Raw genomic sequence first — 72,089 nt, 5'->3', positions numbered from 1 at the left:
TAGCAACTGCCGGGGAATCCTGTGGCGTTGACGGCGCCGACGAACTATAACTGCTGCTGGATAAGCTACGTGGTTGGTTAACATGCTGAAGCTGTAAGCTATTTGGAGCCGTAACGAAGCGTGCTTGTCCCTCAAACTGATTCAACTGATTAGGCACTTGAACGTGAATCTGGTTAGATAACTGACCGTTAATCCCTGTAGAGGTATTAGGATAAGTCATTTGGTTATAACTTGGAGTGTTCATGTTGGATTGTGGATTTTTTGGCATTTGTCCATTTAAAGATATGTTCATTGAAGCGTTCAGTGGAATCGGTCCGCTGCCGGGTGACATGGCGGGAGCTGAGCCCGCTACTGGAAATGTCGGTATGAAATTAGGATTGATCACTGGAGAACTCTGGGCATTTGGAGCATACAATGGTCCTGTGTTGATACCAACTGGCGAGGTAGGCGATACTGCAGAAAAGCTGGTCATGTATGGATTCGAACCGGCCACTGTGGTTCCAGCTAGCTGGACTTGTGCCAGCTGTGCCTGCAGTTGTTGTATCTGTTGCTGGTTGATCTGTTGAAGCTGCATCAACTGTTCTGGGGTTAAACCCTGCAGGTTGCCAAAGTTTGTCCCTGACATATTAAGTGGACCAGGATTTGAGAAATTCATTGAACCGTCCAGATTTTGATTTTGGTAAAGGTTTGGATCCATTTTGTAATCCGAAATCAGAACTGTTTCATTGTAATAATCCAAATTATAATGTGCACAAAAATCCAGCTAACGCAATAATCCTTTCAATTTGAGGGTGTTTTCACTATAAAGTAGCGATTGCTGAAATCATTACAGCGTGAAACCTCAATGATTTTAATTAAAGATACTTTTATAAAATAAATTACAGTCTTCACTTTTTTGGTATTTTAATTCGCCCAAGTTCAGCAAGGTGTGGGCTTAAATCTAACATTCACACTCTATGGCCTCTGTTTACATTATAATACACTATATATCAAGTGTTAATTTTCTCCACCCGTATGTCATAACTAGAGCATTCCGCTGACATTTGCATACTAATGGTTGTTCTTCACCCTGACAGATATATCCTCATTATTTAACACAGTTTCTTCTTCTCTCTTTGAAATATTGTCATTTGAGCCTGTTTTAATATAAGATTCTTTAACACTTTTAACGCAGGTGCCAATAAAAAATGAAAATGAAATACGTTCCGATGCAAGCTCACACTTATAGATTGGTATTCCGACAGTTCAATAGTACATGATCGATTATAAATAGGAAACAGTGCCCGATTATGCTTATTAAAGAACGAAAATGCTATAATCCAAGACAGGTGTCACAGACTTGATGACAATTTTCCAAGTGTCAGATGAATTAAACCGGCCGAAATCTAGGTGTAGCGATACACATTTTAAACATAAGTAAGCGAATAGCGGCGTACGCTTGAATGGACGTCCATTATGATAGCTGGCAAATACAATCCCTTTTGAACAGGGCGAGATTTATTATAATAATAAATGGACTATTTAGCAAAGAATGCCATTATTATAGGTCCTTTATGTATACATTACGTATTGGAATATAAAGTATACAGAATTCGGAAAAGATTTCAATGAAGTGTAAATTTCACTTTGTTTTTTCTTAACGCCTTTTGGTAAATCTTTTACGTCTTTGAATGCAAAAATAATGATCTAAACCAGGTAATTCCACAAGAGATTTTTAATATTTAAATCAAGCACTTGTTATATGACACGGTGACTTAATACTCGCTGTCTATTTAAATAATCCATGAACGCTTGTGTATATTTAGCAATTTCAAACGCAAAATATATTGATCTCCGATAGACCGGGATGAGTTGCTATTAAAATAAATACTAAAATATGTAGCTAATTCTGTTTAATTGTTTGTATTGGGATTTACATATAGACAAACACGTTCCACGGTGCGTTAAACAGGACATAATGACATTTTCTGCTCCGGGAAGTTTGAACTTAAGGCAATAGCTTCCATAAATAGTCAGCATTACATAAATGTCTCATCGCATAAACATGTATACATATGCATATATATTAAATTGCTAAAATCAGAAAGGAGACTTTTGGTCCCTCTAAAATAATAAAAATGCACCTCAACAATCGACTATTCAAGACCCAGCACAACACAATCTAGAGTGTCTTTAGCTGTGAAAGCATGAAGTCTGAATCAATGAGCATCCCGCAATGTGGCGATTACTCACACAACTACATTTACATGCCTTCAAGTTTCAATCAATACACATCTGATCAAGGGCCGATAACTCGCGTAACTACATGTTGGAATCATTAAGCGTCTGATAAAGGGGCGATTACTTACGTAACTACATTTACATACCTTCAGGTTTCAATCAATACACATCTAATCAAGGGGTGATTACTCACGTAACTACATGTTGGAATCATTAAGCGTCTGATAAAGGGGCGATTACTTACGTAACTACATTTACATACCTTCAGGTTTCAATCAATACACATATAATCAAGGGGTGATTACTCACACAACTTCATTTACATGCTTTCAGGTTTCAATCAATACACATCTAATCAAGGGGTGATTACTCACATAACTTCATTTACATACTTTAAGGTCGGAAACAATAAGCATCTATTAAACGGGCGATACATTTACATATCATTGGGGATATTGCTCGCATAACTACAGTCAAGTGCCAGATTAAAACACACAAAACTTCTTGTGTTTCCAACTGTTTTAAAGCTGTTATCTCCCGAAATGCACAGCGTGTGCGACCTGTCCCGTATTATCGGCAAATGACTGGCCTAAAGCATATGTATATTTTAAAGCATGTGACCAGACAAAAAAAAATGGTGGTAAATTAAGTGTCTCATATTAAACCGTTTTTCCGCAAATTTGAGATGAAGCTAGATGGATGGATGACCGTTTCCATTTCGTCTGACTTCCGTTACCTCAAGTCACATCATCAATAACCAGTTGAATATAGATGCCCTTAAAATACATCTAACTATTTTATTCAAAGAAAACGTACCTGGGCCAGTACGAAACTGGCCCCTGCCATCAAAGCTTATAAAATTGTTTTAAACTTTTATCTCATTTTTCCTTCATCAGTGGAACGTCAGAAATTTGAAGAAAAAAAATTTCTTTACGGATACACTAGTGTATGTTATTTTGAAAAAAAAAATAACTATAAAGATATAAAATGCTTTTAAATACAATATCTTTTTGGACGCCTGTAGATAGAAAAATGTAGTATAGTGTTAATATGGCACGTAACTGTATATACTGCTCTGTGGCCCGGCCGCTTCAGTAGGTATGGTACCAATCATCGTTCTTGTGCCAAGTAAGATATTCAAACAGCCTGACTTGCCTAGTAAGTACTAACTATATAACACAAACGTTGATCAAATGAAAATGCCTATTATGTGAAAGGTGATCATTTGACAATTGTTTTCTCAGGTTTTGAAGATAAGTATGCAAGAAAAATTGTAAAAGTTCTTCAAGTTGAATAAATGTACATAAAACCCACGTCTTATAGCATCTTACAACTGATGTATTGTAAGAATACTAATATGCATGTTGTGAATATCAAAATACCTGTAAAATATGTGTTCTGCTCTGCTGTGTTCCGCAGTTCTATAAAGTACAATTTTACTTGCAACAGGCATAAATAACTACAACATGGGACTTTAAAATTAATCAATGGAATACTAGTAAATCAAGAGCAACTGATCTGTCAATGCACATGATCCGGGTTTCATGTTGATCGATAAGTCATGAACAGGAACGTAAAACATTTTCTTGCAACGAAATCATCATTAAAACAGGCTGAGGTGGGGATAAAAAAGGCTGTTTTAAGAAAAAAAAAAGCTAGGCTGTTTCAGGGGATATTTGGTCAATGCAAAAATGTTACAAGGGGCCTCCGTGGCCGAGTGATTAAGATCGCTGACTTGAAACCGCTTGCCCTTCACCGGTATAGGTTTAACCTCGCTTGGGGCTTAGAATTCTTCATGTGAGGAAGTCACCCAGCTGGCTTACGGGAGGTTGATGCTTCTACCCAGGTGCCTACCTGTAATGAAATAATGTCTGGAGGAGCACCAAAAGCCGAAAGTCGCCGTATGACCTATGCTTGTTGCGATGTGACGTTAAACACAACAAAAATCCAACAAAACAAAGGTTACTTCCTGCGGAAAAGCAAATTTTAAGGCGTAAAAATTTTTTTGTTTCCCGTATCCCGACCTACCCTAAATTTTTGGCCCAACCCTAAATGTTTTTATGGCCTTGGAGATTTGTTTTTTCAATTTTTTAACAGAAAGTTGCAAAACTGCACTTTTTATGCTTTAAACATGGTCAGTGATGTTAGAAATCAACTTACTGATGCTTTAAAGGCATAACCCCTTTATCTCTATTCATTTTTTGACACAAAAATAATTTCCGAAAAGTCTCACTTAATAAAAAAAAGATCTTTTTTTTCCGACCTACCTACCCTAATTTTTTAGCACGTTAGGGAAACAAAGATTTTTTAGGCCTAACCAGAAAATGTTTGATAAAAACAAAGGTTTGGTAAAATAGATCGATAAACTTCACGAGATTCACGAGACTAAAATTCGGTACTGTGCCATTTGATATATTTCCAGTAGAATCTGAAGTCCCTGATACATCCTTATACTTCAAGAAACAGGGAAATCCAATAATTTTCAATAATGAATAGAGGATATTTGTTTGTTTTGGGTGAATATGGAATATATCTCAGTGAGAAGTGAGAAAATTTCAGATATTTTCGAGCGAAAATGTGAAAAATTTCTCACTTCGAGGTGAGATATATTCAACATTCACGCAAAAACAAACACATTTTCTTTTTATTTTATGCTCAATTACGTTGCGATGTAACTCATTGCAGACTTGGAGCGGTCTTCTGCGCATGCCCGAAAGTGATTATCAATTGTAGCGCACGGCAAAAATATGCATATTAGTCATTAGCTGCAACAATAAAAATTTTATGGCACCTACTTTTTCTAACTGAATGGTAAATACAGAACGTCTTTGTATTAGCTGACTTAACTGAGAAAGGAAACAGATATATATATATATATATATATATATATATATATATATATATATATATATATATATATATATACAACAAAAATCATTTTCCGGAACAACATGCAATAAAAATAACACACTTATGCAACATGAATAATGATTTTTTTTTTTCGAAACAACTTAATACTGACTTGAACCGTGTGTTTTTCTGGAAAGCATCTATACCTCGAGTTATCTGAAAAATCTTCAGGGGTGAGCTGACCGCGGGAAGATACAAATCAGACGGACGGACAGTCGACATGACCAAAACAATATGTTTCATAAATATAGCCATAAAGTAACCGTCTTTGCTGATCTGGTTACAATATATGTGACTACTCACATCTCCTGATATTCAATAACTTAAACTTCATATCCGGCTGACCTTAAGAAGCCGAAGAGAAGGGCCCAAAATGAAACGAAAGTGATAATTACATACGTCAATGACCATACATACAAACAGAGGGCCTGCCATGTCTCAAATGCACATTAGAAACATACTGTACGCAGTTTTATATTTAAACCTTACTCAATTTGTACGGGTAAATTATGAATAACAAAAAGGTAGCTACATAAACAACGTGATATAAAATTATGACATAAAAATGTGATTAAATAATTGCGTTTAGAAACCTCTGATGTGTCTAACTGCGTATTATTTGAAACGGGACAAACTAACCAAACGCACGCATGCCTTCAAACTACAGAAGCGTCACATTTTTTCATGTAGGTAAAACTATAAATTACATCAGTAACATAAAGTGACGGATGCAAAAAAAGATATATCGCAATGTCACAGTCATTTATGTAAAAATTGCCCCCGGCCCGACAAATTACTTAAGTATACCAAAAAAAAAACGACTTCTACATTATAGGGTCACGGCTAACATTAACGCTACATATTTTTTCGTTACTTTAAAGCAATCGCGTTAACGTTGAATAACAATATTAGTATGCAATATTTGTAAATTTTGCCGGCTAAACCTTGGAGAATCAATGCATTTGTCATAGCAGGAAGTAAAAATATTGTATCTTCCAAAAACTGACAACTCATCGTCTCGAAATTTCCATTTTTCATTTTTGAAAAATTACAATTTACAATTTGCTATTTACATTTTGTTCACACGAAAGTTTACTTACGAGGTGATATTAAAGCTGAATTGAAACTCGTATTATCCTGTATATTTACAGACGCTTTGTTACCATGAAAAACCTGAACATTAACTGCACTGTCCTAAAACCGACAAAAGAGCGATTTTTTTTTTGAACATTTTTCATCTTCGTCAAAATAGCATTTTATATGTAATGCATTCGAAATGTGGCATGCAAAAGAACTAAACCATCATCTACTAAAACGTAGCCAGAGTCTAATTTAATAGCTGTGTTTTTTATCTTTGGTCATGAAACCAGCAAAGTTGTCTATTATAGGAAAGGCGGAGGAGTGTTAAATCTGACACAAAATATTTCATTAAGGGAGGAAACTCTCACTGTTAACTGTGTTAATTAAACAAAATACTTTTTTGTTTATGCACATTTTAGAAGTTCTTGAGGCTAGAAATACACAAGTCTTTTCATAATATTAAATGGCGCTTTGTTTCACAAGAAAACTATAAGAATATCCCTTAACAACTCCACAGTCCAAGGTGCAGTTCGTTTGTACAGCAAACCATATGTAGTTTTTAGGTGCCAAAATCGCATGAAGAGAACTTCTACTACTGAATCTTCCAAAATATTTTAGAAAAAGAATACCTTTTCAGACCTACATGCAATTTCAATTCAATTATATGAAGCAAATAAAAATAACTAAACTGGGTAAAAATGGTACATTTTACAACTTCTTGCAACTGTCTTGCCATTCAATATGTTGTTATGGTATTTTATTGTTGTTTCTGCATTGTATTGTTGCTACTTTACTAATTAACCCGTATGAAAGTAACAACATGTTATTTGTGATTTCAGTTTTGTTACATTTTCTGGTCCTTTGTGATCATGGAATCCATTCAGTTGATGTGTAATAGAGTTCCGCCTAAGCCGTCGCTAGGGGGCGTGAGAGGTGTTGCATTTTTCATTACCTCTCATGAACAGACTCGATCAAACCTAGTCTGCTATCATTCTGTTTAGTTGCATGATTTAAACGACTTATTCAAAATGGCTAGGGCCTGTATTCATGAACGTATTCGTGACACTTTGTCTCCAGTTAAGGTCTCGCTTTAAATTATCACTGTCAAAGAAGAACAAATCGAAACAAAACGGCATGAATGTACATTTTTACAGTTACAGACAGTTCAGCAAACGTACAAGATTATAAATTTGCAAAATAAAAAAAAGTTATGAGCAACTGAACATTTCCCGTTCTGAATTTCAGACAATACGGACCGAGCATATATATTCCGTTATATTCAGATGTGTGCACTTTGACTAGCTTCTTTGTTCTCAAACAATATTCCGTGCTAAATTTGCACTGTGCTCTCTCCGTTCAGTTTCATTTTGTCTTTTACATAAAGTACATTTCAAAGATGATGTTCAGGCGTAAAGGGTGTTGACCCTCCCATTGCCTCTCATGAAGTCTCAACCAAACCGACTAGCTATTATTTCAAGTTTTCAAATGATCTTCTTACAAGTCTTTTTTTTATAATCCTGAAAACGTTTTCGTCCTAGTTTATCTTACAGCTCCATGTTTCTTCATTTTCACACTGGTTATTCGCTCAGGAAAATGTCTCCAGTCATAGTATGTTGTCTTTCATTTCTATGTCACCTTCACCAACTTTAAAGCCTTCATTACATTTAAAGTGTGCATTAAAATGGTTTATTTCTTGTCAGTCAATACATAATATCTCCTCTGCCGGCTCATCGGACTCTGCTACTGCTGTCTGGCCTCTTTATCTGCACATTTATTACCCCTTAAGAACAAATGTCGGGAGAACAGTGTACATGTATGTAATTCATACCAGCTTTCCTTGATCTTTGCAGCCATCTATCTAATCCGTTTTGCGGGATGAAACTGATGTTAAAACTACTTGGCACTTTATGATTAATGTAATGTCTTAATTTCTTTCCAAAGTACTCATCAACTGCAATGTTTTTATCTATCAGTTGACAATAAAAGTTGTCGCAGGATTTGTTCGATGATCTCTTCAGTGTGACAGATTCCTTCATTTGGCCCACAATATAAACTACTACCCCTGCTCTAGTCTGTACATATTGTTCATCAACAACAAAAAACTCGTTTAGCCCTCATATAATCGTGGTAAGAAATTGTAAACCAAACAGAATTATAGTCAAAATACATTGTTATATAAAGGACAACTCTCATTGAGAATTTAAAAAAAACAGGGGCTATAACTCGTATTTTAGGTGCATGAAATATTGTATGTGATTTGTTTACCATGTTTAAAATGAAACAAAAACAGGAATAAATCCATACATTCTTCATATGGTCTATTTAAACAATATAAACCTATACATTAGGTGATATACTGTTACGGGGGAAAAGGTTAAATAAGGTCGTCACAGTGCAGATTCTGACAGTTGTCACGATGTAAGACATCATTTTGACCTTCCTGGCAAAAACAATACTCCTTCCCGTGCAAAAACTTCAACTTAATAACTAAAGTTAATTACTTTAGATAAACATGTTTTTGACTGAAACGTTATATCAAATATGAATTTATATATAAACTATCAAAATTACAATCTGACTCTCATTTTTACAACATTTCTTTCAACTTTTATTCATATCAAACCATATAAAATGATAATTTATTTATGTCATTTGTAAGTCGTAAGTCTAATGGACTGACATAAAAAAAGGGTAAAAAAAATCGTCTCGATGCATTATCAAACATCTAAGAAATACTTGTGCTAATGAATAAATGAGAATTTTCTGTTTATCAGCTTTTTGCAATAGAAAAAAACAACATGTTTACATGCTAAAATTAATGTAAACATTTGTGATGATTTTAAACGTATTAAATAAACCAGTGAAATTTAAATCTTTTTTTTTTTCAATGCTTTTCCTAACTTTATGAAACAAGTTACGAAAGAACTGCAACATATAAAACAAGTTTGGACACAAAAATATGATTTTTTTATTCCATGTTTAAAGAATGTTGAGGTGAAACATTTTATATTCACAAAATTTTGTTAAAATGTGCTTGTTATTATTTTCTCTTTAGGTTTTGTTTGCATACGTATCAGGTAAAACTGAAAATAACAGAACAAATCTTTTATTTTTTCAGACTTAAGCTTACGCTCCCTTATCCTTAAACAAAAATATCATATATCAAGGTCACACGTGCACATATATATAAATAAACATCTATACAATACAAACAATTAATTATACGAGAGTGACATTATGGTTATCAAAGAACATTATCAATTATAGGCATAGTCTGTCTTTTGCGTATATATTTACCAAGTGATGTGTTAACAATTCATTGGTTTGCGTATTTACACTGTTTGGCCATCTGTTATCAAATATTAGGTCTGTATATGCGCGTACGATGTTCAGGTCGAAGTTACGAGACTACGATTAGTCATTTGTTTTATTATGCCCCCCACCCCCTTCGAAGAAGGAGGGGTATATTGTTTTGCAGATGGTCGGTCGGTCTGTATGTAGACCAATCCGTTTCCGGATGATAACTCAAGAATGCTTGGGCCTAGGATCATGAAAGTTGATAGGGAGGTTGGACATGACCTGCAGATGACCCCTATTGATTTTGAGATCAGTATGTCAAAGGTCAAGGTCACATTGATCCGAAACAGTTAAACTGTTTCTTGACGATAACTTGAGAACGCTTGGGCCTAAGGATCACAAAACTTAATAGGGAAGTTGATCATGATCAGCAGATTGATTCTGAGGTCAGTAGGTCAAAGGTCAAAGGCACACTGACCCGAAACAGTTAAACGGTTTTCGGATGATAACTCAAGAAGGTTTGTTGATTTTGCTAATTTATTTCGAAATAAAAATTGGAGTATGGGATAAGCTAGAATCACAGAGATACAAGCAAAAAGTATAATCCTATTAGTGGCCGAGAGATTAAAATCATGCAACGGTAAGACAGTGGTTCCAGTTTTGTTAAACACAAGTTGTCCCTGAACCACATGATACTATATTTTCTAGAATTATTATTATTTTGGATAATTGCTTCTTTTCTAAATACTTTTCTATGCAGTTGTTTCTTCTCAAACTAAGTACAATGAGAAACAGATCCCTGATGATGTCTGTTCACCCATAAAACGACCACAGCCAACTGGACAATTCTCCCTGTTGATATCTGTTCACTCAAACAACGACCACATCCAACTGGACAATCATCCCTGTTGATATCTGTTCACTCAAACAACGACCACATCCAACTGGACAATCATCCCTGTTGATATCTGTTCACTCATAAAACGACCACAGCCAAATTGACAATTCTCCCTGTTGATATCTGTTCACTCAAACAACGACCACATCCAACTAGACAATCATCCCTGTTGATATCTGTTCACTCATAAAACGACCACATCCACCAGGACATTTCTCCCTGTTCATATCTGTTCACTCAAAAAATGACCACAGCCAACTGGACAAATCCTCCCTGTTGATGTCTGTTCACTGAAAAAACGACTATAGCCAACAGGACAATCCTCCCTGTTGATGTCTGTTCACTCATAAAACGACCACAACCAACTGGACAATCTTCTCTGGTGATGTCTGTTCACTCATGAAACGACCACAACCAACTGGACAATCTTCTCTGGTGATGTCTGTTCACTCATAAAACGACCATAGCCAATGGATAATCACACCTGCTGGTGTCTGTTCACTCATAAAATGTCAACCAAACAACAAAACAAAAATAGTGCAACCTTGAGAGAAAAACTGTACAAAATGTACAGCAAAACCTTAATAAAATTAATCATATTTGCTGTATAGCCCTCAATCCTATATTTATACTTTAAAACCAATTCATGCCTTTATTTCATTTGAAGTTTAATTATTTTGATCAGCCAATATGTAAAGATTTTTTTATGTTTATTATTCATACATAAAACCAAAGCCCTCAAGGCTTACCACTTTGGTATATGCACGAAATTCAATATCCTGGTTTCTATTTTGATCAAACTTGATCAGAACACTGATAAAAATGTTTTTGATGATATTGTGGCATTGCCAGACTTTCAGGCAACCATCTGATGTTTTGCAAAGCTGTGACAAGTTTGAAGCTTCCTCTAACAGCACTTTTTCTCTAGTGGCAATGAATGCCCAAATACATAAGGCACAAGTCTAACTGATTCAAATGAAATCAATGAGTGTATTTTCAAAGTTGTTTTCCTTCCATTATTTAAAGTTTTGCTGTTAAAACAGGTGTGTTAATACAGACATAGTAGAAATAAATATACAACTGATTTGAAAACTACGTGCAAAACTAGTGCCAAAATGTGGTAATATTTCTATTTTTTCAATGTATTTCAAAGGGGAAAAATAAAGTAAAGCATGGAAACACACACAGACAACTAAATCTTAGTAACACAAATAAGTTCTGTAATATGTAACCTTTAAGCATTTGTTACCACATAAAAAACTTAAGTAGACATATAATCATCTAAATCGTATAAAACACACAATAAAAACTTTATTGATTATATCTTATAGCAATCACTACACTTTCAATTCATACATTTGATCATAAAAATATGTAAATACTATTAAAACCTGTTTAAAGGTACTATCAAGTTACATTAAAAAATATGCTACCTTCCTGCATTATGCAAACAAGTAAATATGCCTATATATAAAACATGAGCTCTTATTTGGGAATAGAATGGGACATCGCAATAGAATGGGCACTAGCCATCACTTTGGAGCTGTTTAAGAAAGGAGGTAGAGGGAGGGGCCTCTAAACATATTAAGAAACACAACATAATTAAGGTAAACTAGATGCCCACAGGCAACATGTCGAACTTTTTGACCCCTAACTGTGACCTTGACCTTTGAGACAGGAACCAGAGGTTTGCACATGACACTCCATCTCATTAAGTTAAACCTTCATGCCAAATATAAAGAAGATCCATCAATGCATGTCAAAGTCATGGGCCTGACAATATCTGACATGACCTTTGACCTTCAACTGAGACTTTGTCTTTTGAGACAGGAACCGGGGGTTTGCACATGATACTCCATCTCATTGAGGTTAACATTCATGCCAAATATAAACAAGACTCCTCAATGCATGTCAAAGTTACGGGCTGGACAAGATCTGACATGACCTTTGACCTCCAACTGTGACATTGACCTTTGAGATAGGAACCTGGGGTGTGCGCACGACACTCTGTCTCACTGAGGTTAACATTCACGCCAAATATAAACAAGTTTGCTCCATGCATGTCAAAGTTATGGTCCAGACAAACAAATTTGGACGGACACACGGACACACTGCCACATGCACGCACATACACCGAACAGACATTTGGACAACTATGTCTTCGCTTCCGCAAGCGGGCTCAACAAAAAAAATATCGGATAGGTCGGGGATAGCATGGGGAAGAGTATATATAGAAACAGTTAACTGAATTAAAATTTAAGAAAAACATGGGGGAAGAGGCTGGGGAAGAGGCTGGGAAGAGGCTGGGGAAGAGGCTGGGGAAGAAGATATATTATGGAAGAAGGAGACTAAGATATATTATCAAGAACATATACAGGGTCAGAAAATGGAGTATGTAGGAACAAGAGCTGTCTCCATAGGATGACACATGCCCCCGATGGCACTTTAAATGAATAGTTATGGCCGATGTTCGAGATATGGACCTTTGACCTACGAAGCTGGGTCTTGCGCGTGACACGTCGTCTTACTGTGTCACACATTTATGCGTAGTTATTTTAAAATCCATGCATGAATGACAAAGATATGGACTGGACACGCCCATCAATGCACTATCATAAAAAAAGACCTTTAACATCTAAGTGTGACCTTGATCTTTGAGCTACGGACCTGGGTCTTGCGCAAGACACGTCGTCTTACTGTGGTACACATTCATGCCAAGTTATTTGAAAATCCATCCATCGATGACAAAGATATGGACCGGACACGCCCATCAATGCACTATCCCTTAATGTCTAAGTGTGACCTTGACCTTTGAGCTACGGACTTGGGTCTTGCGCGCGACATGTCGTCTTACTGTGGTACACATTCATGCCAAGTTATTTGAAAATCCATCCATCGATGACAAAGATATGGACCGGACACGCCCATTAATGCACTATCCCTTAAAGTCTAAGTGTGACCTTGACCTTTGAGGTACGGACCTGGGCCTTGCGCGCGACACGTCGTCTTACTGTGGTACACATTCATGCCAAGTTATTTGAAAATCCATCCATCGATGACAAAGATATGGACCGGACACGCCCATCAATGCAATAACCTTTAATGTCTAAGTGTGACCTTGACCTTTGAGCTACGGACCTGGGTCTTGCGCGCGACACGTCGTCTTACTGTGGTACACATTCATGCCAAGTTATTTGAAAATCCATCTATCGATGACAAAGATATGGACCGGACACGAAAAATGCGGACAGACCGACAGACCGACAGACAGACGGTTCAAAAACTATATACCTCCCTTCGGGGGCATAAAAATGTGGTGAGACCCAGGATGTTGGATGTGGGATACTAAAATTTTGACCTTTGGGCCATTGACTGATAGTTATACTTTGTGAATCTCAGTCTAGAAACCATTTTTATTCACCCCGTTACTATGACCTTGTCCTTTGACCTAAAAACAATAGGAACTCTCCTCAAGTGGTGTTAATTCATCATGTAAAGTCTGAAAGCCACAGATTTATACTTTCTGACAGAGCCCGAAAATGAAGAAAATATCAAAAATGAAGTCCTATCCTTGTGACCTTGACTTATAACCCGAAAATCAATAGGGATCTTCCTCTAGTGGTACTTAAGTCATTTTCATAAGTTTTAAAGCCAAAGCTATTATACTTTATTACTTAGATTCCAGAAACAATTTTCACTTTCCAAATAACAGAGACCTTGACCTTTGACCTCAAAATAATTGGGATCCTCCTCAAGTGGTGCTTACTAGTAATCACCTTGTAAATAGCTATTATATTTTCTACACTATAGAATAGATAGACTAAAGATGCCATTCCACATTACATGCTGTTTTTCTTTCTTCTAAAAATGGGACATACAAAAATAAAGTAAGACTTATAGAAAGATTTTGCAAGAAATACATGTGTATGAATGTTATCAAAATTCCTAATAGCTAAATAATATAGAGTAAGTACAGTTTACAGACACAAGCCTTTGATAATTGTGCACAAGTGACTTCATTTACAGAAGTTATCTGCACTATTATATCAAGTGAAAAATAGCAAACTGAATATCGAGGGCTTGGTGCAAAACTATTGTAAGTGTATATAAATAAAGAACAAGATACAATAGTTTTGTGCCAAGCCCTCAATATGTGTTTGTTCAAATTTCAACTTGGCATAACATATTTTGATGCCAGAGAATTTTGTAATATGTTTGAATAAAAGAAATGGAAAAGCTCTGATCAACTTGTACAAAAATCTGTATAACAAAAATTACAGAAAGACAACAAAATAAACAAGACTGGATACAACTAGCCTCACATAAACAAGACTGGATACAATTAGCCTCACATAAACAAGACTGGATACAACTAGCCTCACATAAACAAGACTGGATACAACTAGCCTCACATAAACAAGACTGGATACAATTAGCCTCACATAAATATGACTGGATACAATTAGCCTCACATAAACAAGACTGGATACAATTAGCCTCACATAAACAAGACTGGATACAATTAGCCTCACATAAACAAGAAAAAAAATGAAATCTTTAAGAATGCATTAATTTAGATGCAAGACTAAACATAAAGTACAACTGACATGGACAAAGGAGAGTGCATCATGAGAGGATAAAACTTATGTAGTTGGTGACAACATAATTAACATCCCGTTTTCTTAAAACACCTGTATCAAAAAACATGACTCACTCAGGTAATATATGGATCTTCATATATTCTTAATTGGAATGTCCTTTTTTTGGTAAGCTCAAAATGACACGTCATATATTTCCTTTTAAGCTGTAAGATAATGCAAAATATAGTCACATTACTGGTAATATTAATACCAAGTTATATCAGAATCTACTGATGAATGGCAGAGTTGTTGACTTAACGTGAAACCAATCCTGTTAATATTGACCTCAAAGTGTGCTGGACCTTAAGGCCACAAGCTTGGGTCTTGAGCAAGGCTTGACTTCTTGTTATGGGGTATATTTGTGCAAAGTAATATCAAAATCCCATGATTGGTGAGTAATTGACCCAACACAAGGTATGACATAAGTAAGGTCACAAGGTGTGACATAAGTAAGGACATAAGGTGTGACATAAGTAAGAACAAAAGGTGTGACATAAGTAAGAACACAAGGTGTGACATAAGTAAGGATACAAGGTGTGACATAAGTAAGAACACAAGGTGTGACATAAGTAAGGATACAAAGTGTGACATAAGTAAGAACATAAGGTGTGACATAAGTAAGAACACAAAGTGTGACATAAGTATGGAGACAAGGTGTGACATAAGTAAGGACACAAGGTGTGACATAAGTAAGGACACAAGGTGTGACATAAGTAAGAACACAAGGTGTGACATAAGTTAGGACACAAGGTGTGACAGAAGTAAGAACACAAGGTGTGACATAAGTAAGAACACAAGCGGTGACATAAGTGAGGACACAAGGTGTGACATAAGTAAGGACACAAGGTGTGACGTAAGTAAGAACACAAGGTGTGACATAAGTAAGAACACAAGGTGTGACATAAGTAAGGATACAAGGTGTGACATAAGTAAGGACACAAGATTGACATAAGTAATAACACAAGGTGTGACATAAGTAAGAACACAAGGTGTGACATAGACAGACAGAATGATAGAAACCTGAAATTCTAAGTAAAATGGGGGTTAATTAATAAAATATTGGTGCCGTATGATGTAGGTGATAGAGAAGAATAATATTTTTTTATCTAAAGCAATCTATCGAGTATTTACAGAGATAAAAGGAGAGTACATCAAAACTATAACCAAGGTGTGGACTTGGAATGGACACTGACAGGGACACCAATGCCTGCTCGAATAGAATAGCTCTCCATGTGCTTTGTATAGTCAAGCTAAAAACTATTCAGAACATCTTGGTGTAAAACATAATTTATTATAGAGTTAACCATATATGATGTGGATGATAATGAAGAACACCTTCCTTAAATTTGAAGACTGAAAATATGCCAAAATTTCAACCTTTCAAGTAAGAGGACATCATGAAGTACTTGTGTCACAGTAATGAATCTTATCATACATGATAAGATGAAGAATATTTTCCATAGCGTAATTTCAACGATAATAGGAATTTATGTCCATCGAGACTTTAACTCGACATTCTAAGTGAAAAGGGGGACATAATTCCTGAAATGTTTTACGTGTGTGATGATAAGGAACAATTATTTCAAGATTAAAACAAAGATAGTGTGGAAAAAGCATCTTCATCCAACAACCTGAATTTTTAAGCCTGGGCGAGTACCTATGCAAGCCAGTGTAGGTTAGCTCTCCATATATTTTGTATAGTGTAAGTCATTAATATTCGTGGGTGACTAATTCTGCGTGGATTTCGTGGTTGAGTCAATCCAGGAAATTTAATCCCAACGAACAAGTAAAATTCCCATTCATTTTATGTTCATAAGTTAAAATCCACAAATTCATATTCCCACAAAATTGCCATTTTGACCAAAACCACGAAATTTCATGCCCATGGAATTAAATGATTTTATAGTACACATCTAAATAGGAAAGAAAATTGCAAAAAACTGAACTTGGTCTTCAAAATTTTATTGCAAGAAGATTTTATATAACACATATTTTCTTCATGACTAAGTATATGTTACATAATCACATATTTTATCTATCAAAAATGCATATCACTTTGATTATTTATATTTGTGCACATCTTTTTTGCAGTAATGCATGGTAAATAAAATGCATGAAAATATCTCTAATGTGCAGCTGTCATTTATGACACTACTAAAATAGAACTATAAACACAAAACAAGTTTCATGTAAAATTAAGTTTTTATACAGATATTTCTGACACTTTAATATAAACATACGATGTTCAGTAACAAGCTACTGTGGAATGTACTGTGATGTATTTTATAAAACAACAGCTGTTGGATGATAGCAATGCTTGACTATTCAAAAGCACTTTCACTTAGAAAAGTTAAAATAATGAAAATGTAAGACATAAACAAGTAAGCTAGATACCCCATTTCAAATGTCAGCAAAATTTCATACAGAAAAATATTCTGAACTTTTATGAATATCAGAAAAGGTACAAAATGTGGCCTCTAGAGCTACCAGTACAAGGATTTTCTATGATTTGACCTAGTGGCCTAGTTTTTGACTTCAGATAACATAGCTTTGAATTGACCGAATTGCAACAAACTTTCTGACAAAATTTTGTAAAGACCAAGTAGAAAATGAGGTTTCTACATCATTAATAAGATTTTTCTATGACTTGACCTAGTGACCTAGTTTTTGACCCTAAACATTGAGACAAATAATCTGACAAACATTCATGAAGATCAAACAGAAGAAGTTGCCTCTATAGAGTTTAAAAGGTATTCCTTCAACTTGAAATATGGAATTCGAACCAAGTTTAAATCCTGACCTAACTCAGAAAAACAATGAAACATTTTTTTTTATAAAGATCAAGTTTAAAATATGGCTTCAAAAAGTTTATAAGGTTTTTCTATTATTTAACCTTGTGACCTAACTTGACCTCAGGTAACTCAATTTGTACATGTACTTCACAATTGAGCCACGCCATGAGAAAACCAACATAGTGGCTTTGCGACCAGCATGGATCAAGACCAGACTGCGCAGATCAGGATCCATGCTGTTCGCTATCAATGCCTATTGCAAATAGAGAAACTGTTAGCGAACAGCATCGATCCTGACCAGACTGCGTGGATGCGCAGGCTGGTCTGGATCCATGCTAGTCGCAAAGCCACTATGTTGGTTTTCCCATGGCACGGCTCATATAGACTTCAGACAACTATTCTGACAAGCACTTGTGATGATCTAGTAGAAATTGTGACCTCTAGGTAGTTAAGGTTTTTCTAAGATCTGACCTAGTGACCTACTTTCTGACCCTTGATGACCCAGTTTCGAATACTTCTGAGATTTTTTAATGGGAAAGGTTTTGACCAAGTTTCTTTAAGACTAGGACAAAAACAGTAAAATTACTGAAGATGGACACAGAGTGATCACAAAAGATCAACTTGAGCACTTATTGAAATTTTCAAAGAATGTAAAGTATTTTTCCCTTCTGAAGTTACTGAGGGAAACCATCTATTTCTGTTTTAAGTAACAATGACCATGACATGAGTGACCACTAATACAGCTGACAATAGGTGTACCCAAACTAAAGATACCGAGCACAAACCATTTTTCTGTTTTTAGTATTAGTAACCCTAAATACAATCAAAAACAAGTTCTTTAAAAGCTTGCTATACACCCAGTTTGGTGACAGTAAGTCAATCCCAACTAAAATCATTAACCGGAAACCACCTTTTTCGATAAGCAGTGAAAAATCTATTTTAAGTAACTGCTGACCTTGAACCTTTGGCGTCTAGCTTTATTTAATTACAAAACAAACAAGCGCTGTCTGATGATAGGGCGCTTGACTTTTCAAATGGATTTTATAATAGTATACTCAACATCACTAATCTCGCATCATCACTTATTTCGCGGTATTTGTGTTGCGCCACCTACAGGGTGTTTACATGTCAAAGTTTGTGACCTATTTTATGCATGCTAGCGAAAAACATTCTTACCTGCAGTTACCTTGCAAATATCTGTCCATATTTATTTAAATCGCATTTTTCACATATCTATTGCAAAAAACCAAAACTATCCATTAATTAAGCAAATATTTGCAATATTTACAAGTTCAACTACTAGCAGTTTGGCATTTGTCCTCATTAATTATGCAAATTAAGTCCCGTCCATAGGTCAGAGAACACAAAATTTTAGTAACATCCCCAGCTAGACAAAAATGAATGAAATATCAGTATTAGGCGAAATATCAAAACAACTAAACTCGATGTATTTAAAGGGGAGGAGGGGATGGGTGCCCCTGACCATCTCCTCAAAATACACCCATGATACTTAACAGTGAATTGGAACATGTTAAATAAGTATCAGGTAGAAAATATTCAGTAATAGTACAATACTTAGGCTCCGATACATTATGACCATGCCCGCGACCTTGTTGTTTACTTGCAAAATATCTGGTGTGTCCACTGCCCAGAGGAGTATATTTTCAACAGTGCCAATGTAAACAGTTATATAAAACGTTTAAATTGGCGTTTAATGAATTTTGAGTGTTCCTGTTAGTTTGACTTCGATAGCTTTTCAATGTTTGAATAATATTTAGTGTTCTTTAACCTATGACAGTTTCATTGCCACAATTGTTGACCTATACCGCGAAATTAGTGATGAAACGTCACTTGATGACAATGGCTGACTACTGTTGTTAGAAGTACACATGGATGTTTCTTGACTGATATCTGATTCATTTTCACACAGCTATTGATGCATATGACATGAAATATTGTGGTAAAGACAAGAAATACTCTTTTTGTGTTGTTTCTTGTTTAAGCTGAATGGCAAGTGCCTTGACAATACACTCAGATGGACGGTATACTGTTACAACTGTATCACATTAAGGGTACAAAAGGGGCATAGTTCTGTTAAAATATAAGTCCAAGATATGCGACCTTATACACTGACCCTTAACATAGCTTTGTAGTCTCAATCCAATAGTCCTAATACTTAGAAAAATTTTAAGTTGCAGGCAAAACCTCAATATGAACTAAGTAGACAAAGGGCTATAATTCAGAGTTATTGGCCTTGGCCCAGTGACCATATGCAATGACCCCAAGACATGTGTGAAGTTTCAATACAACAGCCCCCAAGTACCGGCAAAGGCAGAAAATTGTACTCTGTATTAACACATGAATTTTCTGAGTAAAAAAAGGCACATAATTTTGTTAAAATACAAGTTAGACTTCTAGGACCTGGACCTGTGACTATATTTACTGACCTTAAAGACATGTGTGAAGTTTGAATCCAATGTATCAATGCGTTGCAGAGATAGTTATCATTTTGAATAATTTTAATCCAATTTCTAAGTTAAAAAGAGGCACAACTCTGAAAATATTACCGATAGAGTAATGTCCCTTGTCATACATGTGCACACTGTCACTATATGCAAGTATTCCAAGTCTCAGTTGAATATCTTTAATAGTGTTCAAGATATCTGACTTTATAAAAAACTTTAACCAACGCTGATGCCGACACCGGAGTGAGTAGTATAGCTTTCCATATTCTTTGAATTTCAAATAGTCGATCTAAAAAGGGTAAGGCCCTGACTGAGATGAGTCACTATCGATCTATTCAACACCACAAAAGGTACAATAGACCAATTCTTTAGCTGACCACATCATGGTGGAATTTTCTAAGTATAGAAATTAATTAAGTTATGCTCCCCTTGCATTTGACCTCACTTATATAATCCAAACCTTGTTTCTTTTCTATAAGCTTGAGAGGCTTTTTCATCTTTAGTAACATTGACCTTGAATCCACTAACATAAATACAATCCCAACATTGATCTGACTATAAGCTACCTATAGGCCAAGTTTCATTTCAATATCTCAACCCAAAGTAGAAACGATCAGTTTCATACTGCAAGCCCACAAGAACAATGATGTATCCCATTCTAATAACCAATTTTCTTTGAAAACCTGGTTAATATTTCTCCAGCGGAGTTTTTCAAAAAGTAAACAGCTGATGTTTAGTGTGTACAGTAGGCCTCATGATGGAATAAACATAAATATGTATTTTCAATCAACAGCCCTGCTCAAGTCCCTAAGTCATGTAGACTCATTTTAGTAATAAGTCAGTCAACATCTGGTTTATACATGTATATATATATTACCTATATATTACTTTTAAGAAAACTTCCATTAGATATGATAAACCACCTTATGATAATCATGCTACAACAAAGTAAAGCAAAGTAACAAATATCTATTAACATGAGTATACCATGTATACATTTTTCTACAAAATCATTAATACAATCTCATAAAAATACATATCTTAACAACAGTAAAACTAGTAAAATAAATCTAAAACAGTTATATTTAACAGTTTAATATTTGAGCCATGCCATGAGAAAATCAACATAGTGGGTATGCCACCAGTATCCGCGCAGTCTGGTCAGGATCCATGCTGTTCGCTAACAGTTTCTCTAATTGCAATAGGCTTTGAAAGCGAACAGCATGGATACTGACCACCTGCACGGATGTGCAGGCTAGTCTGGATCCATGCTGGTCGCAAACCCACTATGTTGGTTTTCTCCTGGCATGGCTCATTTGTGATTTGTTTGTCTACTTGCACAATTATAAAACAACACATAATTTATCATCATGAAAGAAAGTATCACAGACGAAATCTTCCCTGGAATTCTATGAGCTTGCCCATATAAACACTTACCCTCTCAGCAGTAAATTTACATGTAACATCCATAGTTACACAAGAAACACACACACCCTTTCAAACTATGGCAGATTATTTCAAATAATTTTCATTATAATGTTTCAACATGATGTAGGCACAAACATTCCTCATGTTAAGAATATTTATAAAATGGAAGAACATACATTTTGTATACACAAAATCTTACAAATTTTGATCAAAATAAAAAACAAGATACAACCTAAGAAAACAGGCATTTACTTATTCACAACAAAAAGGAATAAATTCAAAGACTGTTCAACCTTACTGATTCTATTTCCAATTCATAAATCTACAATTACACTTTCATTTCCTTAATCAACTTACAAAAAATGACACCCCTGAAAAAATAAGCTTTGGAAAAAATTATACAAGAGACAAATCCCTTAAGAATTTTACATACCATAAGAATAGTGTACATTTTCAAAATTTTCTGTATTTTTACAAAGGGCTACAATAATCAAAGTAAGTATTATATGAATAAAGCACTTATACAGGAATGTAACTGGTGAAATATATCAAGAATTAACTATTAAAATTTCTTAGTAAGCCTATAGAAATTATATGATTAAGAATGAAATATGTTTCACACATAAAACAACAAGATCACCACAATGCAGAGCAATCTACGCCCAAAGGTATGATCTTTGACCCTTAAGTGTGTCCTTGACCCTGAATCGAGCAATCCCAAACATGCGCTCTGCATGTCGTCTCGATGTGGTGAACATTTGTGCCAAGTTTCTTTAAAATCCTTCAAGCAGTTCAAGAGTTAAAAGCAGACATGAAACAAAAGTCATTCGACCTTGACCCTTATGTGTGACCTTGAAGCGAGTCATCCAGAACATGCGCTCTGCATGTCGTCTCGATGTGGTGACCATTTGTGTCAAGTTTCTTCAAAATCCTTCAAGGGGTTCAAGAGTTAACAAAGCAGACACTAAAATGCTAACGTACGGACGGACAGACAGACACCAGCGTCATAACATAATACGTCCTTTCCGGCGTATAAATACTCCATCATTAGAAGCAATTTTATCAAGGCAGTGATCATCATTTATTTCAACTAGATTGTGTACATCCCTAATCCATTTGAAACAGGAAAAAGGTCACTGATATAACTACTTCAATACCTACTGTTTTTTTTTTTTATTAAAGCCATTCCAATCAATCCAAGTTCTGGATTTTCTCATGATTTTTAGCACCTTTCTAAATAGCTATCTTATTCAGTATTTCTGCAGATGATGGAAGGAAGTACCACCTTAAAATGCACAAATTGAAGTTTTAGCATCAAAAGTAAATATACAATTTTTCTGAAGAACAAGGGCAATGTATGGTCAAGATATAGTACCAAATTTTTTTCGAAGTTAGAAAACATCACAATACGATAAAAATACATTTCTAAGCCCTTCAACACACCAAGAATCAATTTACAAACTTATATCTTTTGGATGAGTGTTGCCAAAGGGCAGTTCAAAATCTGATTTCACTATTGTACAATAATACTGACCAATGTACCCAAGAGGAATAATAATTTTGCATATATCATCACATTCACATTTATATTAACTTCATGAAATCTGACAAAATACAAGTACAAAATATCACTGTGCCAGACCTTCCATCCCTTCTATCACCGGTTTAACCTTCCCTCCCTTGATATCACGTCTGACTTTCAAAAACGTGAAATAAAATAACACATCAATTAGAATCAGAGTCCTCGTAATAAGCACCGAATGTGAAGTTCTGTATTTTTGAAGATGAACTTTCTAAAGAGGATGTTGACCGTCTGCTGATGCTGTCACATGACTTTCGACCTGACTGTCTCTCTTGTTTCACCTTTTCAATAGACTGCTTTATAGTCTTGACAACATCTTCACGACCAATGATTCCACCAAATACAAGGACCTGAAATTAAAATACTGCCTGAAAAACTTTGAACATTTCTATGACACTGACTGGATGCTGGACACAATATATGTTATAAGAAGCAGCCCAAATAAACATGGTGTTATGTAATCAATTTCATGATTTTCAATGGTTTACTTACATATAATGTTACTGACCACTGTGCATCAATTCTCACCTTCGGGTTTGTATAATCTGGGTAAACTGATAGAAAAGATGACAGGTAGACACGTTGGTATTGTTTAAACGGCTGTGTTAAAATTGACGTGTTTCTAGTCTAACAAAAACCCAGGTGCACAACTACATATGCTGAATAATATTCCTGTAATGTTCCATACTGGGTTAAATACTTTTGAGATACATGCAACACAAGCTTAGGCACTTTCTATGCATATTTTCTACTATTTTCTACTAAGTCAAGGGCCATAACTCTGGTCTGTGTGAGATCCAAATTAAAACACCTGGTGCACAACATCCCATGCTGATTAACAATCCTGTGAGGTTTGATGATACTGTCAAATACTTTTTGAAAAATGAACAACACAAATTAGGGCAGACGGACAAGGGCAACTCTTAAGTGCTCCCCACACCCCACAAAAAAATTTTGGGGGGCAGGAACAAAAATGCAATAAATGTATGTCCATAAGAAACTGGTGCCCCCAGTTCCTATCACAGTATGTTCATATGTTGCTTGCTAATATGCAAGACTAAGTAAACTGTTTGGGAAAGGGAGCTGAGGGGAGGGTTTGGATACTACAAAACAGCATCAAGAAACCAAAGATAAGAAACTGAAAGAGCGCTAATACAAAACAAAAACCAACCTTTCCTTTTCTTTCTGAAAGTGGATGAGAAGAGATTCCAAACAAGAGGGCTATGATGGCCCTAGATGGCTCATCTGTGTTACTCTGCTTGCCTGAACAGTTTTGGAAGGCATTTATGCAAGGAAAAATGTTGGTGGAATTATTCTGAAGTAGTGCACGTGTTTTCATAATTTATCAAACAAAAAGATTTTTAAAGTTTTCTCAATGTACATATAGGGAAAGGTGACCACAGCCCCTCTCTTCATGAAGAGTCACCAAAGAAACATTGGCATAAGATTATTTTAAAATTGGGCCTTCTGTTTTTCCCAAGAAGGTTTTTAAAAGTTCCACAATAAACATATAGGTTAAAGTGACCATGCCCCTCTAGCAGCCATGTTTTTAGATGAATTGAAACTAGAAAATGCTTTTGTAAAAAAGCGCATGTCTCCCCCAATGCAAAGTCCTATAGGCAAGAAGTCAATAGGGTCAGGAGCGAAAGTCAAAGAGACACTGATGGTTGGCTGCAATAGGGATCATCTACTTGGCATGTCCAGTCATCCCGCTAAATTTCGACACTCTTGGCCTAGTGGTTCTCAAGTCACTGTTCAGGCTCCTGTGACCTTGACCTTTGATCAAGTGACCTCAAAATAAATAGGGGTCATCTACTCTGCATGTCCAATCATCCTATTAAGTTTCAACATTGTAGGTCAAGTGGTTCTCAAGTTATTTCCAAAAAATGATTTTACATGAACAGGCCACTGTGACCTTGACTTTTAATAGAATGACCCCAAAATCAACAGGGGTCATCTACTCTGCATGTTCAATCATCCTATGAAGTTTCAACATTCTGGGTCAAGTGGTTCTCAAGTTATTGATCCGAACTGGTATCAATGTTCAGGCCCCTGTGACCTTGACCTTAAACGGAGTGACCCCAAGAACAATAGGGGTCATTTACTCTGTATGAACAATCATCCTATGAAGTTTCAACATTCTGGGTCGAGAGGTTCTCAAGTTATTGATTGGAAATGGTTTTCCATGTTCAGGCCCCTGTGGCCTTGACCTTTAACAGAGTGACCCTAAAATCGTTAGGTGTCATCTACCCTGCATGACCAATCATCCTATGAAGTTTCATCATTCTGGGTCAAGTGCTTCTCAAGTTACTGACCGGAAATGGTTTTCACTGTTCAGGCCCCTGTGACCTTGACCTTTCACAGAGTGACCCCAAAATCGTTTGGGGTCATCTACTCTGCATGATCAATCATCCTATTAAGTTTCAACATTCTGGGTCAAGTGGTTCTCAAGTTACTGACCGTAAATGGTTTTCAATGTTCAGGCCCCTGTGACCTTGACCTTTAATGGAGTGACCCGAAAAATCGATAGGGGTCATCTACTTTGCATGTACAATCATCCTATGAAGTTTCAATATTCTGGGTCAAGTGGTTCTCTAGTTATTGATCGGAAATGGTTTTCCATGTTCAGGCCCCTGTGACCTTGACCTTTGATGGAGTGACCCCAAAATCAATAGGGGTCATCTACTCTTTATGACCAATCATCCTATGAAGTTTCAAAATTCTGGGTCAAGTGGTTCTCTAGTTATTGATCGGAAATGGTTTTCAATGTTCAGGCCCCTGTGACCTTGACCTTTGACGGAGTGACCCCAAAATCAATATGGGTCATCTACTCTTCATGACCAATCATCCTATGAAGTTTCAACATTCTGGGTCAAGTGGTTCTCTAGTTATTGATCGGAAATGGTTTTCAATGTTTAGGCCCCTGTGACCTTGACCTTTGACGGAGCAACCCCAAAATCAATAGGGGTCATCTACTCTTCATGACCAATCATCGTAAGAAGTTTCAACATTCTGGGTCAAGTGGTTCTCTAGTTACTGATCGGAAATGGTTTTCAATGTTCAGGCCCCTCTGACCTTGACCTTTGACAGAGTGACCCCAAAAACAATAGGGGTCGTCTACTCCAGCAGCGCTACAACCCTATGAAGTTTGAAGGTTCTAGGTCAAATGGTTCTCCAGTTATTGCTCGGAAATGAAGTGTGACGTACGGATGGACGGACGGAAGGACGGACGGATGGACGGACGGACAGGGCAAAAACAATATGTCTCCTGGGGGAGACATAATAATTTGAACAATCTTAATAGAGAGTTACACAAGGACCACTTGTGTGAAATCATTTTAAAATATTGCCAGCATATATAGAAGAATTTTTTTCCATTATATACCACAGTACATAATTATCATATTATGGAAAAGTGACCCACCTCCTGGCTGCCACATTTTTTGTCAAATCAAATAATCTAAACAATATTGGTAGACAGTTACACAAGGACCATTAGTGTGAAATTACTTTAAAATCAGGCTAGCTGTTTCATACAAGAAAATTTTCTAAAGTTTCCTCTATATACATAATTAAACGAAAAAAATAAACTTGCTGCAAACTTTAATACAAAATGAAAACACTAAAAATATACAAAATTCTTTGTACCAAGTCTGGTTTTAAAAGCAACTGCTGCCCCCCACACCCCTCCCCACAGTATATCAAGGTAACATGTACCTGCAAAGTGTAAGAAATTATTTTGAATTTTTACAGCCTACACAAAAATGTATGAGATAGATTTCTGCACACACAAAAAAGGAGTACTGAAGACATTTTGCCATTTTAAACATAAAACTTGTTCACGCGTGGCTTAAATTTCATTACCAAATAAATCAAGTTATCGGATCATCTAACAACTACTTTATATTTGTGCATGAGCAATTTTATATACATTTATCCCTGTAATAACCAGACATCCATTGCTCCAGCAAAAATCAATTTGGCAAAGTTTAAAGTAAACCAAGCCTAAAATTATGAAAGATGATCATCAAATTAAATTTTCTCACATTAGGCCATAAAGTATATAAAAAATCTTTTAATGCAGTCACATTTTAAGACATATAATTATCTCTGGCAAATGATATCTTTATTTTATATTCCATAACCTCTCCATTACAGAGTGTTTTCATCTCCTATATTAACAAAAAATACCAAAAAAACTAAATTAGTACACTAACGAATTGGTTTTAGATTTATCTTTTTATTTGATGTTGCATATAAGTTTTGACATTAAAAATCTACTATAGAAGTTTGAACTACTGTAAAATTACCCATACATTAAAATGAGCCGTGCCATGAGAAAACCAACATAGTGGGTTTGCGACCAGCATGGATCCAGACCAGCCTGCGCATCCGCGCAGTCTGGTCAGGATCCATGCTGGTCGCTAACAGTTTCACCAATTCCAATAGGCTTTAAAAGCGAACAGCATGGAGCCTGACCAGACTGCATGGATGCGCAGGCTGGTCTGGATCCATGCTCATCGCAAACCCACTATGTTGGTTTTCTCATGGCACGGCTAAAATGTTTAACAATTTAACAATGGTTTGTGACTTGTTCCTATTAAAGGTCACACCTGCTACCCACAACAGTATGTCAGTTTTTTGGGTGGATGTTTTGTTGGTTTTAGAGCCACACCAACACAATGTAGGTCCTATAGCAGCTTTTCCAGTTATTTGATCATGGAGGTAGACCCTAGCCTCAAGTTTTCACAATAAGAGTCTACAGGTAAATGACAATGTCGATGAAATATTTGCAAAGAGAAATTTTTCTACAATATAGATTTTAATGAAGTGTCTAAGGTCAAATAAAATGTATATATTTTTATTTTTGAGATAGTTGCCAATGACTTAAAGACGCGCCACAAAATATCTGTATTCTTTTGTATTTCCATGATGGTAATTATACACATTTTGCATGAAAAAGTTGAGAAATAACAAAACTGACAGTGACAAATATAAGGCCAAGGCAATGTGTTTAATGTCTAAATATATTATTCAATTAATTCAGTAGTATGCATAGTACTTGATATATTAAAGTGAGTTTTAACCACACTTTGTTTCTACAGTGTAAGATAATTATTATTTTATTTTTTTTCAAACTATACTGAAAAGAGACTGACTGAATAACTTTGCAGATTAAGTTGTGAAAACACATTAATTCCGGGAGGGCCAAAATTGTCAACCTGTCATAGAATAGCTGTATCATACCAGTATTATCAGAATGAGCTGCACGAAGTTCATGTGAGAGGGAAAAGTATGTCACTAGGTTGTGGTGGGTCTTTAAGTGACCCACATTATCATAATTATAACTGCATCTGAAGACATCATTTGGAGTCATTTAGCTCGTCAGCATTTCTGTGGTTATATATTATAACAAGAGATCACAGAGTGATCTTGGCGCACACCAATGAGCCATTTTTGAATGTTCAAAATTTCAAGACTAGCTCAAGGTCAAAATCAAGGTCAAATTTCATTTCGGTACACAAAACTGTGCATGTTGTCCATGCATGTGGTCCAAATTTGAAAGCTGTAGCTTGAGAAATGTGAAAGTAGGTCACTAGATCAATTTCAAGGTCAAAGTTCATTTCGGTACACAAAACTATGCATGTGCTTCAAATTTGAAGGCTGTAGCTTGAGAAATGTGAAAGTAGGTACTAGGTAAAAATTGATGTCAAATTTCAATTCAGAACACAAAACTAAGCATGGGGTCAAAATTTGAAACCTGTGGCTTGAGAAATGTGAAAGTAGGTCACTAGGTCAATCTCAAGGTCAAAATTCATTTCGGTACACAAAACTATGCATGTGGTCCAAATTTGAAGGCTGTAGCTTGAGAAATGTGAAAGTAGGTCACTAGGTCAAAATCAAGGTCAAACTAGAAAATGCTTTTGTAAAAAAGCGCATGTCTCCCCCAATGCAAAGTCCTATAGGCAAGAAGTCAATAGGGGTCAGGAGCGAAAGTCAAAGAGACACTGATGGTTTGCTGCAATAGGGACCATCTACTTGGCATGTCCAGTCATCCCGCTAAATTTCAACACTCTTGGCCTAGTGGTTCTCACGTCACTGTTCAGGCTCCTGTGACCTTGACCTTTGATCAAGTGACCTCAAAATAAATAGGGGTCATCTACTCTGCATGTCCAATCATCCTATTAAGTTTCAACATTCTAGGTCAAGTGGTTCTCAAGTTATTTCCAAAAAATGATTTTACATGAACAGGCCACTGTGACCTTGCCCTTTAATAGACTGACCCCTAAATCAATAGGGGTCATCTACTCTGCATGTTCAATCATCCTATGAAGTTTCAACATTCTGGGTCAAGTGGTTCTCAAGTTATTGATCGGAACTGGTTATCAATGTTCAGACCCCTATGACCTTGACCTTTAATGGAGTGACCCCAAAAACAATAGGGGTCATGAACAATCATCCTATGAAGTTTCAACATTCTGGGTCGAGAGGTTCTCAAGTTATTGATTGGAAATAGTTTTCCATGTTCAAGCCCCTGTGACCTTGACCTTTAACAGAGTGACCCCAAAATCAATAGGGGTCATCTACTCTGCATGACCAATCATCCTATTAAGTTTCAACATTCTGAGTCAAGTGGTTCTCAAATTACTGACCGGAAATAGTTTTCAATGTTCAGGCCCCTGTGACCTTGACCTTTACGGAGTGACCCAAAAATCAATAGGGGTCATCTACTCTTCATGACCAATCATCCTATGAAGTTTCAACATTCTTGGTCAAGTGGTTCTCTAGTTATTGATCGGAAATGGTTCTCAATGTTCAGGCCCCTGTGACCTTGACCTTTGATGGAGTGACCCCAAAATCAATAGGGGTCATCTACTCTTCATGACCAATCATCCTATGAAGTTTCAACATTCTGGGTCAAGTGGTTGTCTAGTTATTGATCGAAAATGGTTTCAATGTTCAGGCCCCTGTGACCTTGACCTTTGACGGAGTGACCTCAAAAACGATAGGGGTCGTCTACTCCAGCAGCCCTACAACTCTACGAAGTTTGAAGGTTCTAGGTCAAATGGTTCTCCAGTTATTGCTCGGAAATGAAGTGTGACGGACGGGCGGACAGACGGACAGGGCAAAAACAATATGTCTCCCCCAGAGGGGGGGAGACATAATTTCATTTCGGAACACAAAACTATGCATGTGGTCCAAATTTGAAGCCTGTACCTTCAAAAATGTGAAAGTAGGTCACTAGGTCAATGTCAAGGTCAAAGTTTGTTTCGGTACACAAACCTATGCATGTGGTCCAAATTTGAAGGCTGAAGCTACAGAAATGTGAAAGTAGGTCACTAGGTCAAGATCATGGTCAACTCATATCAAGGTTCACCTTGCCACTCAAAATTATACATGTGGTCCAAATTTGAATGTTGTAGGTTATGGACAAGAAAATTTAAAGTTTTTCACTATATTAGTCTATATGAACCATGTGACCCCTGCTGCGGGGCCATATTTGACCCTAGGGGGATAATTTGAACAAACTTGGTAGAGAACCACTAGATGATGCTACATTATAAATATCAAAGCCCTAGGCTTTGTGGTTTGGACAAGAAGGTTTTTCAAAGTTTTTCCTTATATAAGTCTTTGTAAACCATGTGACCCCAGGGCAGGGCTATATTTGACCCTAGGGGAATAATTTGAACAATCTTAGTAGAGGACCTCTAGATGATGTCACATACAAAATATCAAAGCCCTAGGCCCTGTGGTTTTGGACAAAAGGTTTTTCGAAGTTTTTCCCTATATAAGTCCATATAAACCATGTGACCCCCGGGGTGGGGCCGTATTTGACCCCATGGTAATAATTTGAACAATCTTGGTAGAGGACTACTAGATGATGCTACAAACCAAATATCAAAGCCATAGGCCCTGTGGTTTTGGACAAGAAGATTTTCAAAGTTTTTCCCTATATAAATCTATGTAAATTATAAAAATAAACAAAGAGCCATAACTCATTCAAAAATTGTTGAACCAGTCTGATTTTGAAGGGGACACAACTAGGGTACCAATACAATATTCTCACAAGGTTTGGTCAAAATCTGCCCCAGTAGTTTCTGAGGAGATGTGATAACGAGAAACTGTTAACAGAAGGACAGAAGGACGACAGACCACGGATGCAGAGTGATTTGAATAGCCCACCATCTGATGATGGTGGGCTAATAAGAAAGAGAGTAACACTGTGTTTTTTGTAAATTTATACATGGAATGATATTTTTACTTAGCATAATTTTTCGTTTCCATAGTCTGAGCCCAGGCCTTATTCTAGTAACCTTAATCCATGATTTCAGGTTAATCAAAGGTGCAGAACTACTTTAACCTTTAGCCTGCTGGCAGCAAGTGATTCTGTCTTTGCCACCAGTGCAGACCAAGATCAGCCAAACCCTTCAACATTTTATCAAAGCATGACTACCATGAGGCTAGAACTAATCACCTTCAGACTAACCCTTCGATATTTTATCAAAGCATGACTACCATGAGGCTAGAACTAATCACCTTCAGACTAACCCTTCCATATTTTATCAAAGCATGACTACCATGAGGCTAGAACTAATCACCTTCAGACTAACCCTTCCATATTTTATCAAAGCATGACTACCATGAGGCTAGAACTAATCACCTTCAGACTAACCCTTCCATATTTTATCAAAGCATGACTACCATGAGGCTAGAACTAATCACCTTCAGACTAACCCTTCCATATTTTATCAAAGCATGACTACCATGAGGCTAGAACTAATCACCTTCAGACTAACCCTTCCATATTTTATCAAAGCATGACTACCATGAGGCTAGAACTAATCACCTTCAGACTAACCCTTCGATATTTTATCAAAGCATGACTACCATGAGGCTAGAACTAATCACCTTCAGACTAACCCTTCGATATTTTATCAAAGCATGACTACCACAAGGCTAGAACTAATCACCTTCAGACTAACCCTTCGATATTTTATCAAAGCATGACTACCACAAGGCTAGAACTAATCACCTTCAGACTAACCCTTCGATATTTAATCAAAGCATGACTACTACAAGGCAAGACTAACATTTCAACATTTTATCTATAGTATGACTACTACAAGGCAAGGACTAATCCCCTTTAGACTAACATTTCAACATTTTATATATAGTATGACTACCACAAGGCTAGAACTAATCAACTTCAGACTAACACTTCAACATTTTACCTACAGCATGATTACCATGAGGCTAGAACCAATCACCGTCAGACTAACCCTTCAGCATTTTATCAAAGCATGACTACCACAAGACTAGAACTTACTTCCTTCAGACTAACTCTAGTACCTCAAAGATTACATAACCACCCTTACACAGGTACTACATTTGTATGCCCACACCTAGCTTAGAACTAGTTACCTTCAGACTAGTCATCCAGAAACATCAATTTTACTTTCACTCTTAGCTTACAACTAATTACCTTTAGAAGAGACATCCAGAACCTTATCAATTACTGTATATTGGGTTATATTCGCTGAGGTTTAATTTTAGCTATATTTGCTGTCAACACTGACAGCGCGAAATCTAAACACCGCGATTTTTTGTTACCGCGAATATACATTTCACCAAGCTGACCACTCAACGACAAACGTTACTCATCAGCATTATTGATTTCGTTGTTTGTTTTTTTTTTGTTAATTTACATTGTGTGCGTCAAATTGCAATGTACTGTGTCAGTGTGTGCTTGGGGTACATTCACCACCTTCAATAATAGCTCTAGTTTTATATAAATTTAATAGTATTAAGAAAAATCATAAATTTTATGAAACTAATAAAAGATCAACTATAATATTTAATCGACATAAAACTGTGAACAACAAACTGACACGAGGTGTCACAATAATTGCTGATAGTTACTGGCCCTTTCATCTATAAAGTTTAGCAAAGGACCATCACACCATTTGTTATCGGTTTGAATTGAGAAGTTGACGTCATTTTGAAAAATGCAATTCCGAGATATTGAAAATTGCTTTCTATTCGTTCATAAAAATGTCTATATTTTGAAAAGGAAACATCAAATAAAACAATATTTTATGGGTTTTATTGTCAAGAAAACAAAAACTGATAGGTCAGTGAGACCGATTCCACTCTCTGTAAAAGAGGTGTCGATGTAAATCCTACTTTCGTTTTCAATCTACCTCAAAATTTGCGTATTTATTGTTATTTTCATGTCTGGGATGAGAGACCGCCCTTTCTGTTGTTTACAACCAAGGTTTATAATTCGCGGTCGAAGTAGTTTCAGCGAAATTAAGACACCGTGAATTCAAAGCTCTTCAAAAATGCAAACATTTGGCACCGTGAATATAAACCACTATACAGTATACAGCCACTCCTAGCTTAGAACTAATGATCTTCCAACTGGTCATTCTAAAACTTACTAATAATACAGCTACTTCACCATCCAGAACCTTATCAGTTATACAGCCACCCCTAGCTTACAGCTAATGACCTTTCAATAAATTTAACCCTCCAACATCTTCAAACTGACCTTTCAGCACCCTTTCAATTGTACTACCAGCCCTAGGTAAGACCTAATGACATTTAGACAGACCATTCAGTACCCTATCAATTGTACTACAACTACTAGAGCAGAATGAAATTTTTGCGGACATATCTGCACAGCAAAATAGATTCATTCAACCTGCACCAATGCCACCACTGTCCAAATGGAGATACATTTATTTCACTTTTCAATATGTCAGCAATATATTTTCTGTGAAGCAGAGTGGCTCGAACTGGCCATGTCAGTTACTACAAATAATGTATATGTGCATTAAAATTTAACTTACTTTTTCCTTCCCTTCACTGCTTATCAATATTTGAATTGCCGCTCCTCTACCTGGCATTCGCTGGTATATTTTAACCTGAAGTACATGTTGGAACAATTACACTCAAGCATCACTAAGCTGCCATCAGTCTTTTACCCAGAAAACATTAAATTGTGATTAAAGTAGTACACCCATATATCACTAAGTTGTAATGAAAGTTTTATCAAAGATAAACGGTAAGGGTAGATTTCCCCGAAGCACAGAGCACCCAAAACACAGCCATGGAGCCATGCATCGCAAAGTCAAGCCTTAAGGGAAAATAGGACAGCTGTGTGGGCTTTTTATATAGGCAAAGAAGGAAAAATTTTAACTAGCGGAGAGAATTTTCTTAAAACTTTGTATGATCATAGAGCATCATATTAGAAACAAATGTATGCAAAAAAAATTGGGGGTCACGGTGCTACTTTTTGAGTTATCTGCCCCTGAATGTGAGTTTTTTGCTCTTTTAGGTCATTTTCAAGGGCAGATAACTCAAAATCTAGCGAACGGATACCTTATTTCATTTCACATTATTTTTTGTTATTACATTTCCAGTCATTATGCAAAGTTTTAAACCATTCTATTAAACAGAATTTTTGCTGTGTTTCAATGAGTAAACATACTGCATTTTTCTTGAAAAAAGGGGCATAATTGAAAAAATTTCTATTTGTTTGCGTAAGCAACTATAGAATAAAATCCGTCTCATAGAATTCCTGCAAATTCTATACAGTTTCAGGAAATAAAGTAACAAACACTAATCTGAAATCAAATAAAGTGTAACTAACCATTACCATGAGTTATCTGCCCTTGAAAATGACCTAAGAGAGCAAAAAAACTCGCATTCAGGGTCAGATAACACAAAAAGTAGCACCGGGACCCCCAATTTGTTTTGCATAAATTTGTTTCTAATATGATGCTCTATGATCATGCAAAGTTTAAGAAAATTCTCTCCGCTAGTTAAATTTTTTCCTTCTTTGCCTATATAAAAAACCCACACAACTGTCACATATCCCCTTAAACATAACCTTCTGAACATGTACCAATTACATATTTTACTTTTAAACAAATCTAAAAAAAAAAAAAAAACACTTTTTAGTTTCTGTAGGAGAAAAAAAACCATCCTTGTTTGAAGATGCAATAAAATATATTGTCTTATTATATTCTGGTATGTTCAATCTCACCTTCTCCACTTTCAATATATCTTGCAGTGGTATCACAATATTCCTAGGAGACGGTGTTTTTTCCCTCTCAAAACACAGAAAGCTGCAAACGAATCAATCAGATCATTCATTTGTAAACTAGTAAATATTTTTGAGGCCATATTTAACAACAGTTACCATTTGTATTTGGATAAAGGTTCTAAAACACATGCTAAAAAGAATGAAGTGAAAGAGACTAGAAAGTCAGTGTATCGTAAAACATTAACTAAAGTAGTATACTTTATTTACTTTATATACTAGGGGAGACAACCTATCATTCAATGTTGTCTTCTTCAAAAGCAGAGAGTCATCACATTTCTATAAATGTCTACAAACAGATAATACTTTACAATACCTATTTGTAATAAAAAGTTTTCCTCTTTTCTTTGACAACAGGTTTATTATTGATTTGTCCTTTCCTATCAAAACACACCTCCTTCCTTTTAACCATCCTGAAAAGTGAAATACAGATCTTTCAAAGGCTAGGGGAAATTGGTCTAAACACTACATACATTATATCGCTGTGCTAACACGTAACAGGTATAGATATGCCTGTTTAACCTTTAGCCTGCCTTGGCAAGTGTAGACCAATATCAGCCTGCACATATCCGTTCTCATCACATTTCACATGCATAGCAGGCGGTTCTGCTGTACTATTTGTTTCACAGATGTACTGTGACAGGATTAAATATGTTTTGTTTGCAAATGCATGTTATTGAGAAACATTTGATATTTTCATGAGTCAAACAATCTATGCATTCTGTACATGATCCAATCGATGTTTAAGTTTTCAAGATTGACTGTGCCATTATCTTATTCCAGTGGTATAACTTTAAAGAAGTGCACATCAGCAGGTACTTCTTCTTTCATAGATTTGATAGTACCCTGAGAGTACTCTCCCTTAGTTCAAAAATAAAGAATCAGAAATAAAATGTACACATAAACCCCAGTTTTCCCAAAATATGGATGAGAATATAAAAAATTAATTTTCTCTGGCCCAATGTATATTCTGTTAACGATATGGAAAACATCTCACTAAATTCAACAGTACCTTCACTCGGGACATTCTCTAGCATTTAGGAAAATTGTAACATTTGCACTAAACTTCTGTGTGAGATAACAAGAGTGCCAAACAATCACAATACATGCCCATAACTGAAAAACTACTTGACTTTTAAAATACTCTATATATTGAGCTAGATGTCAATTTTAACTAATTCAATGGTCACATCTTTCAAACAGCAAAGACTATCTGGCTGGTTATCAATCTCAACCGTGATAATATGCCCATAAACATTCCGGCTAAGTTTGACAAACACTGGATAAAAACTGCTTATGTTATTAAGCAGACGGTGTAAATCTTCACAATATCAAGTCGTTCAAGGGCAATAATTTAAGTGACAGGGATTATCCAGCTGTTTGTCTCAGATACCATATCCATAAACACTATGACCATGTTTGGTGAACAAAGGGTAAGTACTACTCAAGATAGAGAACAGACATTGTCAATTTTCATAATTTTAGTAATGCAATGGCCATAACTCCAGAGTTACTGGGAAAACCTGGACAATTATCAACTTGGCTGACATATTATGCCCATAAATACCTTGTCCAAGTTTGGTGAACAATGGATAAGAACTGATCAAGTTAGCAAGAAGACACTGTCAATTTTCATAATTTAGAGTAATTCAAGGGCTATAACTCAAGGGCAGATTGGAGAATCCAGCTGCCAATCAATCTTGTTTCAGATACATGTATTAAGATCAAAAACATTATGACCAAGTTCGGTGAACTCTGGTTATGTTTGCTCAAGTTAAGAGAGTGATGAACTCAATCCATTTTCACAGTTTTAAGTAATTTCAGGATCCAGATGGGCATCAGACTTAGAAGAGATATTATGCCCTACACCAATTAGCATTTTGACCAGGTTTGGTGAATATTGGATAAGAACTCTTCAAGTCAGAGACAAAAAGTGATAATAAAATAATGTACATGTTCTCCACATCGTCTTCTATCTATTGACCAAATTTCATGAAAGTATGGCTTCCACTTTTTTAGTTATGAAAGAATTTACTTTTTCATCACAATTTCTAATGCCATAGCAACTGTACTTAAGCCTTAGCAACTAAATAAAAAGATATACATATTCTTCATATTGCCATTTATCAATGTACCAAGTTTCATAAGAAAAGCTATCTTGTACTATTTACATTATCACAGGATCCCACTTTATGTGCTAGACAGACGGACAGACAAGAGGCAAACCATAAGTCCCCTCAGGTGAACCACCAGCCGGGTACTAAGAACACCTGTGTACAAAGTGCAATATACCTCTCTGTGGACATTCTGTAACAGGTAGGGAAAACACCTGCCTGAACTCAGCACTGTCCTCATCTTCACTCGAGTCGGAATCTGAGGACTGATCCTGCAAAGTTCTTTCCAGTTCACTGTCTGTTCTCGGTACTACTATATACTGTAACAGATAGATACAATTTGGTTATTATAACAGTATCTTGATCTGCAATGTTGTATTTGGCTCCAGTAGATTTTGCCTGGCCTGGATCACACAAGGTGTTTGCGCTAAATGTGATTCAACCTGGCAAAATAAATGAGATGAATGCATAATTGCAGAACAAAGTACGGCTTTAAAAACTCCTTTGAATCTGTGAACATTTTGTCGCATGGAACACTGGGATGCTGTCTTTCCAACATCATATTTGATGTCACAGCTAAAGCAAGAAGTCCAAACACTGAACATATTTGGTATCAAATGGGAGCTGATACTGGGTTTTGTATTTGTAACTGAAAAGCATGTTGCATTTCAAATAAAAAAATTATATATTATTAAGAACATTATGAAATTATATCCACACCTTAGGAAATCGCAGTTTGCTGAGCAAGCTAAGTGATATGCCAACAAGTTTGCTTTTTTTGTGTTTTTGCACATGAGCACAATTTTAGATGATATGGAGACATTCCAGATTTGATTGTTGAATAAGACCCAACGTACTCCTCAAGACATCTGGCACAGACTGACATCTTGGTAGAACCAACAACCTTCCATAAACCAGCCGGGAAAACTAGCAATACCTCCTGGTGGTACATTTTTTTAAAAATCAACATGGCTTAATTGAAGGAATTTGGCAGTATACCCAAGGTATACTCCTGTAAAAAAAATTTTATTTTGAAATCTGGCTAGTGGTGTCAAAGAAGAAGGCCTTCAAAGTTTTCCATAGAGCCATTTAGGGAAAATCAGTCCTGCCCCCTGGTAGCCATATTTTTTAAAGAAACAGAAAGATCTGAAGGATTTCAGTAGAGGGTCATCCAAACAACATTTCTCCACGATCATTTCTACACCAGGCCATCGGATTCTGAGAAGTTTTTCCTTTTGATTGCCATGGCAACCACAATTCTACACTAATGACCTACGTTTGAAGTAATCCTGTGAAGTTTGGTTGAAATCTGCAGTGGTCTAGAAGGTAATGTTCTTTAATGAAATTATGGACAATGGACAGACAACCAATGATCCTAGAAATCCACATCATAAGACAATGCATGACAACAGACCCAGGGTGATCACAAGAGTAAATAGCTAATAGCATATCAGCTTTGACAATAACAGTAGTTTTACATATATACCTAAGAAGTCAGTCATCAAATTTCAGGACAGTTTTATCATTCATTATTAATTGTTCAAATTTTATATAATTTTCAACTGCAAATACTTTTAGGACTTATTCAGTACCTTATCCATTTCAGCTTTCACAAAGTTTCTATCACATTCAGCATCAGTAGGCAATGTAAGCCAGAGTCTATAATTGGAGTCATATCTCTTCCTGATCCTCGGATATCTGTTGTAGATATAGTTAACTATAAATATCTTGATCCCAAGCCCTAAACCTGAAATATATAAATATAAAGAGTAACAAATGGTGGAGCAACTGGTCAGCAGATCTACCAGAAATCATTTGTCAACATTCTCATCTTTGTTGAAAAAATGTGTAAATAACCATGCAAGATTGTATATGAAACCATTCAAAGCAGAAACAAGTATAGCTCTTCAAAGTCATAGATGCTTATTAAAAGAAACAAAACCTGAACTGAAAACAAGGGCACTGCCTACGGGTGCTTTCAGAGTTTCTAGGTATAAAAAGGGCCATAATTCTGACAAAATGCATATCAGAGTGGTTCTTGACCCACACAGTCACCTAATGATGATAAACAAGTATGCACAGATTCAAAGCTGTAGCTCATATAGTTTTTGAGAAAAGGTGGACCTAAACAGAAATTTTAACTGAAACTCAAATTTTCTAAGTAAAAAAAGGGTCATAATTTTGGCAAAATGCATATCAGAGTTATGGTTCTTGGCTTACATAGTCATTTAACAATGATAAACAAGTGTAAAAAGTTTCAAAGCTGTAGCTCATATATTTTTTTAGAAAAGGTGACCTAAACAAAACTTTTAACCAGAACTCAAATTTTTTAGGTACAAAAAGGGTCATAACTTTGGCAAAATGCATATCACAGTTAGGATTCTTGGTCTACATTATCATCTAATGATGATAAACAAGTGTATAAAGTTCTAAAGCTGTAGCTCTTACAGTTTTTGAGAAAAGGTGGACCTAAACAAACATTTTAACCAAGAAATTTGATTTTTTTTTTAAAAAGGTGGACCTAAACAAAAAATTTAACCAAGAAACTTAAGTTTTTAAGTACAAAATGCATATCAGAGTTATGGTTTTTGGCCTACACAGTCATCTAATGATGATGAAGAAGTGTGCAATGTTTAAAAGCTGTAGCTCTTAAAGTTTTTAAGGAAAGGTGGACCTAAACAAAATTTTTAACCAACACCCACACTGGCGGTCAAGTGACAACAATACCTTGTAGGTTGTTTTTTTTTCAAAAATCAGACGACCTAAAACTGATTGTGATGCATGACTTCTTTCATTGTTTCTACTATATGACTAGTCTATATTCAACATATGTTAGTGGACTAATAAGTCAAAATAATTAATTTCTGCTGTCATGTAACAATACACTTATTGAATGACTGACCAGTCAATAGTCAGAACTATTGGCTCTTGGTCCTCAGGCAATGGTTCTGACTATTGACTAACAAGCTGTTCACTAAGTGTATACTATTTATGGTTTATCTCAATTATCTATACAGGTTGCTAGGGGATACAGAAACAATTATTTGAGCATGACCTGTCAAAATAGACACAACTCCAAGACTAAGGCAATAGTTAATTACAAGTGAGTAAAACAGTTCCACCCACTCACAAAAATCTTGTTAATACACACTCAAAAATGAAACAGCAATGACTTCACATTTATTATAAACTAAACTATTGGTATGTTATTTTCATAACTGATGCAACCTTAATAAACGAACCGAAACATATATCTTAAATCAACCCCATTTGTTATTCCTATGAAAACAAGAAGTCTGGAAGAGTGTGATATTATCATAAAACATGTGAATGTCAAAGTAAATCAGCTGGTGAAAATCTTGTTAAAATTGAATTAATATATTCCAAACAGTATACTTTTGTTGAATAAAACTGCTTGTAGTTCAGTTCGCTTTATAACTTGGGGCCCTTGTGATACAATTCCTACATATCTGAACTCCAAACAACATTTTTGTTTCGTTTTTTTGTTTGATTTAGTGTCATATCAGAACAGTTATAAATCAAATTACTACTTTCCACTTTTAAAGGTGGTGAAAAACCCAAGGTGACCCTGTTTTTATTTCATTATGTGTAGAACCACCTTAAGTAAGCCAGTGGTTCAAGTTAGTGACCTTTACCACTCAGCCATGGAGGCTCCTGCACTGGTTTTATTCAATGACAAAATCACTATGATTTATCCCAGTGATATATCAAACCAAAGCAAACTGTGTACTGGAAATAATGCCAGTAAGACCTTTACCTGTCACATCTTAAATGACTTAGAAGTAAACTCAGAAGTGTTTTTTTTTGTTTGGAGCGGCTGATTATATCTCACCGAGAATTGAGATCAATTTTACATTTTCTCAAGCATGTAGCATGAAAGAGAATGTGATAAAAATCTCACTATGAATGGAGATATATTCCATATTCTCTAAACCAAACAAATTCACTATATTTCTTACCCTTAATTATATTTAAATGAGCCGCACCATGAGAAAGCCAACATAGTACGTTTACGACAAGCATGGATCCAGACCAGCACAGGATCCATGCTGTTCGCTTTTAAAGCCTATTGCAATTAGAGAAACCGTGAGCGAACAGTATGGATCCTGATCAGACTGCGTAGATGCACAGGCTGGTCTCGATCCATGCTGGTTGCAAACGCACTATGTTGGTTTTCTCATGGCGTGGCTCGAATATGCATTCTGCAACAAATTTAGATCTAAACATGGGAAACAAATACATGCTAAAACTGATGTCAGATACATTGTGATGTTACAAAGACATAAAGTTCTATTTCATGTTATTTGCAGCATGACATTACCAAAATTCTTGTCAAGTAGCAATGCTAGAATCAAGAAATACACTATAGCTACAATTTTCATCCCATCTTATGTGAAAAATTAGAAATACATACACAATGTATTCAAATAGATAAGCAACGCTGTATGATTCACATTGCACGGCACACAGCAAGCACAAACAAGAGGCCCTATATCGCTCACCTGATATCATTGCACTTAAGGACAAGAAGCTATTTATAGTAACATAAAAGGGAAGTAATTAAAAAAAAATTATTGTAAGTGAACAAAAGAAGGATCTGCCAAATAAAAACAAGAGCATTGCAATGCAACGCAAATGCAGAGCAATATACACACAAAACAAAGTCATATGACCTTTGGCCCCTAAGTGTGACCTTGACCTTGAAGTAAGCCATCTGAAACATGCGCTCTGCATGTCGTTTCGATGAGGTGAACATTTGTGTCAGGTTTCTTTGAAATCCTTCAAGGGGTTCAAGAGTTACATAGTGGAAGGGAAATTGCTCACCAACAGACAGACAGACAGACGGACACCGAGGCGTTAACATAATACGTCCTTCCAGGTGTATAAAAAGGAACCAAGATCTTATGGTGATACAAGTTGGGTGCAAGTTTGGTTAAAATCAAATCATAAATGAAGCTGCTATTGTGCAGACAATGTCGAAATAGCTAAGTTTGGCCCTTTCAGGGGCCATAACTCATTTATGGGATCTGGCCAGTTCAATAAAGGAACCAAGACCTTATGGTGATACAAGTTGTGTGCAAGTTTGATTAAATTCAAGTCATAAATGAAGCTGCTATTGTGCAGACAAGGTTAAAATAGCTAATTCTGGCCCTATCAGGGGCCATAACTTTGGACCCAATAACGGAATCTGGCCAGTTCAAGAAAGGAACCAAGATCTTATGGTGATACAAGTTGTCTGCAAGTTTGGTTAAAATAAAATCATAAATGAAGCTGCTATTGCGCAGACAAAGTCAAAATAGCTAATTCTGGCCCTTTCAGAGACCGTAACTCTGGAACCCATTAAGGGATCTGGCCGGTTCAAGAAAGGAACCAAGATCTTATGGTGACACAAGTTTTGTGCAAGTTTGATCAAATTCAAATCATAAATGAAGCTGCTATTGTGCAGACAAGGTCAAAATAGCTAATTCTGGCCCATTCAGGGGCCATAACTCTGGAACCTATAATGGCATCTGGCCAGTTCAAGAAAGGAACCAAGATCTTATGGTGATACAAGTTGTGTGTAAGATTGGTAAAAATCAAACCATAAATAAAGCTGCTATTGTGCAGACAAGAAATTGTTGACACACGCACGCACGCAAATTCTGGCCCTTTAAGGGACAATAACTCTAGAACCTATGATGGGATCTGGCCAGTTTTTAAAAGGAACCGAGACATCATGCCAATACAAATTTTGTACAAGTTTGATCAAAATTGCTTGCAAAATGTGATCTCTATCGTGTTCACAAGAAATTGTGGACGGACGGACGACGGGCAATCACAAAAGCTCACCCTGTCACTATGTTCCAGGTGAGCTAAATACAAAAGTTTGGTATACCTATGAACTTCCAAAGGATTGAGGTAGGTAAAACAGCAGATGCCACAAAACCAACACACATCATTTTCAGCACTAACTTTGAACCTTGCTGGTGTCTCCATGTTAATAAACTATTAAGTAATAAAACAAGACAAAAATAAACAAACACATCTTTTAGATGTTGCATTAGTAACATGTACAGTTTCAAACACATGCACAGAAGTTGAAATACTTGATACAATGGCACAAGTTCATCATTTAAATAAAAATGTATACAGTATGTTTTGCTTGTGTCTTATTCAATCTCTCATATTTTTCACATTGTTTTTCCTGAATTTGATCAGCTCCATACTGATGTCAGTTACACTGCTAAAAATGCAACATAACCTTCACTTAATCTAAATATCTAAATCTATCATAACATAAGCTACTCAAATCTAGATACAGTCAAGACTGCCTTAACAACCCCCTGACATATGCGACCCTATTTTATGCTCCGGACGCAATTTACTATTAAAATAGTCTGAATTAAGCAACCCCTTGCCTTATGCGACAAGCGACTGTGAAATTAGGCTCCAGAATCGATTATTAGACTGTTTTCAGCGGCCCTGAGATGCTCCTTCACAAGATTTTACACGACAAAGTTACTGTTCATTATCTCGAGTGAAATTTTTTGAGGTGAGAACTTATTTGTTTACGAAAATGGCCAATGAAAAACGTAAAAAAAATACTGTTTTGACATTAGAACAGCGTGTTAAGGCACTAGAATTGCTTGATTGTGGAAAACCAGAGTATAAAGCCGCTGAAGAACTCGGAGTTGGGGCATACATTAACAATGTTCCCGGTGGAACAAAAAGAAGGTGATATTTAATAGGAAACGACGAAGTAAACATGGTTTAAAGATGCAGTCAATAAACGAATAAATATCACAGGACCGTTAATACACAAAGAAACAATAAACATTAACCTCAGTGTGTAAATAGTTCATCTAGTGGAACATTTATATTTTAAAATCCCAAATACTGCTAGCCTTTATTCTCTTGTTAGATCATAGGCTTGAATTTGTTTTATCAACATCATATGAATGATGCAAACTATTTTAAATGTTATATTTTATTAAACTGTAATTAAAGAAATAGTTTTAAACATTTTTACTCCTACCTTAAAAAGAGGCCTATATATATAAGTATCCATTATACATGAAAAATCAAGCAGATATCTGTACATATGAAACCAATGCAGCCAGTTGAGTGAGACTGTTTTAAGAGACTCCCTCTCATAAGTGACCATTTTTGCTGCTTCCCAAAGTCCGACTCTTAAAACAGTCTCGACTGTACTAAAATCTATCATAACATAAGATACTGCTACTTAAATGTAAATATCTAAATCTATCATAACATAAGCTACACAAATCTGAATACTAAAATCTGTCATAACACTAGATACTAAAATCTATCATAACATTCTTAAATCTAAAAACATGTACTTGACTCTGTCATAACATAAGCTACTTAAATCTAAATACAAAAATCTATCATCACAAAATCTACTTAACCTTTAGCCTGCTGGCTACAAGTAATTCTGCCTTTGCGACCAGTACAGACCAAGCTCATCTTGGTCTGCACTGTTCGCTATTCAGTCTATAAATTTTCAGTGAACATTCCTTTAAATCTAAATATTAAAATCTATCATAAAATAAGCTACTTAAATCTATAACATAAGCTTCTAATATGAGACAAGTTGGATATATTGACAACTGCAAAACAAGACTGTCATACAACCAACACCGACAGAGAGCAGCAGAATCACTTCATCAGATCTGACTGAGCTTAGCAGTGTTTCTGTGAGTAGAAGACCATTTGAGCCGTGCCATGAGAAAGCCAACATAATGGGTTTGCGACCAGCAAGGATCCAGACCAGCCTGCGCATCCGCGCAGTCTGGTCAGGATCCATGCTGTTCGCTAGTAGTTTCTCCAATTCCAATAGGCTTTAAAAGCGAACAGCATGGAGCCTGACCAGACTGCGCGGATGCGCAGGCTGGTCTGGATCCATGCTGGTCGCAAACCCACTATGTTGGTTTTCTCATGGCATGGCTCATTTGGTAACTGCTGTATAAATAAAGTGTGAAAACGTGAAAAAAGGTCCCAACATTCTCTTGAACACAGATATATGAATAAATCATTTATGTAAAAGGCACAACCTACTTTTTAACTTTTTCCAGACTGTCAGCAGCTGAACCTAGGCCATTCTGAAAAAAAAAATGCTTTGTAAAAGAATCATTTTTTATGAATATAATACAACACTTTTAAACAAAGCTTGTGTCTTAGTTTGCTAAATCATAAAATTGATGACCTGTATTTTTAATATTCTAAAATAAACGTTATTAACATATAAACTGCATAGTTTTATTATTACAAGGTTCTTAAATAACTAATAAAATACTGAATGCTATTGGAATTGTATGTTTTCATAAATAAAACAGTCTATTTGTAAATCCATTATACAAAATCCAAAAAGTTTTGTGAATCATCAAGTATCAAAATTCCTATTTGAAGTTATATGCTTCCAAATGCAGATCATTACAGAACATTTAACCGAGGTTTAGCAACATTTCACATCAGATATATCTTACAAAAACATAATATGAAAATATGATAAACCTGACAATAAATCGTGAAGAAATTACAGGCCTATACCCTGAATAATTACCTGGACTTTGGTAGCCACTAGCAGTACCAGATTGAATTTATCTGACAAACCAAGACTGTCATCTGTCTCCTGTAAAAATTAACTTGCTATTAAAGGTGCTGATCTCCAGATTTTGGCTGAAAAATGACATTTCTTGGTCATATTATTCGAACATTAAAACATGAGTTTTTGTTTCTAAACTATCTTAAAAATGCCAAATCAAGAAAAAAACATAATGGAGTTAATAAACATTCTCCTGCAGTTTTGACCAATACACCACAGAGGAATATGTACTTTACAGTCACTAAATATAAAGCTTTATAATTAAGGCAGTTTACCTCTGGTACCATATTACAAATGCTTTTCAATCTTGAATGGAAAATTAGTAAAAACAACTACTCCTTATGTGTTTACATAATATATAATTAGTCAGTAACTAAGTTTCAAGGCCTTCTAAAGAATTATAGCAACAACTCATTGATATCTAAAAAAAATTCTTTTTCTTACTGTCGTACAGTCTGGAGGTCAGTGTCTCTAAAACAATGGTATATCTGAAAGTAGTCTGACATAGTATATCCTGTATTTTACTGGGGGGAATTTAGTTTTAAATGAAACTTTAACATAACTCATCATTTTTTTTTCAAAAAATCAGATGAGCTAACAAGGTAACAAAGCCAGTTTTCAGCCTTAATGCTGGGCACCTGGATAAAACCACCAATCTTCTGCAAGCTGAGTCAATGGCTTTCTGAAATAAAAGAACTTTATTTCCCAGACAAAGTTTTAAGATCAGTGACTCACAACAGATGCAATCAGACCCAGTACAAGAACATTTCTACACCAGGATGTATTAAGCCAAAGTATAATAAAAATTACAAATTAAGGGACATAACTACGTCGAAAATCACCAAACTGGAACATGTCAATGATATGCATAACTTAGCATGGCAACACTCACTTTAAGAAGTTTAGTATATGTCTGCCAAGTGGTGTTGGAGGAGTTGCATGAACAGACTTTGTGACATACAGACAGACATATAGACAGCACTAAAACAACTACAGGTGGGAGACATAATAAAGGTATGAAAACATCTACTTCTGTTTATAAAATATCAACACTTGAGCTTCAATACAAGTCCTGTCTTAAATTTTGTGTAACTTACATGCCTTAGTCTGTTTATCATACAATACTTTAGGAAATGCAGTACACTGGGTGCCATACAATACTGAAGGTAATGCTGCAGATTTAGTGTCAGACAATACTGAAGGAAATGCAGTAAACTGGGTGTCATACAATACCAAAAGGTAATGCTGCAGATTTAGTGTCGGACAATACTGAAGGAAATGCAGTAGACTGGGTGTCATACAATACTGCAGACTTAGTGTCAGACAATACTGCAGGAAATGCTGCAGACTTGGTGTCGGACAATACTGCAGGAAATATTACAGACTTAGTGGTTGACAATACTGCAGGAAATGCTGCAGACTTGGTGTCGGAAAATACTGCAGGAAATGCTGCAGACTTGGTGTCGGACAATACTGCAGGAAATACTGCAGACTTGGTGTCGGACAATACTGCAGGAAATGCAGTAGACTGGGTGTCATACAATACTGAAGGAAATGCTGCAGACTTGGTGTAGGACAATACTGCAGGAAATGCTGCAGACTTGGTGTCGGACAATACTGCAGGAAATGCTGCAGACTTGGTGTCGGACAATACTGCAGGAAATACTGCAGACTTAGTGGTTGACAATACTGCAGGAAATGCTGCAGACTTAGTGTTGGTCAATACTGCAGGAAATGCTGCAGACTTGGTGTCGGACAATACTGCAGGAAATGCTGCAGACTTGGTGTCGGACAATACTGCAGGAAATGCTGCAGACTTGGTATTGGACAATACTGAAGGAAATGCTGCAGACTTAGTGTCGGACAATACTGTAGGAAATGCAGTAGACTAGGTGTCATGCAATACCGAAGGAAATGCTGCAGACTTAGTGTCGGACAATACTACAGGAAATGCTGCAGACTTGGTGTCAAACAATACTGCAGTAGACTACGTGTCATACAATACTGAAGGAAATGCTGCAGACTTCGTGTCAGACAATACTGCAGGAAATGCTGCAGACTTGGTGTCAAACAAGACTGCAGTAGACTGGGTGTCATACAATACTGAAGGAAATGCTGCAGACTTAGTATCATACAATACTGCAGGAAATGCTGCAAACTTCGTGTCGTACAATACTGCAGGAAATGCTGCAGACTTGGTGTCAGACAATACTGCAGGAAATGCTGCAGACTTGGTGTTGTACAATACTGCAGGAAACGCTGCAGACTTAGTGTCAAACAATACCGAAAGAAATTCAGTAGACTGGGTGTTATACAATACTGCAAGAAATGCTGCAGACTTGATGTCGGACAATACTAAAGGAAATGCTGCAGACTTGATGTCGGACAATACTGCAGGAAATGCTGCAGACCTAGTGTCGGACAATACTGCAGGAAATGCTGCAGACTTGGTGTCGAACAATACTGCAGGAAATGCTGCAGACTTAAGTGTCGGACAATACTGAAGCCAAGGAAATGCAGCAGACTTGGTGTCGGACAATACTGAAGGCAATGCAGTAGACTGGGTGTTAGACAATACTGCAGTCTTTTAGTTTGTTCCTTATAGTTGCTCATATTGTAAAATATACTGCAAGTAAATATTTTATACTGTACTAAATTTGTGAGTAATACAATGCACAAATATCAGTAGAATAAAGCCATCCTGACTGTAAACAATCTATAACATAAATCTTTTTACTTCTGTAACAGTTTGTTACCTTTTCAGGTTCCCCAGGATCTAAATAAGCAAAGTGGAACTTGTATCCTCTAAAATATAAAAAACAAAACATTTTTCAACAATACCATACTTTATACATAAAATAGCAGACTTATGTACTGTGCATAAACAAAGATATTTTTATTAATTGTTATACATTAACATACTGGTATTACAAAATGTATCTGTGTGATGTGAACATGACCAATTAAATGTGAACTATTTTGATCTGGTTGGCTGAGATATATGAGCCGCACCATGAGAAAACCAACATAGTGCATTTGCTACCAGCATGGATCCAGACCAGCCTGTGCATCCACGCAGTCTGGTCAGGATCCATGCTGTTCGCTTTCAAAGCCTACTGCAATTAGAGAAACTGTTAGCAAACAGGATGGATCCTGACCAGACTGCGCAGATGCTCAGGCTGGTCTCGTTCCATGCTGGTTGCAACCGCACTATGTTGGTTTTCTCATGGCGTGGCTCATATATTTTACTGGTAAATGTGAAATTCCAGGGAGCACTATAAGTGTCATTATAAATGAAACAATACTGTGTATAAATCTACCAAACATATGAAATATTTATTTTTTTTGAAAACCTACTTAAAATGTAAAAAGTTGACAACCATTCTAACTGCACCAAGAAAGAACAGAAGAGGCAGAAACCATCCCTTCCACACACTGTACATATGTATCTGAAATATATAGAAATGAAAATTCCTCACGATATTTAATATGATGTTTATAATCAAAGTAATGATAATGCATTCAGTATTGTACAGCTGATAAATATGTAGCGAAATTATATGAGCCGTGCCATAAGAAAACCAACACAGTGGCTTTGTGACCAGCATGGATCCAGACCAGCCTGCGCATCCGCGCAGTCTGGTCAGGATCCATGCTGTTCACTAACAGTATCTGTAATTGCAATAGGCTTTGAAATCGAACAGCATGGATCCTGACCAGACTGCGCGGATGCGCAGGCTGGTCTGGATCCATGCTGGTCGCAAAGCCACTATGTTGGTTTTCTCATGGCACGGCTCATATAGTATGTCATGAATATACACTGTATGCCATGAAGAAATACATGTAGAATGCAATGAAAACACACATGTAATGAAAACATTCAATATGCAATGAAAATACACATCAGACTTACAAGAAAGACAAACAGAGTGTATGAACGATTCTTCCAGTTGAACATATTGTGTAAACCTTTCCATGAATCTGTAATAGGCTTCACTGCTTTTCCTATAAAATAACATCAAATAATATGTTTAGTGCAAGTAAACTCCTTGCAACAAGCAAACATCCATTTACAGATCAATTACAATGGTATGGGAATGGACAATTACAAGATTCTTGTATAAAAAATACTTTTTTCACTGGATCAGCCCATGTATTAACAGGAGAAAAACTGTATATAAACAAGGAAATTCACATGCTGTTATTATTCTTGAAAGTGTGTACCTGTTTACTGAATTTTTAAGTAATATGCAAAATTACGGGTACTGTCATGTTTGTAATAACAAAATAAAAATTTTTTTTAAAAACCTTCAATACATGCTTTTGGTAGAGTTGTTGATTTGTGAGGCCCTGGTTATGGATATCTTAAACATGTTTAATTAATGTTTCCAAGAACAACAGAATGGTAATTAAAAATCATACCAGAATCATAAAGTCATCATATATGAAAACAATACATTCAGTCTTCGTGTCATTTTTTTATGCAAGAATGGCAACAAAACACAGTTTGTTTTGTGTATTAACGTCTGCAGAAGCCCTTGGGATATGTTTGTGACTTTGACCTTTGGTGTCGGTCACAAACATTCTAGCGGGCTTCTGCAGATGTTAATTGTGTATTATCCCTATAATGAGGTCAACATTGTACTATACATGCACCCTGAAAATGCTGAGTAATATTATGAAATCCAAAAAAGGCACGTAACAAAAAATCCCACACACAAATTACAGACCAAATGTGCATGTCTACTTGATACTGATGATGTTTACGAAGTTTCATTTCAGTTGGAAGGTAACTGTAGGAGGAGTTAAGTACACAATGTTTCTGATGTAGTTATAATATTACAAAGTTCAAAAAAGGGCCACCATAATCTCAAGATAAATTAACTGGACATGAAAGTTCAAATAAAATGAGCATGTCTACTTCATGCTCACAAGGTTAACAAGAATAGACACTGTTAGTGGAGTTGGGTACACAATGTTCTCATGAAGTTGCAATATTTCAAAATCTGAAAAAGGCCACAACTCCAGAATAATACCTGGACAAGAAAGTCCTTAAAATATGCTCATGTCCACTTCATACTGATGATATATACCATGTTTTGTTTAAAGTGGATGAAAACAAAAAAAGTGACAGACCCACTGACAGACAGACAGTTCAAACACAATATACCTCCTAGGTCTTGAAAAATGGGGGTATAAAAGCTAGAGATTGCTTTTGAAAAAAAGTTCACATCTCCCCATACTGTTTCATTTATAAGGCAGGATGAAAAGGTATGCAGTCTCTGGGTATAACACATAGACATGCTGGGAATACTGGACATTATTACTAAACCAAGAGCACATAACTCTGCAATCAATAATTTGATATTTTTGATAATTCAATGGTACGTAACTCTCAACCTACTTATCTGACTGTGATCCATAATCAAACTTGAAAGAGATCTCATGGCTACACAATAATATTCTATGTTAATATTATAAGGATAGAATTAGAAATAAAGGTGCTCAAATGTGCACATAGTGAAATATTGCATTTTTGATCAAACATGGGCGTATAACTCTGACCTTGCTATCCCGATCTGGACTTACATTTTTTGGTGCCCTTCCTCTTTTACTATTTATAATAAAAAAAGGCTTCCCATGGTAAATTTTGATACATTAAGCAATATACATGTACTTACTGAACCGTTTAATGTTTTCCTTTAATCTGAAATATACAAACATGCAGTTCATCAAGGACTGTAAGGGAACACTGAGAGAAAAATTATGCAGACATCAAATTAAGGGTATAATATTCCTATAAATCTGGTTGGTGATATGTAATCTAGTTTTCCCTGAATGTAATATATATCCAAGAAACCAGAAAGACCCCAACTTCAACTTTGACCTCTAAGTTTCCTACTGACCTTGAATCTAGTGATATGGGTCATGCTCTCTAAATATAATCTTGTTGATGCAAATAACTGAGGTTGTTTATGAATATCCTACCAGTGGCTTGGACATAAAATAAAGCTTTTTTTTCTTGATTCCAGAGTGTGACTTTGACCCTGGGCCAAACTGCTGTTTCAGAGATATTCCTAAAGAAAGGAAATCAAGACAGATGGTCCGACTGATGGTCCGACTGATGTTCCGACCGATGGTCCGACAGATGGTCCGACTGATGGTCCGACAGATGGTCCGACTGATGGTCCGACTGATGGTCCGACAGATGGTCCGACTGATGGTCCGACAGATGGTCCGACTGATGGTCCGACTGATGTGTGTGATTCCAATATAAGCTCCTTATCATTTGTCATTCTGTCTTTATTTCTGTCATAGGCCAAATAACTTCATTTCATGTCCACTTCATATTACCTGTAGCAGGATAATTTACAGAACTTATGATGATAGTGTATGATCTAGGAAAGATCTTACCTCTTCACACTGAGTGGCTCATCAGGTGGACCCTTCTTATCTTCTGGCCGGGTCATATCATTAAAGTCCTCTAAAACATCATAAACAACCTCAAATGTACGTTCAAAGAACCTGTCATATCTGGACCGAGGCTGCTCAGTTTGGCTATCAGCCGTTAACTCAACTTGCCTTTCTTCAGCTTAATATAAAAAATTGCTAAAATTATGTATCTAGCTTACACAAAAGAACACGGCATGATTATGATTCATACACACGGTCTTGCATTCAATGTCTTTAACTAGAAATACATTCTGCATGTCCACGGGCAGAATGTCGAGCCCGCCAGCACCTTTGGCCTCTAAGTGTGACCTTGAACGTAGACCTAGGGACCTGGTTCTTGCGCAAGACACTCCGTCTCATAATGGTAAACATTCATGCAAAGTTACATCAAAATCCCATCATGCATGAAGAAGAAATGCTCTGGACAAACTTCAATTTGATCTTTGACCTCCAACTGTGACCTTGACCTTTGAGATAGGAACATGGGGTTTGCGCATGGCACTCCTTCTCATTGAGGTAAACATTCATACCAAATAAACAAGATTGGTCCATGCATGTCAAAGTTATGGTCCGGACAAACTTCAATTTGACCTTTGACCTCCAACAGTGACCCTGACCTTTGAGATAGGAATATGGGGTTTGTGCATAACACTCCTCATTGAGGTAAACATTCATGCCAAATATAAACAAGATTGGTCCATGCATGTCAAAGTTATGGTCCGGACAAAATCAGACGGACGCACATACACCAACCTGCCAAAAGTGACGACTATATCAAGCTCACCGGAAGCGGGCTCGACAATAAATGGAATTGTGATCAACGTATATGACTAACACATGTTTCGACAAAATGTTGTCTATGATTTTACTTTTTACTGCCACATAAAACATTAATATAGAATTTGACCTATATTGCTACAAGTCTGATCATGTTCCCATTTACCAAGTAGAAAACGAGTTAAAAAGGTTTTGGATGATTTGACCTAATGACCTCGTTTTTGACCCAATAAGAACCTGTTACACATTTACCAAGCTGATCTGCCTTATTTTGACCAAAGTTTTACACAGATCAAATTGAAAATGTGTGGTCTCCGGAGTGTTACCAAGTTTCTTCCATAATATGACAAAATGATCTTTTCAGTTCCCAAATGATCCAACTCAACCTAGATTTCATAAAGACAAACATTGTGACCAAAGTTTAATGTTTATCAGGTTGAAAATATCAAGGTTTTCTATAATCTAATCTAGTTCTTGTCCAAGATTTTATTGAGGCAAATGTTCTCATCAAGTTTCCTTAGACTGGGCAAAAATGTACCACTAGAGTATTAGCAGTACAGCTGTTAATGATAATGGCAATACATGACACGGGGAATCACAATTATTTGTGCCCAGGTGAACTAAAAAGATACATGTAATCAATAATGCTGTAGGAAAAGTAGGAAAAACATTTACCATGTTCTTTTAATTTTGTTGTTCTTTCAACTTTCTGTTTAGAGTCTCCTGTAATTTTTGGTGATCTAAAACAGAAACAGATACAGGTAAATACATGTTAAATCTCTTAATATAATTTAAAGTAGGCTAATACATTATAAACGCTTACACATATTTAAAAACTATAACTAAAAGTATACACACAAAAAAAATGGTACAGCAATTTGGCGAGAATTGAGACTCTTAACATCACTTGAAAATTATAGATATAATACACTATTTTTTGTGTATTAATGTATGCAAAGCCCAAGTGAATGTCTCTAATCTTGCGAAAAAAATAGCCATGACTTTAAGATTCTGGTGCATTTTTTAATTACCAGTACAAGTTAATAATTTCCAGCATCGTTACTATGTTTCTTAAAAAAACAAACGCACAAAATAAATGCAATTCAAGGTAAGCGCAAATCTTTATATTCCCAGTTACTGACAATAAACAAAAGGCCTTTTTTTTCAGACATCACATTCAAAAGGGAGTAATCATATAGAATCGGATTGCACATTTATGCTTAAAAAAAAAAGAAGACTTTTATAGAGAAAAAAAAACAAGACACAGACACATGATGCTCCTCAGCCCTCACAGAGCAAAAACAAGAGGGTCATGATGACCCTGGATCGCTCACCTCAGTAATATGAGCTACATGTTTCAAATGTCAAACGGATGCTAAAATATTAAGAAAGTCAGTAGGTCACATTCATGGTCAATGTAATTCAGTTTTACGATCGGTGTGCAAAACTGTACATGTCATCCCAATTTCAAGGCTGTATCTTAGAAAACAAGAAAGTACAAATGTAGGTCAGCAGGCCAAGGTCACAGTCAAGTGACATCATATTACTTAGGGTCATCAGGTAATTATTATTAAACAGTCTTGGAAATAGGATCAGATAATTTTTTAAGTATTTTTTCCTATATAACTCATATAATAATTAAGTGACCCCGGGGCGGGGCCTCTTTTAACCCCAGGGACATAATTTGAACAATTTTGGTAGAGGACTACTAGGCAATGCATCATACCAAATATCAAAAGCCTAGGTCGTGTGGTTTCCGACAAGAAGATTTTTAAAGTTTTTTCCTATATAAGTCTATATAAAACATGGGACCCCCAGGGCAGGGCCTCTTTTCACCCCAGGGGTACAATTTGAACAATTTTGGTTGAGGATCATAAGACAATGCTACAAACAAAATATAAAAGGCATAAGTCTTGTGGTTTCAGACAAGAAGATTTTTAAATTTTTTTTCCTATATAAGTCTATGTAAAACTTGGGACCCCCGGGGTGGGGCCATATTTGACCCTGGGGGGATAATTTGAAAAATCTTGGTAGAGGACCACTAGATGATGCTACACACCACATATCAAAGCCCTAGGCTGTGTGGTTTTGTACAAGAAGATTTTCAAAGTTTTCCCTATATTAAAGTCCATATAAACTATGTGACCCCCGGGGCGGGGCCATATTTGACCCAAGGTTGATAATTTGTATGATGCTACACACCAGATATCAAAGCCCTAGGCCCTGTGGTTTTGGACAAGAAGATTTTTAAAGTTTTCCCTTTTGGTTGCCATGGCAACCAGAGTTCTGCATGGAATTCAATTCTTTGAACAATTTTGAAAGGGGAGCACCCAAGGATCATTCCTGTGAAGTTTGGTGTAATTCTGCCCAGTGGTTTTCAAGAAGAAGACTTTTTTTTTAGAAAATGTTGGCAGACATGACAGACATTGACTGATCACAAAAGCTCACCATGAGCCTATCCTACCTGATCCAGATTCACACTGGTCCTTAAGATCATCAAGATTAACATTCTGATCAAGTTTCATGAAGATATAGTCATAAATGTGGCCTCTAGTGTAAACCAGCTTTTCCTTCGATTTGACCTGGTGACCTAGTTTTTGACCCCAGATAACCCAGTATCAAACTTGTCCAAGATTTTATTGAGGGTAACATTCTGACCAAGTTTCATTAAGATTGGGCCAAAATTGTGACCTCTAGAGTGTTAACAAGCTTTTCCTTTGATCTGACCTGGTGACCTAGTTTTTGACCCCAGATGACCCAATATCAAACTTGTCCAAGATTTTATTGAGGGTAACATTCTGACCAAGTTTCATTAAGATTAGGCCAAAATTGTGACCTCTAGAGTGTTAACATTCAAATTGTTGACGACGGACGGACGGATGGACGACGGACCACGGACACAGGGCGATCACAAAAGCTCACCGGTGAGCTAAAAACTGGGAAAGAAATATTATCATGGCTTTAAACCCTCACCTTTTCTTTAGCTGGTCCTGAAGTGATTTATTTCTCTTCTTTTCTGACTCCAGCTCTTCTCTTAACTTTTCATTGGAAACATTTTCTTTATACTGTTTCAGTTCTTGTTCTGTTGAAACAGGAATCAGTCAAGTACAATGTACAAACTATAGATCAAATTTAATAAAGAAATTCATTTTGTTCCAGTTTGCAGAGGACTGGATAAGAGTGGTATCAAGTAATTTAAGATTGAAATATGTGCATCTTCTTTGCGGACCCATATATTATCACAACAGGACTAAACAGCACAATAATTTCCTTCAGAGAAACCCTTTTTTTTTAAATCAATATTCAAGGAATCCTTGAACTGATATAAATAACTTCTTTATATAAGCCATTTATTGGACAACTGACCCCATGATGGCCTGTTGGAAGCAACTGGGTAAAGTGGGTATGCAATTCTGCGTACTGTGACCTTGACCTTTGACTTAATGACCTCCAAAACAAATTGGGATCATCTACTTTGCACAGGAAATCATGCTATGAAGTTTGACAACCGTTACTGTAGGCAAGTGTTCTTTACTTATTATAACCATTTTCAGTCTTGAGGGGTCACTGTGACAACCTTCAGACCAAAAACAATAAAACTAATCACAGGTGCTTGCAGACTTTAAGCCAAAGCTTTCTTTTCTTACAAGTGGTGACTGTCACAGTGACCTTGATTTTTGACTTACTGAGCCCCAGAACAAAAGAGGTCATCTACCGACCACAGCAAAACATCCGATGAAGTAGGACGACTGTTGGTCCAGTGTACATAGTTATAGAGCAAAAACCGTTTGCAGCCTCAAGGTGAAAATTTGCGGGATCTTTAAATCATAAGCAATTATCTCGAAAATAAGCACATGGACATATATATTTTGTTTAACCAAATGAAAGATAATACATAAAATTACCTTACAACTGTGAAAACTTCATTAATATCTATTGCATTAATGCATTCGTATGCAAAAAAAATGTCATCAAAAGCATATTTTTCCCATAATCCCCCATTGATTAAGACCATATTTTTCAAATAAGTTGTGCAAAAAATCAAGCATATGCCATATCATCCCATCTTTTTACTGGTCCATTTGCTAAAGTATATCTTTAAGATTTGAGAATCTATTGTTTAATAAAATTCTACATTGTAGAAAAAACTTATCTGAACATGCAGAATTACTGTAACAGCCCAACAAACCTTTTTGCTGTTTCATATTGTGTGCAATGTGTCAATACTGGTACAGAAAACTGTACAAGAAAAGCATATGTTACATATCAGCCAGAAACAATACAGAACTATTTCATACAATGATATAAACCTTTCCTTCATTCATACTTTTCTTTAACCCTCATCATGCTGGAAACAACTGATTCTGCCTTTGCAACCAGTTTTGATCATGATCAGCCTGCACATCCGTTCAGTCAGTATCTTTTTGCTAAGCACCCCTTTTAGAAGTTAATGATACTGTCCAAATTCAAAGATGGACAAGTTCATTACAGAAATTAAGAAGGGTAATAGCTAATACATATTTACATGTATATCATATTTTAAGATATTCAGCAACAGGAACAAACCTAGATTCTGTTTTTCAATCATCACCGACACAAGCTGCTCCTGTATCTGAGCTAAGTGTTCCTCATATGCATTTTTCTCATCATCATCTGTGAATTTAGACGATATACTGTCACACATACTCACTGTGTCAGATATGTCATAAAACTGAAATAAAAAACATGTCATTTACTTGATCCACTTGATAAACATGTACAGACATCTGATGGAATATTTTGTGAATTGAAATGAAAACTCAAAACAGGCATGTATAATTTGTTATCCTTGTGTGTGTTCTTTCCTGCCAAAATAAATTACAAACAAGACAGGCAGAAGAATATAAATATTTCACCTTGTCTTCCAGTACTGGTGCTGGTGATGGTCTCCTATCTAAATGTTTTTCTTTCTTTCTATGAATTCTGGATCGCAGGTGAGTAAAACTCATTGTGGTCTGGAATAAGAAATAAGAAAAGATATATATAAAACTAGAGGTGCTTTTGAGAAAAGCACATGTCTCCTACAACTGCCTAATCATCTGAATAGTCTGTCTGTCTTTGTATACTGTTTGTGGCCTATTGGTATTCATATGTTGGAGTAACGGGTCTACAATGCTGTACTGGTAGTGTTGGAGTAACCGGTCTACAATGCTGCACCGGTCTATAATGCTGTATCTGTCATGGAGTAACCTGTCTACAATGCTGCACCAGTAGTTGTTGGTAATTATGTTCAAGGGCCATAATCCCGAAGTACCTTGGCCGATTTGGCTTGTTATCGAACTTGGCCTAGGTCTTATGGTCAAACACATTTTGTTCAAGTCTGGTGAAGATCAGATGAGAAATGTACGACTTAGAGTGCAGACAAGTTGTGTGACACACAGACAGACAGACAGGAGTAAATCAATATGTCTCTCACACCACTGTGATTAAAAATGGCAAACTATATAAAGGGATAATTTTATAGATTGAGCAATTACTTTTGTTTAAGAAAATTTCTTGAAAATGGTTGAGAAGATTAAAAACTATTTTTGATTTAATGTGATATTAGGATAGGCTGGTTCAAGAGCAAATTGCATGGTTACTGTAAAGAATCAAATGAAAAAGAGATTGAAAAAGAAAATGGTATGTCGCCCATCATAGACTATTAGCTCCAACTTGAGAGCCACTGGCGCAAAGCCAAACTTTTCCTGATTGGCGAATTTGTTGGCGCAAAGTGAAATTGACCCAGAGGAAACCCTGGATGAGAGACATAATAAGTCAAGTAAGAAAGACTCCATGCAAATACTGGTAAATAATTGTTTGTACAATCAACCTATAGATAATATTTAAAATATCACAGTTATCCATAACCTAGATGTAAAGTAAGCTTATAAAAGTGGGCCATATTGAAAATTGGTTAAACACCAAATATGTTATCCACGTAAAATAAAGTCGTTATTATTAAAATAGTGCAACAAAGAGATTATTACAGGAAGTTACTATGGAAAGAAAAAAATCCTGCTGCCTTTATATTTCATTAATCATACAAGTAGAAGGTGAAAGTTGCAAAGTAGAGGGTGTCCTCCAATTTAGAACTTAACTTCCTACAGGAAAAGTAACCAGGGCTTCAGACAACTATAGTTCAAGTCCAAATCCATTTAGTAGTAACTGAGAATATTATTAATGTACCATATTTAAACAGTGATCATTTCATGGTAAACATGTTCAAAGGCACTTTATATACAAGGTCAGCCACACAGGGCACCTTTCATCCTCTACTAGTACAGACACAGGGCGATCTGACCAGAAGGACAGAGCCAGAGAAAGCCTCCAGAACAGAGAGAGAAATCCTTTTAAAGGTATGTCTGGCTAACTAAGCCTCTTTGCAAACAGAAAATCTGGTTCTTTAATTGTTAACAGTGGTTATGTACAGTCTTAGTAGTTACTTTGGGACAATCAGGAATACAAATGAGATGCAAATATTCAACTAGTATTTTCTCAGTTCTAGCCTAAAAGGATTTAATTTACATTCACATATAAAAACAAATTTGGAAGTAAAACAGTATTTTTAACAAGGAACATTATACAATGTATATAAGACGAAATTTAAGAATACCCTATACATTTAATTTTAGGTAATGCAGATCATTTAACTGTTCCTGGTGAACAGACACAGGACTGATGTCAAATCCATACACTGGATCAACATTGGATTTAGGTTGAAAATGAAGCTTTTTCGACACCAGTTTCTGACATGTAGAATTGTGTCCACAGGACACGGATGCCCCCGCATACTGCTCTATCCTCTAAATAGCAAAGTTTTCAGTACAGACAATCTTCACATGAAGGATGCTCGACTAAACGTTTGAAGCAAATTGAATTCAGATAAGGCAACTTTGAATCCACTCCTTCAACAAGGCAATCTGAAAGACAGCTATATCCTCTGCCACTGTTGTGGATAGTGAAAGGGTTGATGGCATTGGGTGACACACGAGTTCTGCACATCGTCTTGATGAGGTGATCATTTGACCCAAGTTTCATGAAAATCCTTCAAGGGGATTAGAAGATACAGAGTGGATGGAACACAAAATGGAAGGCTCAAATATTTGACCTAGAGCTGTGACCTTGACCTTGAGCCAACATGGCTGACTCATGAGTTCTGCACAATGTCTTGATGAGGTGATCATTTGACCAAAGTTTCATGAAAATCCTTCGAAGGGTTTAGGAGATACAGAGCGGACACAAAGTGTTACGGACAGATGTCAGAAGGACCGAAGATCAGACGGAGACCATTCCTTTAACACCACCCCCCCTCACTTGTGGCGGAGGATTAAAATTGTATGAGGAGTTGAACACACAAGATTTCTTCTTTATGGCCTATTTTGTGAAATAAAGAAATGGCATTAATTCTAGAAAAAAATAGCCTTAGAAAAAAGTCCATTATTTATGGTCATCTCCAGATCACAGTCCTTCATCTGTGAAACTTTCAAGAGTGTTTGAAGAGTTGGACACACGAGATTGTTTTCTATATTCTACATAGCAAAACTATCAAAGGGTCTTAACTGTGGTAAAAATAGTCACAGCAAAGGTTCCTTCCTTTCTGGTCATCTAGTGTGGGATGAGTTTTTCTCTATACATTGTAATCTATAGAGTAAAATTATCAAAGGGCCATAACTGCATAATAGTCGCAGCAAAAGTTCCTTCCTTTAGGTTCATCTGCACATCAAACTTGTTCATCTGTGAAAGTTTGAAGCAAATAGTGAAAGTGGAGCTGGATGGATGTACTGACATACAGACAGCAGCAACGCTATATGCATCCCACATAAATGTTGGGGCATAAAAATATGAGTAAATGTTGAGCTTTATCACACCAACCAACACACATGTCACAGGTCATTATTTTTATAGACTGCTTTATACTTGATAGTAGCATGTGCCATGCATTAAGTCTTTCCAAGAGCGAGAAACTAATACTTAACCCTCATGCATGCGCCTTTCCCATAACATTTGTCAGGTTTTATTATGTTTGTATCGTCCGCTGTTTTATTGATAATGTATGTTATATCATGGATATTAACGGAGGTTCCCTGATGTTTGTCCATGCAATGAAATGATTCACTACATGCATAGATAAAACTAATAGAAGAGGTTCCAGAAAAGTCACAAATTAGCTATATAGCTAAATCTAACTATATATCCCATAACAATAATGCAAAATACGTCGAAATCAAATTCAAAATTGTCATAATTGCGTCCCAATGGTTTATAAGATGAAAGACAATAACAGAAAACCAAGATCTCTGCGGTCACATTTTCAATAAATGCAGCAATATTTTGCGATAAAACATTAAAGAATGTGCCATGTGTTAGAATCATTGTTGCATAAGACAAATTGTGTAATGATTTATCGCAGAAATTCACAGCATGTACTGAAATTGAAACTGCATAGATTTCCATTCTGTGTTTTTGTCTTTTGTCTCATAAACATGATAAACCATTTGGATGGGATAATAACTATTTTATATATTATATTGACATATATTGAACACTTGTTATTGGTTTTATAGCTATTTCTAGCTAGATTTAGCTATATACAGGCCTTCCGGCATGACCTTGCATAAAAGTAGGAGAAAAGTAGGAGATCCCTAAACTAAAAAGTAGGAAAATATTGGAGGTTTGCGGACAAAAAAGTAGGAAAAGTAGGAGGTTATTAACATGAAAGTTGCAATGCTTACCTTAACAGCTGTTAATACTACACTTACACCAGGCCTGGACCCAGAAAATTTTGACTGGGGGGTACCAGTCTGGAACGAAGACGTCACCGCCAAGGCGCATAGCAACGCTGAGAGCGGCCAGGTATTGGAGGGCGTGCCTTTGCCCGCGTTGGGGGGGGGGGGGGGGGGGGGGTGGTCATTTACTAGTGGCTGTACTCCTCTCATTTTAGGGGGTTCAGGGGCTCTCTCCCCCTGGACTTTTCTGAAATACTGGTAAGAAATGGTGGCCTCTGGTGCATTTTAGGTCTAAATTTTGAAGTAATTGAGATTGAGGGGTTACTCCCCTCTTGATGGGGGGGGGGAAGAGTCAGGGGGCTCTCTCCCTGGAAAATTTTGAAATACAGGTATGAAATGGTGGCCTCTGGTGCATTTACTAGTGCTTGTACTCCCCTCATTTTACGGGGTCAGGGGACTCTCACCCTGGATTTTTTTTTTAATACAGGCAAGTAATGCTAGCCTCTGGTGCATTTTTAGGTCTAAATTTTGAGGTAATGGAGGGGTATGAAATGGTGGCCTCTGGTGCGTTTCTTGGTATAATTTTGAGAAAAAAATGATTCCTTTGCCAAAATAGTAGGGTGCATCATTGATAAGTATAGGTCATTTCTCAGCCCCCTTGGCCCGGCCCTCGACCCGGGCATGTACATTGGCAACCGAATGATGACCCCCAGATGTCTTGACTGGCAGTTTCTGTGCTTGAATAAGTGTGGTTTGGTAGGATTATAGGTACCTTGATATGAGGCAATGTATTGCAGGAGGCACTAAATGGCTCCATAAACTGCCAGCAACACATCAAACCATCATCAGGGATATAAATTAACACTCGCCCAGTCGCCCAGTGCGACCGGATTTGAAGCTGGTCGAGTCAATCTTCCAAGATAGTCGCCCAGCCGGCGAATGGCTTTGGATTCCCCTAATGTCAATATTCTGGGTTTTTCCAAGACTGTCTTATTAATATGCAAGACGTCACTTAAATCGACCAATTAAAATTATCGATATATACTAGGACCAATCGGCATACGCGGATCATTTAGTCTGTCTCTAACAATGGCTACGCCCATAGAAATACAGCACTAGAAAGTAGAGGTGTATTGAAGGCTGTTAAGGAACATAGAACGGCCGGTCGCGGCGACAAAAGGAAATATTGTATTAGGATTATGAAAAGACCTAAAGGCCAATGAGGACTTTTAATGAAAAATGGGCTGTTGACAGACCGTGGCTGCTTAGAACACCAACTGCAACATGGTTTGTACTTTTTGTACAAGTAATAATTTCGTGAGGGGTTGCGAGTCCTGTAACTCGACAATGTAACAAAATACTAGAATTCAGATGTCCATAAGCGTGCAGCCTCTATCAAAATGCCCATAAACAACCCAAATCTTCTAGTGCTGCAAAAATCATTCGAACTTTAAAGTAAGTGCGTCCGTGTTTGAGAGGCTGTGTCCTATGTTTAGAACATGTCGTGCACTAGCTGGTTGATTATAACTTTCCTCTTTCAATTTGAGTTTGATAAGTGTTCTGTATTTATATTTAAGATTTTGATGTATTTTAACTATTTTGGCAGGAAGCAAATTACAATACTTATTAAGTATGTAGATCTAAACCACTGTTAGTATATTTTTCCGCTAATAATAGGTGGGCCCATAACTTTTAGGCTGGGCCCCTAGAATTTGCCTGTAAGGAGCCCAGGTGGCTAATAGGGTCTGAGTGTTAATTTATATCCCTGCATCATCTGCAAATATAACTACTAAAAAGGCTGTTGTTGCTTTTTTTCCTTTTTATATCAAGAAAAAAAGTAGAAGTAGGAGGTTTTCATCAAAAAGTAGGAGGCATTTAAAGAAGTAGGAAAAAGTAGGAAAATGTAGGAAATAGTAGGAACGCCGGAACGCCTGTATATAGCTAATTTGTGACTTTTCTGGGACCTGATCAATACTGACAGAAAACCACAAAATAACCTTCATTTATGCAATGCAGTCTAAAAATCTTTAAGTTTAATCCTGCTGTTTTGATTTAAATTGTAATTCTAAAAGATTTCATTTACCAATTCTGTAAATTTATAGAATGAAAAATCTTTAAATTTATGGATTGTCCATTTATTTACAAAACATTTGTAAAAACAACGAAAACCTAGACTATAGCCTTACTTATTTGTCTTATCAGGATGACTTATTTTATGATCTGTTATTTTATAGTTGACATCCCAGACAGCGACAGTCAAAAGTTATCATGCGGTCCCTGAAAACGTCCTATTATTTGGACTAATCATAGACCTACTGATGACCTGTCGCATAATAGTAAAGCGTGACTGCGTTGATGTATGATGTAGACTCTGTATAACAGGCAATCATTGGCAAAAACATGGGCTGTGGATTTCAGTTATTAAGAGGACACAAATTTTCAGTTCAAGGTCCGCAACCTTGTTTTGAGCAAAAAAACACTTGAAACAACGGCATGTTCTAATCTCTGGCCTGGCCTGGCCCGGCCTGGCCTGGCCTGGCCTGGCCCGATGAGCCCAATTTTCGACTGGGCCGGGCCAGGCCAGGCCAGGCCAGGCCAGATTTTATTGTACATAGAGAAATGAATGGCATGAAATCTAAATATACAATTACAATAGCAGGCAGTATTAACCTGCATTGTTTACTTGCTGCATGTCAAACAAAATGAGAAACCAGTCCCCTGGAGAATCATTAATTAGCCATCATTCATCTTATTTGAAATACAGATCTGCACTGAAGAAAATGGTGTAACTAAATGATAACTACCCATTTTTTTCTGTGATCAAATTATTGAAAGTCAACTTTAACACTTACTTTTAAAACTAATGGCTAATTTCATTGATAAGCTTACCTGCTGCAATATAACTGAATATTTGCATGCATCTCTTTGGGAATTGTAATTACAGGTTGTGTCCCTACTATCCTTAGCTGACCTTCTAACTGTTCAGTTGAACTTTTAATGTGTTTGGTTTAGTTAATCTGATGTTCAATTTATGGAAGAGTAATAAAAATAATATTCATTGTGGGACCTCTAACTCATTGTCAGGGTGTTGGCATTTTAGATTATTGATATTTGTCTTGCACAAAAAAATAATGGTGCATTGTGTTTATGTAATTTCTAAGTGATATATTTAATGCTAAAATATGCTCTTGAGCCTGTTTCACAAAACTTTGTAGGATTTTTTTTCCACATACTTATATCAATATAAAAACAATTTTACAAAAATATTCAGTATATGTATAACCTAAACTACAAAATTTATATATTGCTTCCCCGCACCATACTATCCCAGATTCTAAAACGGAGATAGCATTATTTTAGAAATTGAAAGTTGTTGTCCGTTAGTATTGACAGGTGCCACTCTTTATTTTACACCATATTTGTAACCTGAAAATATCTAAATTGACCAAAATAACATGCAATTAAAGTTTACCAATGACACAGTGGCGTAGTGATAAGTTCTGCGGCTTTCACACATGTTACCATGGGTTCGATTTCAATTCAGATTGTTTTCATTAAATCAATATAATGTCATTTTATTGATACTGGTTTTGTTCTTACAACATTTTATGGTAATAACTTGTATGTAGAAGAATGTCAAATACTTGTGTATTTCATTCAATAAATGAACAATAAATCACCATAAGTGACAATTTTCCTGCATTCTAAGTTTACAGAGGAAATTTAAAAAAAAATGATAATGAAAATGGTCAAACAGGTCACGGTTTCGAACTTACAGTCCCGAGATTGGTAGCTGAACGTTTTGTCAGCACAACTTTATCTGCATGTACGACCTGGCAGTAAAGAAATGTAATTTGTTTATATTTTATTTGGTTTTCAATATTTATATTTTTATTTATGTTTGGGCACCGATTTTTTTACGGAAGCATATGGAATATTCTTGAGTGCTAGTTCAATAATTTCAGACAATACTAAATAATCCTCAATAGACAAAATAATAAACTTAGTTAGCTTATTCAATTTGGGGAAAACAAAGCCACGAGTCGAGAGTCAATTGAGGTGAAGATCCCCTGATAATAGTCATAACAATTAATCAGGCATCGCCTTTAAATTAGACATAATAGTTATGTTAGCTACAGGCTTATTCCCAGGTGTATAATTTTACAGAGTGAGAGTTCAAAATGTATTTATATAATGTCTGAAATATCCGAACTTATTCCAAAAGTCAGATTTTAAAGTTGCTATAAAACATCACTTTCACCTTTTACGAAATTGAAATCTATGGCCTGGCCTGGCCTGGCCTGGCCCGGCTCGGTCGAAAATTAGACTCATCGGGCTAGGCCAGGCCAGGCCAGGCCGGGCCAGGCCAGGCCAGAGATTAGAACATGCCTGAAACAACTGCGAGACATTTGCCTGTCATGACCAATTTCTGCCTACCAAGTTTGCAGTTTCTGTGCAAAAAGTACTTAAGTTGACAAGATGCCTTCCTTTTGGAGTGGGCTTAATACAATCTTTTAAGAGTCATAAATTGTGTGACATTTCTGAAATTAACAGATTGTAACAGTTCGAGATATAGTCACGAGACTGTCCGAAAACAATGCTATCCGAAATTGCGGGATTTTAAAATAAGTGTACAAATGCATGCCAGTGTTTTCGATTAATTATCCTTCATATAATATGGAATCAAGATATGATAACTGCATGATTTTCTTGCTTTGTGAAGATAGACAGAAAAATGAAAAATAACTAACTGTCAAAGCCTTCTAATGGCCGTGTTGTCTCTCCGGTATATACCGTACACGTTATATACGTTTTTCTTCTCTAGTATGTACTCTTATAGACTCATAGTATAATATTTCGCGAAATTCGGTTGTTTTCATTTTTATAAAAAAAGCATAACAAATCTTTTGGATGCTTCAATGAAGTCATCAATTATAGCTGACAAGTTTTCCCGGTGTTCTTTGTAGGGATCTTCTGTTGTATTTACAAGAAAAAGTTCAGCGCTGAAGTCTACATCTACATCTACATCTACATGATACTTCCAACAATCATTAACGATTATGACTGGAAGGCGCTTGTCTGGGCAGTGTTAAAAATGAGAAAACTCATTAGGTGCAAAGAATAAAAATTACTACAGGTGCTAAGTTAAAAAACATAGTGAAGGAAGTTACTGCAGATGTACAGTGGCCAGCCGCTCAGCAAATATGTTGAGGCTGGGGCTGGACTGTACATATTGGGGAAGGCCATTCCATAGTCTGATTGTACGGGGGAAGAAGGAATTCATGTGGTATTGAGTACGGGACTGTGGAATTAGGTAGTTCAGGTTTCTGGTCGGAGTTAGATGGTTATGGTCGACGCATACATGATTTGTTCGGATTTTGTAAAAATAGATGAGAGAAGATTGTATGCGCCGTTGTTCTAAAGTTTGCCAGTTTAGGGTGTTAATCATCTGGGTTACACTGCTTGTATAGTTATAGTCGTTAAAGATAAACCGTGCAGCTGATCTTTGCACTTTTTCGACTTTGTATGAGAGGGACTTTTGCCAGGGCTGCCAGATGGATGAGCAATACTCAAGTTGTGGACGGACATAGGTGTTATAGGCTTTCTCTTTGACCTTTTTGTTTGTTGTCTGAACATTTCTTTTGATGAATTTAAGAGAGTTGTTTGCTTTAGAGGAAATAGTATTAATATGTTCAGACCAGTTTAAGTCTTTAGTTAGTGTAACACCTAAGTATTTAGCGGTATCGGTAGATTTCAGTTCCTTGTCATGCAGGGTGTAAGGAAACATGACAGGGTTTCGTTTGCGAGTAATTCTCAGCACCTCACACTTGTCTGGATTGAATTCCATTGACCAGTCCTGTTCCCACTTTTCAAGGGCGTACAAATCTTTGATACCCATGCTAAGGAATAACTCCTGCTTTAATCTTTCTCTATGGACTTTATATATGAGACACTCATCTATAAAGTGTATCATAGTCTCTGGTTAACCACATCTGCAGAATGGCGTGTCTTTATTTCCTACTTTATTTTGGTATTCGTTAAGGCAATAACCACTCTGCAGCTTGAGCAATGTTTTTTGATTATTCAATCCCTGGAAATTGATGTACTTAGGTTTAACTTCTTGCCTGAATTGATATAAATGTCGTCCATTCTCACTGATATCCCATCTTCTTTGCCATTTCATACGTACCGACTCTCTAGCAGCATGACAGATATCTGCTTGACTTGTAACTATCTCATCATCTGTCATGCTTTCCGCCTCTGTAGCTGCCTCTTTGGCCAGTCTGTCTGCTGTCTCATTCCCACTGATACCAGCACGTCCTGGGGTCCAGTCAAGGTGGATGTCTACTCCAGTCATTTCTATATCTTTCCACAGTTGGAGTATTTCTGATGACAAGAATTTGTGTGTTTTATTCTCCCATCCAAGATTAACAATGCCTATAGCAGGCTGACTGTCACTTAATATTTTTAATTGTTGATTTGTAAACTCTTACACTCTTCTAGGACTGTTTTAAGTGTTATCTTGATAGCATCCTCCACTTGTTTATTGGTTCTAGATTTGGAACAACCAAGATTGTTCCAGTAATCAGGTCTGTTTCGGAATGGTTGTAGATATCCAAGGTAGGAAAATTCTGGTTATATACTATTCATTGTCAAGTTGGTCAGTGACTTCATATCTTCTATCTGTGCTAACATGCAGCCAAAAGGAGAATTTTTCAATCAAATTTGTGTGTTTTCCCAAGTAACTTTCTAAGCATTTCGCAATGTTTTCCTTTTTGTTTTTTGCAAAGATTTTCCCACACTCTCTAATGCTCAGTTCCTCCTTCCTAAAGTCATGTGGTAGAACCCCAGAAAGTACTTCAGCAGCATCTTTACTGGAAGTAGTAGGTAATCCTAGGCAGACAGCTAATCCTAATCCTTTCCTCTGAATTTTTTCAAGGGGTTGACAGTTGGCAATTTGACAAACTGGTGCTGCATATTCAAGCTGTGGTAGCACTAAGCTGGTGTAAAGGTTAACCATGTTTTTAACACTTATTTACTCTGTTTTTGCTACTGTTATCAATGTAGACAATGTTTTTAATCCTTTCCTCTCCACATATTCAATGTGATTTTTGAAAGAAAGTTCCTTGTCAAGTATAACTCCTAAAATTTTTGGTTTATCTGTTTTAGTAGTGGTAAATATTGAGTATTCAATATTCTCTGTATGGAGCTTCATTCGCCATTTCTGGGTCCATGCATGCACTGTGATGTTTCTAATTTCCACAGATCCTTGTGGTAATCCCATATTTGATGAAAAGACCTCTCCCATTTCATCTCCTACACTACATCTTGCTTTCCGGCCTGTTAAAAAATTTGATAGCCAATTCCATATCTTCCCTCTGATTCCAATTCTGTACATTTTGACCAACAAACCGTCCCTCCACACTGTATCAAATGCCTTTTCCATGTCCAGAAATACAGCTAGTGTGTAGTTGTTTTCATTGAAACCATCAAATATATTTTGTACCAATCGTAACAGTGCTTGTGTGGTACTATGATTTTTCCTGAAGCCTTCTTGTTCTGCATCTATGATGTCTTTGTGTTCTGAGTATGCATATATTCTAGAGTATACATGTACTATCTTTTCCATACATTTACCAAGGGCGCTGGTTAAACTTATTGGTCGGTAGGACCCTGGTTTGTGGTAAGAATCTTTCCCGTGTTTCTTTAGAAACTTTACAGTAGCACTTTTCCAAGTATCTGGAAGTATATGTACACCCTTATTCCAGGACTGTTGAAATATGTAGGTTATCACCTCAATGAGTTGTTGATTTGACTGTAAAAGTAGATCAGTGTATATGTATTCAGGACCTGGTGTTTTGTTCTTTTTTAAAGTTTGTAGTACTGCCTCAACCTCTTCATATGTAATATGTCTATTTAGGAAATCTTCACCCCCATCTGTCATGCTTTCCAGTTTGATATGTGCCAACTCATCTTCAACCTCTGCTCAGAACTTCTCATCAATAGTCATACCATCTAAGTGTTTTCCACCAAAGAAATTTTGTTCAGGAACTTTGGCTTTTTCTTTTTTGCTGAAAATCACTTCATCATTGCTGTCTACAAGAGGAAGAATGCTGGATAAATCCTCAACCTGATATGATATGATGTTAGTTGTTTGAATGATCTCCATCTCTCCTTGGGATTAGAACATTGATCAATATTGCTGCACATATTGTTCACCCATTCATCCTTAGCATTTCTTACTTCGTCATATCTTTCTTCACATTCTTTTATTCTTTGAAGATTCTTTGGAGTTTTCCTCTGTTTGAATACTTTCTTTGACTTGTTTAGTCCTGTTTTTATTGTTTTGACTTTATCCAAGGTTGGTGTATTCTTCTGTTGCCTGATTTTACCTTTTTTCTTGGTACAGCTTCTGACATGCATTTATGAAATTTTTCTAGAAAACATATGTATACCTCTTCTATATTTAACAGTTCAAAGTTCTCAGTTTTCCATGAAGAAAACTCATCTTTAGTGATGTTGTACCATTTAATACCATTCATTTCATTGATACAGTATCTTTCTATTTCTGTGAACTTTTGGTCTAGTTTGTCTTCAATATCTAACAAAACTGCTATATGGTCCGACCGAACATTTTCATGGTCAAGCGTTTTGCAAAGTTTAACATCCTTGTTTACATGAGGTTTGATGATAAAAAGATCTATAACACTGTTACTTTTCCTTCTAGTTGATTCACCATCATTTATGCAAATAAAATTTTCCAACCACATGCAATTTTCAAGTAGCTTACCTGCACCATTGTCTGTCACATTCCCCAAAAGTTTACTCTTAGCATTGAAGTATCCGGTAAGTATAATGTTTTTATAAATTGTGATGCACTGTTTTATAAGGCTTATAAACAAATTCATCTGTTCTAAATTTCCTGGTGGTATGTAGGCTGTGATTAAAAGAATTTCTTCTTTTTTCCTCATTTTCATACAAGTCCATACAGCTTCCAATTTTTTTATTTCAATGTCCTCTCTCCTCTGTATGTAAAATCCTCTGAAGGTCTTACTATAATTGCACCACCACCATCACTTTCATTCAATCTAGGTTTTGAAAATGATTTCCAGTTTAAGCACTGAATTTTTTCTTTTGATGTCTCCTATGTTTAAGCATAAAATGTCTAAGTGATAATTCTGGATTATCTATTGATATCTTTTTTTTTTTGCTGTGTTGTAAGATTGACAATTTAGTGCAACAATTTTCATGATGATTTTTGGAAGATTAAATTAGTGGCTACAGAGTAAGACTGCGTTTTTAGCTCACCTGAATTTTTCTGATCACTCGATGTCCGGCGTCCGGCGTCTGTCTGTCTGTCTGTCCGTCAACATTTAGCTTGTGTATGCGATATAGGCTATACTTTTCAATTGATCTTCATGAAATTTGGTCAGAATGATTGCCTTGATAAAATCAAGGTCGTGTTTGATTATTGGTCATCTGGGGTCAAAAAGTAGGTCACTAGGTCAAATCAAAGAAAAACCTTGTGTATGCAATAGACGCTGTATTTTTCAATTGATCTTCATGAAATTTGGTCAGAATGATTGCCTTGATGAAATCTAGGTTAAATTCGAATATGAGACGTCTAGGGTTAAAAAGTAGGTCACTAGGTCAAATCAAAGGAAAACCTTGTGTATGCGATAGAGGCTGTCATTTTCAATTGATCCACCTGAAAGTAAGTCAGAATGATTGCCTTGATGAGACTAGGTAGAATTTGAATATGGGTCATCTGTAGTCAAAAAGTAGGTCACTAGGTTAAATCAAAGAAAAACCTCATGTATGTGATAGAGGCTGTATTTTTCAACTGATTTTCATGAAATTTTGTCAGAACGATAACCTTGATAAAATCTAGGTCAAGTTCGAATATGGGCCATCTGGGTTCAAAAACTAGGTCACTAGGTCAAATCAAAG

The 72,089-nt window shown here is 36.3% G+C and overlaps 2 protein-coding genes across 3 annotated transcripts in view; both read right to left on the bottom strand.

Annotated features, from left to right (window-relative positions):
• LOC123529929 (nuclear receptor coactivator 6-like) overlaps positions 1-1,807 on the bottom strand; it is a 9,256-nt gene extending 7,449 nt beyond the window's left edge. Inside the window, exon 1 of the mRNA XM_045310526.2 lies at positions 1-1,807. This exon is cut by the window's left edge and continues 7,449 nt beyond it. Coding sequence (XP_045166461.2) covers positions 1-697 — 697 coding nt within the window. The 5' untranslated portion in view covers positions 698-1,807.
• A 21,037-nt stretch (positions 1,808-22,844) lies between these two features.
• LOC123529933 (GRAM domain-containing protein 4-like) lies at positions 22,845-66,945 on the bottom strand. Of its 2 annotated transcripts, none has more exons than XM_045310535.2 (19): positions 66,890-66,945; positions 58,287-58,385; positions 57,958-58,102; positions 56,365-56,473; positions 54,067-54,131; positions 52,576-52,753; positions 51,843-51,868; positions 50,075-50,166; positions 49,519-49,610; positions 48,918-48,966; positions 46,120-46,188; positions 45,615-45,658; positions 43,432-43,541; positions 39,128-39,282; positions 37,714-37,855; positions 35,738-35,834; positions 35,365-35,446; positions 34,166-34,240; positions 22,845-23,662 (listed from the first exon to the last, which is right to left on the bottom strand). In XM_045310535.2, exons 2-19 carry the CDS (start codon positions 58,377-58,379, stop codon positions 23,456-23,458), a joined length of 1,830 nt encoding a protein of 609 aa, XP_045166470.2. In that variant the 5' UTR covers positions 58,380-58,385; positions 66,890-66,945; the 3' UTR covers positions 22,845-23,455. The 2 variants fall into 2 exon arrangements, with proteins under 2 accessions (XP_045166470.2, XP_045166471.2); XM_045310536.2 differs by lacking the exon at positions 66,890-66,945 and adding an exon at positions 66,576-66,730.
• Positions 66,946-72,089: the final 5,144 nt, after the last annotated feature.

This window comes from Mercenaria mercenaria, chromosome 13 (assembly GCF_021730395.1).
Source record: "Mercenaria mercenaria strain notata chromosome 13, MADL_Memer_1, whole genome shotgun sequence".
NCBI classification, from domain to species: Eukaryota; Metazoa; Mollusca; class Bivalvia; order Venerida; family Veneridae; genus Mercenaria; species Mercenaria mercenaria.
This window is presented reverse-complemented; position numbering and strand designations above follow the sequence as displayed.

Bases quoted from the DNA above. Each gene is read 5' to 3' on its own strand.
- LOC123529933 (XM_045310535.2), bottom strand. From the start codon at position 58,379: ATGAGTTTTACTCACCTGCGATCCAGAATTCATAGAAAGAAAGAAAAA. The intron at 56,474-57,957 runs GTTTGTTCCTGT...CTGTTTCAACAG, and splicing joins GATTGAAAAACAGAATCTAG to AACAAGAACTGAAACAGTAT. The intron at 37,856-39,127 runs GTACTGAATAAG...TATCTGTTACAG, and splicing joins TGAAAGCTGAAATGGATAAG to TATATAGTAGTACCGAGAAC.